Source organism: Somniosus microcephalus, chromosome 2, assembly GCF_052327205.1.
Source record: "Somniosus microcephalus isolate GS21.2 chromosome 2, FLI_Smic_1.0, whole genome shotgun sequence".
NCBI lineage: Eukaryota > Metazoa > Chordata > Chondrichthyes > Squaliformes > Somniosidae > Somniosus > Somniosus microcephalus.
This window is the reverse complement of record NC_140988.1, coordinates 319,763,124-319,835,212: the sequence shown is the minus strand read 5'-3', so window position 1 is coordinate 319,835,212 and position 72,089 is coordinate 319,763,124. Positions and strand designations below refer to the sequence as shown.

The following is a 72,089-nucleotide window of genomic DNA, read 5'->3' as shown; positions in this document are numbered from 1 at the left end:
GACCCTAGTCTCTGAGTCAACTACTTCATTCTCCATCTTAATGAAGAATTCGATCATATTATGATCACTCCGACCCAAGGGGCCTCGTACAACAAGATTGCTAATTAATCCTTTCTCGTTACATAATACCCAGTCTAAGATGGCCTGATCTCTGGTTGGTTCCTTGACATATTGGTCCAGGAAACCATCCCGTAAACATTCCAGGAATTCCTCCTCCACAGTATTGTTACTAATTTGGTTAGCCCAATCTATATGTAGATTAAAGTCACCCATGATGACTGCTGTGCCCTTATTGCATGCTTCTTTAATTTCCCTTTTAATGCCGTCCCCAACTTGTTTGGTGATCTATATACCACTCCCGCTAATGTTTTCTGCCCCTTAGTATTTCTCAATTCTACCCATACAGATTCCACATCATCAGAGCTAATATCCTTCCTTACAATTGTGTTAATCCCTTCTTTAACCAGTAATGCTACCCCACCTCCCTTTCCTTTTTGCCTATCTTTCCTGAATATCGCATACCCCTGGATGTTGAGTTCCCAGCCTTGGCCACCCTTGAGCCACGTTTCCGTAATCCCAACCAAATCATATTCATTTACCTCTATTTGCGCAGCCAATTCATCCACCTTATTATGAATGCTCCTCGCATTAAGACACAAAGCCTTCAGGTTTGTTTTTTTAACGCTCTTAGACCTATTAGAATTATTATTTACTGTGGCCACGTTTGATTTAAACCGTTGATTTCTCTGACTGCCACTTTTGTTTTTCTCCTTCCTATCTTTTGCTTTTATCCTTGTTTCCCTTTCCTCTGCCTCCCTGCTCAGGTTCCCAAACCCCTGCCATTTTAGTTTAAACCCTCCCCCAGAGCACTAACAAACACTCCCCCTAGGACATTGGTTCCAGCCCTGCCCAGGTGCATACAAAATTATTACAGGGCTTGATAGAGTGGATGCTGGGAGAATGTTTTCCTTGGCTGGGAAGTCTAGAACCAGGGGCCACAGCCTCAGGATAAAGGGTAGGCCATTCAGGACTGAGATGAGATTAAATTTCTTCACACAGAGGGTGGTGAATCTTTGGAATTCTCTACCCCAGAGGGCTGTGGAGACTCAGTCATTGGGTATATTCAAAACAGAAGTCGATAAATTTCTGACTAGTAAGGGCATTAAGGGAAATGGCGATAGGGCCAGTGAATGGAGTTGAGGCAGAAGATCAGCCATGATCTCAATGATTGGTGGAGCAGGCTCGAAGCCTATCTTTCCTGAATATCGAATACCCCTGGATGTTGACTTCCCAGCCTTGGCCACCCTTGAGCCATGTTTCCGTAATCCCAACCAAATCATATTCATTTACCTCCTGCTCCTATTTCTTATGTTCGTATGTAGTTTCACACTGCATATCAGGAATTGGGGTATGCACCTGATTTGCAATACCCACAATGTTTTGTACATTCATGAAAATATTGGGGATCCAAATTCCTGATATGCATTGCCAGTGCCCAAAGCTCTGTACCAGGATTGTTAAACACAAAAATCCACCTTTTAATGTTCTAATTAAGAAATTCTACAGTGTAGGATTCGCAAAATCCAGGAAAATACAGTCTACATTGTAAAACCCCTGAAATGGCCACATTTTATGAACACAAGATGGAGTTGGCAGATCACATGACTCATTTCAGAAGGACATACCACTGCAGTATCTTAAAGAAACCTGAGTCACCACCGATTAGAAGATTCCAGAACTGACTGCAATTGATATGATAAAATGTTTACAGTAGTAACGAATTCAAAACAAAAGTATTTACACCTCAAGGTGTGTTGATTGCTAGCAAAACGCAAACCCATCTCTGAAATCGCAGAGCACAGACAAAACCTATTATCTGTACCAAACTCAGAGGGACACAGGACAGATCCCATTAGTTTCATTTACAAGACATTAAAATAAAGTACCCGCTTTTGTCAAAGCAGCCTGCCCATTACTTTAACAAAAGAAAACCCCTGATTTGGCGCCAAGATAAGGGCAAGAAAACAGTATAACTGTTGGGGGAAACGAGACACAAAAAAAAAACACAGTTTCACACAGACACGAGGTCAAGGACAGTTTTAAAACCCTGGTGAGGTTCGAGGGGCACGGAGGGCCTACAAGTTCGAGCAGGAGAGCAGGTTTAGGAGCCGGTCCCATAAGGAGGATTGGAGATCCCGGACGATACAGGAGCACCAAGGTCAAGGACAGTTTTAAAACCCTGGTGAGGTTTGAGGGGCACGGAGGGCCTACAAGTTCGAGCAGGAGAGCAGGTTCAGGAGCCGGTCCCATAAGGAAGATTGGAGATCCCGGACGATACAGGAGCACCAAGGTCAAGGACAGTTTTAAAAACCCTGGTGAGCATAGAGGCCCAACTCCACCTAGCTGATCTAGTTGAGGTATACTGTAGAGACGGGAGGGTTTTTAATATTAAGGGCTTTGTAATTCGGGAGTGTTATTCATTCTTCGTTGTGCCGTTCGCTTTCTCCACCCCCGTTTTATTATATCGCTGATCTAGAATTGATGTATTATGATAGTCAAAGTAACTCTTGTGTGTTAAATTTTAGTTCCCATTGAGAGGCGTGTTCATGATTTTTGTCTGCATTGTTTCTTCATTCTCTATGTTTTATTCTCCTTAAAAATAAAGATACCTTTGATTTAAAACTTACCTTGTCTCACCTGATCCATTTGTCTTCCGAGTCACAAGTTGGGCCAACACATCAAGGTGGTCTGGCAATAAGCGGTGAGGGGGGAGCGCTTCGGAACCGCTCACGAGCAGTGTGAAATCAAAAACCGATCTCGCACACCACAAGCTCGTTAAAACGATCCCTTACAACAGGCTGGTTTTTTCCCCAATTTTCTTTTCTTTTTTTTCCCCACTCCTCTCTTGAAGGCACTGACTCTTAACTGAGCCAAAGTGCTAGAAATCCTGTGGCGAATCACCCAAGTGGCCATGCTTTGCCCCTGCCTCAGCTGATCTGCTGCTGAAACCCTCATGTTTGTTACATTTGTTACCTCTAGACTTGACTATTCCAATGCACTCCAGGCCAGCCTCTGTTCTACCCTGTGTAAACTTGACGTCATCCAAAACTTGGCTGCCTGTGTCCTAACTCGCGCCAAGTCCCATTCACCCATCACCCCTGTGCTCGCTGACCTACATTGGCTCCCGGTTAAGTAATGCCTTGATTTTAAAATTCTCATCCTTGTTTACAAATCCCTCCATGGCCTCGCCCCTCCCTATCTCTGTAATCTCCTCCAGCCCTAAAACATTCTGAGATATCTGCATTCCTCCAATTCTAGCCTCTTGAGCATCCCTGATTTTAAACGCTCCACCTTTGGTGGCTGTGCCTAGGCCCTAAGCTCTGGAATTCTCTCCCTAAACCTCTCTGCCTCTCTACCTCTCTTTCCTCCTTTAAGTTGTGTTGAATCCGTGATTCTTAAAGCATGATGTTTTCCAATAACTACACGGAGGCTGTAACTTAACAATCAACTGGAGGAGGGTAGTCTAAAGACTGACAGTACAGAGGCATGCTCAAGGCTTATATACAGGTGTGGTCACTGCTGGTACTACAGTATGCAGGAGCTGTAAAAGTAGTTCTCTCTTAAAGGTACATACACTACAATTCCTCCCCTTTTAGATTAGCAGTACCCATAATGTTCAAATAACAATTAACACTTTAACATGCACATTAAACTGAAATAGTCCATTTATAGATTCAGTCTTTGGGGCGGCTTCCTGATCCTTTCTGGATAGCGCCTTTCCTGGGGTTCTTGTTCTTGGTGCGGAGGCAATTCTGGCCCCTTTTCGTCGGTTATTTCATCAGTTTCCACTGCTACTGTTTCTGAGGTAGATGCTACCGGTATGTCGGGTTCATCCCCAGGGACGCGAGACATGGGGTTGACTCGTTCCTGTGACGCTAAGATCTGGTCGACGTGGCGTCTCACAATGTTCTCCCCGACATCCACTGTGTACATTAATGGCCCCTGCCGTGTGCATATCGTTCCGGGTTGCCATTTCTCTGTTCGGTAGTCACGGGCCAAGACTGGTTGTCCTACATTGAAGCTCCTTGTCGGCTTCTCATTGATGTGCTGGAATTGTTTATCCTCAACATTTCTTCGCACATTTGGTCTGAGCAAATCCAGACGAGATCTCAATCTTCGGTTAAAGAACATCATGGCCGGGGTCTGGTTAGTAACTGCATGTGTCGCATTTCTGTAGGCTAACAGGAAATTGTCCACCTTATGCTGTAGTGGAATTTCATCATCGCACATGGCCTTTCTCGCCTTTTTAAAGGTTTGTACGCAACTCTCAGCCAATCCATTTGTGGGCTGGATGATACGGGGCGGATGTGTAATGCCTTACCCCATTCCTTCTCATAAATTTCCGAAACTCTTCAGACACAAACTGTGGTCCATTATCAGAGCAAATCTGCTCTGGCAAGCCGTTCCTAGCAAATATGGTCCGTACGACTGCAATCATTTTCTCTGTAGTGGTTGAGGACATTTTTATCACCTCAGGCCATTTCGAGTGAGCATCCACTGCTATTAAGAACATTGAGTCCATGAATGGACCAGCAAAATCAATATGCACCCATTGCCATGGAGAGGAGGGCCACTCCCATGGGTGTAGAGGGGCATGTGGTGGTGCATTTTGGACCTTCTGGCATCCTGAGCAGCTCTTGTTTAGGTCCTCGATTTGTTGATCGATCCCCGGCCACCACACATAAGTCCTAGCAAGGCTTTTCATTTTCACCCCTCCCAGATGACCTTCGTGAAGCTCATTGAGCACTCTCTCCCTTAACTTGGGTGGAATTACCACTCGGGATCTACACATCACTGTCCCCTGGCATACTGACAGCTGTTCTCTTCTGGATGAGAACGCTGGCAACAGTGAGTCACCATGTGTTGGCCATCCCCTCACCGTCAAATCATATACCCGAGACAGTGTCGGATCATTGCGGGTCTCCTTCTATATAAGGATGTGATTGCTTTGGAGAGGGTGCAGAGAAGATTCACCAGGATGGTACCTGGGATGGAGCGCCTCAGCTATGAAGAGAGGCTGGACAGGCTGGAGTTGTTTTCCTTGGAGCAGAGAAGGCTGAGGGGGGACCTGATTGAGGTGTACAAAATAATGAGGGGCATAGATAGGGTAGATAAAGAGGAACTTTTCCCCTTAGTGGGGGGGTCAATAACAAGGGGGCATAGATTCAGGGTAAGGGGCAGGAGATTTAGAGGGGATTTGAGGAGGAACTTTTTCACCCAGAGGGTGGTTGGAATGTGGAACTCAATGCCTGAAAGGGTGGTGGAGGCAGGAACCCTCACAACATTCAAGAAGCATTTGGATGAGCACTTGAAATGCCATTGCATACAAGGCTATGGACCAAATGCTGGAAAATGGGATTAGACTGGACAGGGATGGATGGGCGGCGCAGACACGATGGGCCGAAGGGCCTCTTTCTGTGCTGTAAAACTCTATGACTCTATGACTCTATATATCCGCGTTAGTTACTGGCAATTGTTCAATTATTGACGAATAAAATATCTCGATAGGGTCCACTGCTGGTGCTTCCTCCACAGTAGGCAGTGGCAGGCGCGATAGCCCATCAGCGTTTCCATGCTGTTTCATATTGATTCGCGCCTAGAAAAAGGGACCATCTTTGTAACCGTTGTGCAGTCATCACCGGAACGCCCTTCTTTGGACTGAAGATTGAGACAAGTGGTTGGTGGTCAGTCAGCAAGGTGAACTTCTGCCCATGCAGATAGTGGTTGAATTTTTTTACTCCCCATACTAGGCTGAGGGCCTCCCTGTCAATCTGGGCGTAGTTGCGCTCGGCTGAGGTTAGTGACCGAGACGCAAAGGCTACTGGCCTCTCCAACCCGTCTGGGAATTTGTGCGACAGCACCGCTCTAATACCATAGGGTGATGCATCACATGCCAACCGAATTGGTAGTGCTGGGTTGAAATGGGCCAACACCTCTTTTGATGTGAGCAATTCTTTGCACTTCTGGAAAGCTCATTTACATTCGTCATTCCACTTCCATGGTACCCCCGTTTGCAGTAGGGTGTTCAGTGGGTGTAATACTGTAGACAAATTTGGTAAGAACTTATGGTAGTAGTTTACCAGCCCGAGGAACGACCTCAGTTGTGACACATTTTCCGGTGCTGGAGCCTTGACTACTGCCTCAATCTTTTCAGGGGACTTATGTAACCCCTCTTCATCAATAACGTGGCCACAATACGAGATCTGCTTCTTGAAAAACTCGCACTTGTGGCGATTAGCTCGTAGCCCATATTCCTTTAATCTAGTGAGCACCTTCTCCAGGTTGGCGAGGTGATCACTGTCATTTTCGTCCGTGACCAGGATGTCATCCAAATAACACTGGGTCCCTGGAATCCCTTGCAGGACTTGATCAATTGCCCTTTGCCAAATAGCCGGAGCGGATGCTACCCCGAACACCAGCCGGTTATATTGGTAGAGACCTTTATGAGCGTTGATCGTGAGGTATTGTTTCGAGGCTTCTTCTACCTCCATTTGCAAGTACGCCTGGGCCAGATCAATTTTGGTGAAGCGTTTACCTCCAGATAGCGAGGCGAAAATATCCTCAATCCGTGGAAGCGGATATTGTACCGTGTGAAGGACTGGGTTCACTGTCACCTTAAAATCCCCACAGATGCGGACCTTCTTTGGTTCCCCAGGCGTATTACTCAACGACTTCTTCATTACAGGAATGATGGGTGTAGCCCACTCGCTCCAGTCTACTTTGGACAGTAGTCCTGAACGTTCCAACCCTTTCAGCTCTGCTTCGACAGCTGGTCGGATCGCATAAGGCACCGGTTTGGCCTTAAAAAACTTTGGGCTTGCATTTTCCTCTATTTTAATCATTGCTGTTATGCCTTTTAGTGTTCCGAATCCCTCCTGGAACACTTCTTGTGCGTCAGTTAGCATTTTTGACAGTCGTCCAGGTGTGACGTTGTCATCCTTTTTGGCCTCAACCTTCAGTGCCTTTATGGAATGCCAATCTAATTGTATCTTCCGGATCCATTCACGTCCTAGTAGTGGTGGTCCTCCATCTGGCAATACATATAGGTCCATTTTAGGTATTTCCTGGCCTTTGTATATCACTTTCACCCTTATTTTTCCTTTGGGGTAGACTTTTTGCCTCGTGTACGTCTTCAAGACAATCTCTGTAGCTTTCAAGGGTATATGTGAAAATAGCCGCTTGTAGTCCCTTTGGTTTATGACTGTTAGGGCTGATCCTGTGTCCAATTCCATTTTCACTTGGACTCCGTCTATCTTGAGTGTGACCCAGATAGTCTGGTGATCCTCCATTTTGGTTACCTTATGTAGTTTCAGACAACCCAGCTCCTTGCTTCCGGAGTCTGTATCACTTTTCTGTTCGTCTGAACTACTGTCCATCACCTTATGTACCTTTTTGTACTTCTCCTGTGGAGATTTCTTGCTGTTGGTTTTCTTCCCTGACCTGCAGACTCTTGCTATGTGTCCTGCTTTTCCACACTGTCTGCACACTTGGTCCTTGAACCAACAATCCTTCTGGTTGTGTGTTGTTCTGCTGCAGCGATAACACTTCCCTGCTCCATATGACCTTTCATTGGTACAATATTCTTGCGGTCTCCGTTGTATCTCTGCAGTGCCCCGTGCAGCTGCTTCGTGTGACACTGCCATGCTGAAAGCCTTGTCCAGCGTAAGATCCTTTTCTGATAGAAGCCGTTTCTGGGTTCCTTCACTTTGAAGCCCACACGCAAACTTGTCCCTTAACGTATCTGCTAGTCCCACTCCAAACTGGCAGTGTTTCGATAGCTTGCGCAGTTCCGTTAAGTACTCAGCATTACTTTCATCTTTATGCTGGTTCCTTTTGTGGAACTTAAATCTTTCTGCTATCAGCAACGGTGTGGGGTTTAAGTGGTCCTGTAGGATTTCTACTATGCTTTCGAAATTCTTATCCACGGGCTTCTCTGGGGTTATTAGGTTTCGCAGTAAGCCATCAGTTTTTGCACCCATGGAATTTAACAAAACCTGTGCTTTCCTAGCATCTGGCACTTCATTTGCCCTGCAGTACACCTCAATGCGTTCCACATATGTCGCCCAATCTTCGACTTCATTGTCGAACGCAGTGATACTGCCACTCTTCGGCATCCCTGGGTGTGATTTAACTGTTTAAAATGGCGTCTGCCGCGCTCTTCCTTCTTCTCCGCTGGCACAAAATGGCATCTCCCGCGCTTTCCTTTCTTCCCGCGCTCGCCCTTCTTCTCCGCTGTGGCTTCTAAAAATGGCATCTCGTGCGCTCTCCCTTCTTCTCCACGGCTCAATGGCGTCTCCCGCGCTCTCCCTTCTTCTCCCCGTGGACGCTGTTCAGCCCTTGAGCCCTGGCTGTGCTCTGCGCGTTCTCCTGTGCGCCTTTCCCGTTTCCGCCGCTCGGTCCTGAACCCGGCTGCTGCTTTACCCTCTCTCTCTGTTTTGTTTTTCCTTGACGCCGCTCGGTTTTCAACTCCCGGCTGCGCCCTGTGTGCTTCACCCTCTCTCTTACCCCATCGACGCTGCTCAGCTTTTTCTCTGCCGTCGGTCGGCTCCAGCTGCCGCTGTCCGGGAAGGGTCTGCGCTGTACCTGTTGCCAGTCTGTTGCTGGATCGTCGTGGCTGGAGAACCAAGCCCGGCTCTCAACAGCCTCCCCTGCGATGTTCACTCTCTGCCGGATGACTGGGCTGTTGCTCGTGGTCGACGCCCGTGCTTCTGGTCTCGACTTTCTTCCACCGCCCTCCCGGAGCGAATCCTTGAAGGGAAATGCAGAGTTGCAGGTAGATTCGAATCGACCTCGTCGCCACTGTTGAATCCGTGATTCTTAAAGTATGATGTTTTCCAATAACTACACGGAGGCTGTAACTTAACAATCAACAGGTATTTACTGGAGGAGGGTAGTCTAAAGGCTGACAGTACAGAGGCATGCTCAAGGCTTATATACAGGTGTGGTCACTGCCGGTACTACAGTATACAGGAGCTGTAAAAGTAGTTCTCTCTTAAAGGTACATACACTACAAGTTGCTCCTTAAAACCTTCCTCTTTGACCAAGATCTGCCGTATTATCTCCTTATGTGGCTCGGTGTCAAATTTCGTTTGATAACGTTTCTGTGAAGTGCCTTGGGAAGTTTTACTACATTATATGTCAGCTGTGGCTCAGTGGGTAGCACACTCACCTCTGGGTCAGCAGATTGTGGGTTCAAGTCCCACTGCATGAGACTTCAGTGCAAAAATCTAGGCTGATGCTCCAGTGCAATACTGAGAAAGTGCTGCACTATCAGAGGTGTTGTCTTTAGGATGAAACTTTGCATTGAAGCCCCGTCTGCTCTCTCAAGTGGATGGTACTGTTTTGAAGAAGAGCAGGGGAGTTATCCCCAGTGTCCTAGCCAATGTTTATTCCTCAATTAACAGACTATCTGGTAATTATCACATTGTTGCTTGCTGTATGCAAATTGACTGCTACATTACAACATTGGCTGTAAACTTTGGGACATCTGGTGGTTGTTAAAGGTGCAATATAAATGTAAGATTTTTTTAAAGGTGCTATATAAATACAAGTTGTTGTTAATAGACTGGACAATGAGTTGGCAAGCTATTCAAACATAAAGAATATCATATCCTTGTCCACACGAGACTAGTTTTCAGCTGTGGTCACTGGACAATGATCAGGAGGGGCGCCCCTTCTTGATGTTTCCCTTCCCAAGTCCAGGGTATTTAGGCCAATTATAGTGACTACTTGTGTGATTTTTATAACACATTTTAGAAACATAGAAACATAGAATATAGGAGCAGGAGTAGGCCATTCGGCCCCTCGAGCCTGCTCCGCCATTTAATGAGATCATGGCTGATCATCTAAATTCAGTACCCTGTCCCTGCTTTCTCCCCATATCCCTTGATCCTTTTAGCCTTAAGAAATACATCTAACTCCTTCTTGAATATATTTAATGAATTGGCCTCAACTGCCATTTGTGGTAGAGAATTCCACTGGTTCACCACTCTCTGGGTGAAGAAATTCCTCCTCATCTCTGCCCTAAATGGCTTACCCCTTATCTTTAGACTGTGACCCCTGGTTCTGGACTCCCCCGCCATCGGGAACATCCTTCCTGCATCTAGTCTGTCTAGTCCTGTTAGAATTTTATAAGTTTCAATGAGATCCCTTCTCATTCTTCTAAACTCCAGCGAATATAAGCCCAATCAACCCAATCTCTCCTTATACGTCATTCCTGCCATCCCATATATCAGTCTGGTGAATCTTCGCTGCACTCCCTCCATGGCAAGAACATCCTTCCTCAGATAAGGCGACCAAAACTGCACACAATACTCAAGGTGTGGTCTCACCAAGGCCTTGTACAACTGCAGCAACACATCCTTGATCCTGTACTCGAATCCTCTCACTATGAAGGCCAACATACCATTTGCCTTCTTAACCGCCTGCTGCACCTGCATGCTTACCTTCAGCGACTGGTGCACAAGGACACCCAGGTCTCGTTGCACTTCCCCTTCTCCCAATCTATTGCCATTCAGATAATAATCTGCCTTCCTGTTTTTGCCACCAATGTGGATAACCTCGCATTTATCCACATTATACTGCATCTGCCATGCATCTGCCCAATCACCCAACCTGTCCAAATCATACTGGAGTTTCTCGGCATCCTCCTCACAGCACACACGCCCACCCAGCTTTGTGTCGTCTGCAAACTTGGAGATATTACATCTAGTTCCCTCGTCTAGATCATTAATATATATTATGAATTTTACCGATTATTATGAAGAAGCAGGAGCCGTCCAAGAAAAAAATAACTTGTTATAATCTGGAATTGTTCTTAACAGGAATTCTCATTGTCTCCATTAGTATCAGTCTATAGTGTATTGCGTAAACTGATTTTAAACCATTTAATTTTAAAAGCAGTAAAGAGGCCAATTCAATAGTTATTAGACAGATGAAAGATTCAAGATCACTTAGAATGATCACTGGGGACACCATAGATGAAAATAAAGCTGTAGTAGAGGTAGAACAAATTGTTCTTAGCAGCAATTTAATGGCATAGAAATAAAAGAAGCAAGCTCACTCTTTAGTGCTGAATTTCAGTGCCAGATCGGGCCCTTGTATTTAAAGCCAAGATGCCCTCTGGTGAAGATATGAAGAATTGCAATTCCTGTGAAAATAGTATTTCAGGAGAGAATCTTTCATCATGCAGTTGCTACTGGAGTCCCACCAAATGTGCGTGTATATTTTTTGTATAGAGTTTCCCCCTTCCCCAAAAGACACTATTTAAGGTATAAGGTTCCATGGATGGCATCAATCCTCTGGTAGCTCACCCACGTGGTCATGTGTAAGCCTAGCCAGTGACAGTCAGCAGGCTATTTAATATCCAAGCTCAATCCTTTTTTCACCCAGTGTCCACACATGTACCTTCAAAAGGGCTGGCTGGACAGTGATTGAGAGTGGGACACACGTTCTGTTTCCCTGTGGACAGTAATGTCAGTCTTAGCACCCCAATTTGAAAACTATGAACTAATTTCTTTTACTGGTGGAAAGTATCTGAATTTCTTCAAGCAGCAATTAAAAAAAAAATGCATTTGATTTTCTCACTTGGGTGAAGATGGTGGACAAAGGAACCCCTTTACAACGTGATTTCTTAGGTTGTCACTAGGCTAAAGTGGTATAGTGAAGAAGTGAGAAAAAGATGAAGGTTCTGGAGTTGGGCTTGATGTTCAATTCCCTTTGAAGAAATGTGAGTAGTTATGCAGAAACTATGTTGGTGGGGTAGAGTCCATGATCTGTTGCAGAAGTAGGCTTGATCAGCCAAGAGGCAAACCCATTGGATAGACAGGAAATTGGTTGGCAGATAGGAGGCAGATAGCTGGGATAAAAAGAACCTCTTCAGTTTAACAGGCAGCAACAAATCATGGCTTTCAGAAATAGATGCTGCCGGCTGGCGCCTTAACTTTTTGCTCCATGGGGTGATTTTATGACTTTGTGTTTCTGGGGTCAGCCTTGCCCTCTAGCAGTGTATAAGAGAATGCATATGATTTTCTGACCTTTAATCTTATGGTTGCGAAGCCTGTGATATTTACTACCAGTGGCGAGGGTCCCTGTTTGAACTGCAAACTCAAACAATTACGCCTTATATGTAAATGACCTGGGTTTGGGAATGGAGTCAAGTATATCCAAGTTTGCAAATGATACTAAGCAGGAGGTATAGGCCCCAAAAATCCATGGGGGTGCGTTCCTAGCAGTCACACTTGGAGGTGACTAACATGAACTTCTATCGCTGACCCCACAATGTTGTGGGATCAGGGAGAGAAGCAATGTGGGGGTGCATCTGCAGAAACGCACCTATCAAAGACCCTAGAAATGCTGGCTTAAGATCTCCAGTCTGAGGGGAGGGATACTGGGATGCCCTATTCCCAGATGAGGAATTTTGGGTGTCCCGAGTAGCCCTCTATGTCAGGGGGCTGCTTTAAAAAGGTTTTAAAAAGATTTGCTCCATCATCTTCAGGAGTGCAGGCCTCAGATTCGGTCGCGACCCTTGGTCCCCATGGAATCCACTTGTACCTGAAAGCAGAATAGAGGCCTGCCTTTGGTCCCATCCCCTCACCACCATTAGTCTTCTTTGGGTTGGTTGGATTTTAATGAACAAGATAATCGGGTGGGGTGTTAAATGGACTGCCGATTCGCTGTCGCCTGTTTTGTGCTATCGCTGAAGATCAATTGCAACCCCCATGAGTTCAAATTCCACCAGGGTAAATTGATTTCAATAAATCTGGTGACTTGTGGGCTGCCACCAGAATAAAATGACCAAGAAAGCTGCCGGATTGTCGTAAAAACCCAACTGGTTCATGTCCTTCAGGGCAACTTTGTGTCGTCTGCAAACTTGGAGATGTTACATCTGGTTCCCTCGTCTAGATCATTAATATATATATTGTGAATAGCTGGGGTCCTAGGACCGATCCTTGCGGTACCCCACTAGTCACTGCCTGCCACTCGAAAAAAGACCCGTTTATTCCAACTCTTTGCTTCCTGTCTGCCAACCAGTTCTCTATCCAAGTCAGTACCTTACCCCCAATCCCATGTGCTTTAACTTTGCACGCCAATCTCTTATGCGGGACCTTATCGAAAGCCTTCAGAAAGTTCAAATACACCACATCCACTGGTTCTCCCTTATCTATTCTACCAGTTACATCCTCAAAAAATTCCAGTAGATTAGTCAAGCACGATTTACCTTTTGTAAATCCATGTTGACTTTGTCCGATCCTGTCACTGTTTTCCAAGTGCTCTGCTATTACATCTTTTATAATGGACTCTAGCATTTTCCCCACTACCGATGTCCGGCTTACCGGTCTATAATTCCCCGTTTTCTCTCTACCACCTTTTTTAAATAGTGGGGTTACATTAGCTACCCTCCAATCCATGGGGGCTGTTCCAGAGTCTCTCGAATTTTGGAAGATGACCAGCAATGCATCTACTATTTCTAGGGCCACTTCCTTAAGTACCCTAGGATGTAGATTATCAGGCCCTGGGGATTTATCGGCCTTCAATGTCGTCAATTTCCCTAACACCATTTCCCTACAAATACTGATTTCATTGAATTACTCCCTCTCATTAGACCCTATGTTCCCCGGCATCTCTGGGAGGTTATTTGTGTCCTCCTTTTGTGAAGACAGAACCAAAGTATGTATTTAATTGGTCTGCCATTTCTTTGTTTCCCATTATAAATTCCCCTGATTCTGACTGTAAGGGACCTACGCTTGACTTCACCAATCTTTCTCTCTTCATATCTATAGAAGCTTTTACAGTCAGTTTTTATGTTCCCTGCAAGCTTACTCATATATTCTATTTTCCCCCTCTTAATTAATCCCTTTGTCCTCCTTTGCTGAATCCTAAACTGCTCCCAATCCTCAGGTTTACTGCTTTTTCTGGCCAATTTATATGTCCTCTCCTTGGATCTTATGCTATCCCTAATTTCCCTTGTTGGCCACGATTGAGTCACCTTTTTTGTTTTATTTTTATGCCTAACAGGGATGAACAAATTCTGTAGTTCATCCACGCGATCTTTAAATGTTTGCCATTGCCTATTCACCGTCAACTCTTTAAGTAACGTTCCCCAACCCATCCTAGCCAACTCGCGCCTCATACCATCGTAGTTTCCTTTATTTAAATTCAGGGCCCTAGTCTCTGAGTCAACTACTTCACTCTCCATCTTAATAAAGAATTCTATCATATTATGATCGCTCCTCCCCAAGGGGCCTCGCACAACAACATTGCTAATTAATCCGTTCTCATTACATAATACCCAGTCTAAGATGGCCTGATCTCTAGTTGGTTCCTCGACATATTGGTCCAGGAAACCATCCTGTATACACTTTAGGAATTCCTCTTCCACAGTATTGTTACTAATTTGGTTAGCCCAATCTATATGTAGATTAAAGTCACCCATGATAACTGCTGTGCCCTTATTGCACGCGTCTTTAATTTCCCATTTAATGCCATCCCCAACCTCGGCATTACTGTTTGGGGGTCTGTATACAACAGAGAGCCGTGGAGGCTGGGTCATTGAATATATTTAAGGTGGAGATAGACAGATTTTTGAACGATAAGGTTGTCGAGGGTTATGGGGAGCGGGCAGGGAAGTGGAATTAAGGCCAAGATCAGATCAGCCATGATCTTATTGAATGGCGGAGCAGGCTCAAGGGGCCAAATGGCCTACTCCTGCTCCTATTTCTTATGTTCTTATGAAGGGGAGCCGGTCCGGCCTACATATTCCAGTTCCACACTATGTGGCTGACTTTTAATCCCTTCAGATCGACAAGAGATGGGCAATAAATACTGCCTTGCCAGTGGTGACGCGATCTCGTCAACGATTTAAAAGAAAGTTATGGCGGGAGTCCACCAGAACAACTGAGTAAATTCAAGGCCATTGTGTATTTGTGAAGAGAACAAAAAAGAATTACAAAAATACATAGGTAGATTAAGTAAATAGATGGAATGTTGCAATTTAATGTAACAAAGTGTAAGGGAGAACACTTTGGACATAAAAATGGCAGGTGGCAATTCAATCCAAATGGAGAAGCACTAGGAGGTGCAGACGGACAGAGGGATTTAAGGGTTTTGGGACATATGTGATTAAAAGCTAACTCACAGGTGCAAACAATGATCAAAAAGCCTAATGAGATGCTGGGCTTTGTCACAAAAGAATATAAACATAAGGAAGCAGTGCTGCAACTACACAGAATACTGGTCAAACTTCATTTTTGAATTATTGTGTTCAACTCTGGATACCACTTTAGGAAGGATACACTGGCCCTGGAGAACATCTAACAATGATTCACTAGAATGATACCTGTGATGAACAGACTTAGCTATTGTGAAAGGTTGATAGGCTTGGGTTGTATTCTATGAAGACGAGGACATTAAGGGGTAATACTGTGTAAAATAGGACAGGACAAATAGGGAACAACTCTTCCCACTCAATAGTGGAATCCAGAACAAGGTAACACACCACACTGTGGCTTTTTTAACTACTTTTCCATGGAAAGGATTATGAAATGAGTTACATTTAACTTGTCCCATTACCATCTCCTTTTGCCTTGCACCATCATCACTTTTGTCTCTTAATCTCTCCTGCCTTCCATTCTATCACAGACCTTCCCTTTTGTTCTTTGCTGCCCGCCCCCTCTCCCTGCCCCTACACTTGCTTAAAAGCCTTTTACATCTCCACCTTTTTCCAGTCCTGACAAAGGGTCATCGAGCTGGAACTTTAACTCTGTTTCTCGCTTTACAGATGCTGCCTGACCTGCTGAGTGTTTCTAGCATTTTCTGTTTTTATTTCAGATTTCCAGCATCTGCAGTATTTTGCTTTTGTATTACATTTAAGTGGCTAGTTTAAATTAAAGTGGACACGCACCAGTTTAAAATTCTTTATGTTGCTATATGCTGCAGTTGCCGAGACAAAGAGGAGTTTCTATGTTATTGAGCCAGACACTGATGATGTGTTCCACAACAAACAGGGAAAATACTTAGGGGGTGAAACTCCATAATGCAGAAAAATGGGCGCGGCACCGCGATGTGCGATATGCCTGTGCCCATTGAAAGGACCTCAGGGAGCACGTCAAATTTGTGCGGCCTGCTAATTATAATTATAATAAGCTTTACTTAAAGCTAGCCTGTGCCTCTTAATGGCAGTCTTCAGCTCTTAAAGGTGAGCTGCCTTCTGGTGATGAAATTTTTTTTTAAAGTGCTTCAGCACAAACCCAAAAAGCTCAATAGGCCAGGGAAAGGGCACCCAGGGTCTCGGCCTTTGTGCAGGGGGTGAACACTGGAAGAGATGTCCTCTACCCACAGGAGGTCCTGCAGAAAGAAGGGTGTGGGACTAGATCACCGAGGCAGTCACTGCCACCAGTGTTGCCCCCAAGACCTGGATCCAGTGCCCAGAGAAGTTTCATGACCTCAGACGAGTGCTCAAGGTCAGTGAATGCATCTTCAAAAACCATCTCCTACCAACGGCACCACCAGCCTCACACGCTGCTCAATGCACGGTGCTGCCCCCCACCCCCATCACTCTCCTACCAACAATCTCCACCAAACACGAGGCACACCTCACAATCCTAGCTTCACCTCACCCCTTGGAAGAGATGGTGATGGCCATTCTTGGCAGGGGCATGGCTGAGCCCTTGGCCAGCGGCGGGGCTGAAAGAATACACGATGCCAGTATCCTCATACGTTATTCTCCTTCTCAAATCACTCTTCCCCCTCATCCCACAATATCTTCTGATTTACAAGCTGCACATGGCCCTCTTACTTAACCCCCTCCAATCACCACAACCCTACCCTTGTGCCTTCCTCATTTCAGACAGCCAAGAAATCCAGCCTGCCCAGCCAGTGGTTGACCAAGAAGGGGAGAGTGAAGAAAAGTTGTTTCTCTTCTTCAAACTGGCGTCTGACATCATGGAACCCCAACACAATATTTAAGTCTCCAAATCCAACTACTAACAATAATCTAGACCCACCTGCAGAGTTTCTGTTTGCCCAATATGGCATTCATGTTATCTGCCTTGAGATATGTGCCACTTACCTAAGTCCAAAAAGTTTAGATGTCAGCTGGCAGAGCCCAGGTGTGTGCAGAGGTACTGCTGGAGTTTAACCAGCTAATCGTATGCACCTTACCAGAATCAAGCACTGGTAAGGTTCTCACCACCTGTCCAGCTAGGGCAGCCCTACCCATTAGGAATTTGGCCTACAGCGATACCTGTAGCTGAGTGGGAAGAATCCGAGCATTCTGTAATAGGTTGACCACTGCAGGTTCCATTAGTGAGCCAGGCTGACTGATCAATCACCAACGGTGCCCTAGAGCACTGTGGACCTGCCTGGATCTGATATGGCATTAGTTTGGTAGTGGAGCAGAAATCCTGTTATGCAATTCCACATCAGCCTCTGGAAAGTTAATAGGCTCGCCTTTTTCCTTCTTTAGCTCTATCCATTTCAGGACTTCCAAGGACCTCCACAGCCATTTAGCTGCATGGAGCCCTTTAAATAGAGAGATTGCACTCCTGCTTCACCCCATTCCTGAATTTTCCAGGCTCCCCTGCCATATTTTCTGCCCTCAACTCACCAGCATTATTTAAATTAGCTGAGTCCACAATTTCTGACTAGGTCAGCTGATGCCGATTTTGGCAGGTACATGTTCCGCTCTGTTGTATTATGCCAGCAGAATCTGAGGAAGGATGTTCTTGCCATGGAAGGAGTTCAGCAAAGATTCACCAGGCTGATACCTGGGATGGCAGGAATGACGTATGAGGAGAGATTGGATCGATTGGGCTTGTACTCGCTGGAGTTTAGAAGAATGAGAGGGGATCTCATTGAAACTTATAAAATTCTGACAGGACTGGACAGACTAGATGCAGGAAGAATGTTCCCGATGGTCAGGGAGTCCAGAATCCACATTCTAAGGATAAGGGGTAGGCCATTTAGGACAGAAATGAGGAGGAATTTCTTCACCCAGAGAGTGGTGAACCTGTGGAATTCTCTACCACAGAAGGCAGTAGAGGCCAATTCATTAAATATATTCAAGAAGGAGTTGGATATATTTCTCAAGGCTAAAGGGATCCAAGGGGTATGGGGAGAAAGCAGGGACCGGGTACTGAATTTGGATGATCAGCCATGATCGTATTGAATGGCGGAGCAGGCTCGAGGGGCCGAATGGCCTACTCCTGCTCCTATCTTCTATGTTTCTATGTTTCTATGTTTAGAGCGGGGCCCCAGAAATTTCCAGGGCTCAAGTCTTCCTCTCAGGACTCTTCCACCCCCTTTAAATTTCCTCTACCTCTTCAGGTGTTGCAGCAGCTGTGTCACTGCAGCACAGTCAGAATTTCCCACATTGGCAGCGGCCGACTCCCCCTTGATGGCGGGGATCCCACTTGTCTGTTCAATGAGCCCCAACCTAGGAAAATGGATTGGGGTTATATTGGGGTCAAAGCAATGGGCAAATGTTCCTTGCCACCCCTACCCTGCCAACAAAGGGGAAATCCGGCCATGGTCTGCCTTCTTTTGTGGTCTTCTTGTTATAGCTCAACTAACTTTATACGTATATGTTACTATTGATTGATTCCTGCCCTTGGCTCAAGAACTTGTCATATTAAATACTGTTTTGGTACATTTTACAAGTTTAGTTCTATCAGATTCCACCTTTCTCAAACGTCCAACTCTTAACCTTTCTCTGCCCTGAGATTGTTTGTCGAACATGGTGCAATAAGCTGAAAGATGTTATTCTACAGGTGCTGCACAAGAGAAGGATTTGGGTGCATTGGTAAACAGACCATTGAAGTCATTGGCACAGTGCTCAGCAGTAAATCAGGCAAATAGGATCTTCGATAATGGCCCAGAAATTCGGGTCTCCACGGGTGAGTTCGCACAGGGTACTCACCCGTAAGCCCAATGGAAGTGCCGGTTTCGTGCATGCGCTGCGCATGCGTGGGAAACCGGTACTTCTGTTCTGAAAGAAGGGGTTAAGAGGTGGGACGCGTGCGCAGGAGAGGCAGCGCGTGCGCATTGAACTTATTTTTTTTTGCAGGTTTTCCCGGTAAGGTAAGTCTCCAGAAGTTAGACATGTAAAAAGCAGTCGCAAGGTAAGTGGTGAATTAGTTAAAATTAAAACATTTTTTCCACAGGTTTATTATTTTTAAATACTTTAAAGAAAGGTAAGTTTATTTTTAGCCCCGTTAGAAAATAAAATTACTTCTTTCAAAAATTTAAATTATTGTTTAAAATAGTTATTTCATGTAATTTATAGTTTATTTTAAAAATGTGATTTAAAAAAAAAAATATTTGAAGATTTAGTGATGTTTTGGGGCTTATAGTATATTTATAGGTTTGACAGGTTCCTGTCAAACTTATGAATGAAGCATTCCCTGCTACCATTGGCTCTCCATGGCCCACGTGATCCCAGGGGACGCATTGAACTAACTGCACCCCTGGGATACGCAAGCACTGCGCGCCGGCAGTTGGAGGAGGCCCAGGATCGCAATTCCACGCGGGCCCACAGCTCAACGGCCGGCGCGCAAGGTAAGTGCAGGTCGGGGGCTTGCACCCGCGGGAAGCCCCGGACCCGAATTTCTGGGCCATTGAATAAAAACAGAAAATGCTGGAAATACTCGGCAGGTCAGGCAGCATCTGTGGAGCAAGAAACAGGTTTAACGTTTCAGATCGATGACCCTTCATCATCGACCTGAAACGTTAACTCTGTTTCTCTCTCCACAGATGCTGCCTGACCTACTGAGTATTTCCAGCATTTTCTGTTTTTATTTCAGATTTCCAGCATCCGCAGTATTTTGCTTTTGAAATAGGATCTTTGGTTTTGTCTGGAATGGAATGCAAATCACAAGGTGTGGTACTGAGCCCATATAGGACATTTGGTTCATCCCATATGGGAGTACTGTGTGCTGTTCTGGTCACCACATTACAAGAAGGAAATAGTGCAGCAAAGGACAACCTGGTTAACATTTCTTTCAGCCAATACCACCATCAACCGGTTAAGTGGTCCATCGGCAGACCAGCGGGAGAACCTCCGTGGAAATTCCACCCCTGCTGTTTCTCCTGGTTCGTTTGCCGAAATTACGACGGGGGCGAGGTGACGTTTCGGAGAAAGTTTCCAAACACGAGGAGGTAAACTTTGCAACTATTTGAAGGAACTTTATTGGGGAGGGGGGCAAAATAGGGCCCATGGATCGACGCCACACGAATGAAATAAAATAAGATTTAACTGGATACTCAGCGAGCCTAATGGACAGCAGCGGAATGTTTGCAAAATCAAAACGTTTCTTCCGATTATGAAGCGATCTCTTTCCGAGTGAGTCACCACACCACTGAGGAGCGTGGCCTCACGTTCCTGGAACACGTCCTATCTTCTCTTATTTGCAGATACTGCGTGTATAAATGATGCACCGGTGCATCACAACAACACAGAACTGTAATTCAGCAACACGTATATACAGCACAGGCACGATGGACCGAATGGTCTCCTTCTGTGCTGTATCATTCTATGATTCTATGACCATTGAATGTTCGTCTTTAGAGGGTTGGTTCAAATTCATAGCCTGCTAGGGGTGAATGGGACGAATGATAAGCGCCATAAACCCGAGCCTGAATTTACTACCTCTTATTTAGTGCAAACGATTGCTGGAGTCAACGAGCTACAATAACTGATTTGATAACTTCGCGCGAAGCTAGGCTACTATTTTCAGCTCTCATTGTTAGTAAGGGGAAGGAACAGAAAAGTTTAAGGCTGCAGAGACCCATTGAAATCTCCATAGACTGAGCGGTTGATGGTCAAAGTGAATGTTACTGTTATCGAAGGAAGTTGCCCCCTTCGGTTGAGCTGTCTTGGGTTCAGAGACTGGTCAGAACCTGTCAATCACTCCCTCGGCCACTGCACGGGGAACGGGAAGAAAGGGCGGGGAGGAAAGAAGTCAAGAGACAGAACGTAAGAGATTATTTAAAGTGGCATATAGAACTCGTTACTTGATAGACTAATCCTCAATTTCAGAGTAATTGCTTGATGATTACTTATATTAATAAACTCGAAGAATTAGCAAAGGGCACCGTCCAATGCTGGAAGTTTGGCAATGCTGCGGTGGGCCAGTCAGGATCTGAAGGGGAAATTGGGTTGACCATTTAGGCGGGGCCAGTTCTGATAAACGGGTCCATCCTAAAACATTAACCCTCTTCTCTTTGGGCTGCTGTGTGTTTTCACCATTTCCTGTTTTTGCTACAGGGAATAGTTTACTCTGAGAGTTAATGCAAGATAAGATGATTTAAGAGTGAATTTAGAACAACTGAATTACCCAGACAAGTAAATCGGGAAACCTGTGAATTGTAATCTCGCCCTAAAAACAGGAGGGAAAAAACATTATCAAACACTAGAAAATAGTAAAGTACAAAAGAACCCGTACATCTGGGAATGCGCGAGTTACCGGGAAAAATCGTTGTGTCGGGAAAAATAACATTCAAAGGGTTAAAGTACAATTTTGAAAGGATTGCTTTGCAGACCTTTGACGGGAGGCAATAGTCGTTCAGATGCTACAATACCACAGCTTTCACTCGAAGAATGACTTCCGAAAATTCTTACTCTATTAATAAGCATAAAGAATGGTTTCTGTGTAAAATTGACAATATTTATCCTCCCGAATTCACCAATAACAGGCGTTTACTTATAAAGCAAACTCTCACATTATCTGCGCTGACTGGGCCATAATTTAAACATCAGTATAATGCGACTGAAAGAATGATGAAAACTGGGGGAATAGCGATTGAAAAACAACAACATAGAAACAAACAAGGGGATGATGAGTAAATAATGAGGAAAGGAAGTGGAGTTCGTGAAAAACACACACAAGAGAAAGGCGAACAGAGTTTAAAAAAAGAGCAAGGCACTGGGAGATGGGGAGGTGTGAGAAAACTAAGGTATACATAAAAACAGAAATAAAGGAGGGACATTAATAGACCAGGTGATTTTAAAGTTGGAAAGCAAGGAGTGAACGAGTCAGGCTGGATGGCCCCTCGCTGAAGTCCCACAGGGTGTGATTTATCGTGGAATGGCTGGGCTTTCGGCTTTGTTCAGTTTTCGCTGCAGGTGTTGGTAAATTGCAAATCTCTCGCCATAAGTTATCGGGGTAAATAAACCGCGAATGACCTAGGATTTGCTCTCAGCACCGTCTTTAGAATGTGGGTGGAGAGATGGGCTGTATCACCAGCAGCCAGAAAGAGTGTTTAATAGACACACGCTGGGTTTTTTGTACAACAACTCGCCACTTAATAAGGACCTGTTAACAGCATTACAGGCAAGGCTGTCAGTGAAAGGGCTGACAGGCGGAGACGGTTGTTTACTGTGGATTTAATAAAGGACAGTGAAACAAAAATACACAAAGCACTTGTGTTTTTCCACTGCGTTCTGTCACCACGGTGGAAAATGTCGATCAATTTGCTAAAATTAAAAAAAAACCAATTGTATCCCCCGTGGAGGCATGATGCCAACGTATCCGGTGTTTGGCAGACACAACTCACAATAAATCACTCCAAAGTAGAGATGGGTGATAACGTAACCCTTGATTTATACTACACAAAAAAACTCACGTAAGCGATCGTCAGCTAGTTTAATTTTGTCAGCTAGCCGCGACTTCGTCATAGTTGCTTATATATTCCGCTCACAGCTGAAGGGAGACAGAGATCATCTATTGTAAGTGAAGAGTGGGGGGGAAAGGAAGCTCCTTCTGAATCACTCCGGACAGTGCAGTTCCAGACTAGGAGAGAGAGAGGGAGAGAGGGAGATTCGTGTGCTACTAGAGTGAGATGGGGGCTGAATTTATTTTATGGAAACACCGTTTGCTCTTTTCTCTGATAGTTTTAAGTATTACAAGTTCTAAAGTCCACTATGGACTCGCAGCTCCTGTTCAAAACCAAGACAATTTGTCCAAGATGTTCCCCAGGGGCAGTCACTGGGCGGTGGGTGAGTATCCGCTTTTACTGCTGTAACTCTGCTGGTCAGATCCGTGTGGAAATGTACTCGATTCTCGAAATTAACAAGAGGCAGACTGGACATTGAATTCCCTTATTTGTTGTCTTTTCTTAAACCAGTCGTTGATGTTTTACGTCCTTTTCTCCCTTGAATGCGGGGCGAGGTAATTGATTACAGGATACCGTGTATTTGCCCCCCCCCCCCCCCCTCTCAGATGTCGCTGGGTCGGACTCGTCACTTGCATTTTACTGAAAGTACAAAGCTCTGTTGTTGAAAATGTATTTTTTAATTTCAGTACAGGCGAGCGGCGCTTTATTCCGCGGGTGCTCATTTGTTTGTGTGCTGTCTCTAATCTGATACAACTTTGTCCCCTTTTCCATCCTCGTAAGCAGTTTTACCGCCTCGTCGATTGTTGGCGGTGCTTTTTAAGATATAAATTTGGTGCTCGATCGACCTACTCGCACAGAACAACATTACATCTGCAGGAATGTTTAACTGAACTATTTTTTTGCACTAATTTTTCAAACAAGCGCAAGGATTAGGGTGAATATTGAAACTCAGTGATGTCTGGAAGAGTGGTGTGGGAGGAAGGGGTGTCAGTTCATGGGGCACTGGCACCGCTACTGGGGAAAGAGGGAGCTGTTAGGTTGGGACGGGCTCCACTTAAACCGGGCTGGGACCAGTGTCATGGCAAACCGAATAACTAGGACAGTAGACAGGGCTTTAAACGAATGAGTGGGAGGGGGAGGGGGGTGGAGAATTCAGGAAAGAGTAAATTTAAAAGCAGCGGGAGAAACCTCTAGAGCAGAGTAGAGTTTTGGGTAAAAAATAAGCAGAGTGGGTCAGGAAGGGACAGAGAGAGTAACAAAGGTAATAAGGCATCAGTGACTAAGGTGACATCAGGGAAAAATAGAAACAACTGAAAGCTAAAGGTACTATATCTGAATGCGGGAAGCATTCGCAACAAAATAGATTAATTAATAGCGCAGATATAAATTAATAGGTTTGATCTAATAGCCATTATGGAGACACATGGCCAAGGTTGGGAACTAAATATTCCAGGATACTTAACTTTTAGAAGAGATGGGCAAAATGGAAAAGGAGGAGGGGTAGCTCTGATAATAAAGGATGGGATAAAGACAGTAGAGAGAAAGGATCTTAGCTCCGAAAATCAAGAAGTGGAATCAGCCTGGGTGGAGCTAAGAAACAGCAAGGGGCAGAAAACATTGGTGGGAATTTTTTATAGGCCCCTAAACAGTAGTTGTAATGTAGGACAGAGTATAAATCAGAAAATTAGAAGCTCATGTAACAAGGGTAATACAGTAATTATGGGGGACTTTAATGTACATATAGACTGAGCAAACCAAATTTGTAGTAGTAGTGTGGAGGACAAATTCGTGGAATGTATGCAAGATAGTTTTCTACATCAGTATGTTGAGGAACCAACTAGGAAACAGGTTATTTTAGATCTGTTTTTTTAAATTTGCTTATGGGATCTGGGCGTCACTGTGCAATGAGAAAGGGTTAATTAATAACCTTATAGTAAAGGAGCCTTTAGGGATGAATTTTATATTGAGTTTGAAAGTGATTTAGTTAAATCCAAAACTAGGGTCTTGAATCTAAATAAAGCAAACTACATAGGTATGAAGGGCGAGTTGGCTAAGGTAGAATGGGAAACTACATTAAAAGATATGATGGTAGAGAAGCAATGGCTAGCATTTAAAGAATTAATACATAATTTACAACAAATAAGGCACAAAAACCCCACAGGAAAGGTGGTCCAACCATGGCAAACAGGAGAAGTTAAAGATAGTATTAGATCAAAGGAAGAGACTTATAATGGTGCCAAAAAGAAGAGTAAGCCTGAGGATTCGGTGGAATTTAGAATTCAGCAAAGGAGGACCAAGAAATTGATAAAGAACGGGAAAATAGAATATGAGAGTAAACTAGTGAGAGGCATAAAAACAGACTGTAAAAGCTTCTATTGGGATTTAAAAAGGAAAAGATTAGCGAAAGTAAATGTGGGTCCCTTACAGGCTGAGACAGTAGCAATTATAATGGGGAATAAGGAAATGGCAGAGAAAGTAAACAAATACTTTGTGTATGTCTTCATGGAAGAAGACGCAAAAAATTGCCCAGAAATAATGGAGAACCAAGGGTGTATCGAGAATGAGGAACTGAAATAAATTAGTATTAGTAAAAAAACATTACTGGAGAAATTAATGGGACTGAAAGCCAAACAATCCCCTGGACCTGATGGCCTACATCCTAGGGTTATGAAAGAGGTGGCTATAGAGATAGTGGATGCATTGGTCCTCATTTTCCAAAATTCCATAGATTCTAGAATGGTTCCTGCGGATTGAAAGGTATCAAATGTAACCCCACTATTTAAGAAAGGAGGGAGAGAGAAAACGGGGAACTACAGACCAGTTAGCCTGGCATCAGTAGTAGGGAAAATGCTAGAATCTATTATTAAGGACGTGGTAACAGGGCACTTAGAAAATAATAATAGGATTGGCAGAGTCAACACGGATTTATGAAAGGGAAATCGTGTTTGATGAATCTGTTAGAGTTTTTTGAGAGGTTGTAACTAGCAGAATAGATAAGGGGGAACCTGTGGATGTGGTGTATTTGGATTTTCAGAAGGCATTCAATAAGGTGCCACACAAGAGGTTATTAAACAAAATTAGGGCTCATGGGATTGGGGGTAATATACTAGCATGGATTAAGGATAGGTTAACGGACAGAAAACAGTGAGTAAGAACATAAGAACATAAGAAATAGGAGCAGGAGTAGGCCAATCGGCCCCTCGAGCCTGCTCCGCCATTCAATAAGATCATGGCTGATCTGATCCTAACCGCCAATCCACTATCACAGAACCATCTCCTGAATCTAACAGAATTAGACACACGAAATAGGAGCAGGATCAGGCTACATGGCCCCTGGGCCCGCTCCGCTACCCACAGGGCCATGACCGATCCGAACCTAGACTCATGTCCAAATTCCTGCCCGCTCCCCGTAACCCTTAATTCCCTTTACTTCTAGGAAACTGTCTATTTCTGTTTTAAATTTATGTAATGATGTAACTTCTACAGCTTTTTGGGGCAGCATATTCCATGGACCTACCACCCTCTGAGTGAAGTAGTTCCTCCTCATCTCAGTTTTGAAAGAGCAGCCCCTTATTCTAAGACTATGCCCCCTAGTTCTAGTTTCACCCATCATCGGGAACATCTTCCCCGCATCCACCCGATCCAACCCCTTCACAATCTTATATGTTTCAATAAGATCGCCTCTCATTCTTCTGAACTCCAATGAGTAGAGTCCCAATCTACTCAACCTCTCCTCATATGTCCATCCCCTCATCCCCGGGATTAACCGAGTGAACCTTCTTTGTACTGACTCGAGAGCAAGTATGTCCTTTCTTAAGTATGGACACCAAAACTGTACGCAGTATTCCAGGTGCGGTCTCACCAATACCTTGTACAACTGAAGCAATACCTCCCTATTTTTATATTCTATCCCCCTAGCAATGAAAGCCAACATTCCATTGGCCTTCTTAATCACTTGCTGCACCTGCATACTAACCTTTTGAGTTTCGTGCACCAGGGCCCCCAGATCCCTTTGTACTTCAGTACTTTCCAGTTTCTTGCCATTAAGATAATAACTTGCTCTACGATTTTTCCTGCCAAAGTGCATAACCTCACACTTTCCAGTATTGTATTCCATCTGCCAAATCTCTGCCCACTTACTTAGCCTGTCTATGTCCCTTTGCAGGTTTTTTATGTCCTCCTCGCTCACTACTTTCCGTCCCATCTTAGTATCATCTGCAAACTTTGATATGTTACACTCGGTCCCCTCCTCCAAATCATTAATATAGATTGTAAAGAGTTGGGGACCCAGCACTGATCCCTGCGGAACACCACTAGTTACTGATTGCCAGTCTGAGAATGAACCATTTATCCCAACTCTCTGCCTTCTGTTAGATAGCCAATCCTCTATCCATGCCAGAGTATTACCCCCAATCCCGTGATTTCTTATCTTAAGCAATAATCTTTTGTGTAGGAATAAACTGGTAATTTTCAGGTTGGCAGGCTGTAACTAGTGGGGTACCGCAAGGATCAGTGCTTTGGCCTCAGCTATTCACAATCTACATCAATGATTTGGATGAGGGGACCAAATGTAATATATCCAAGTTTGCTGATGATACAAAGCTGGGTGGGAATGTAAGTTGTGAGGAGGATGCAAAGAGGCTTCAAGGGGATATAGACAGGCTAAGTGAGTGGGTAAGAACATGGCAAATGGAATATAATGTGGAGAAATGTGAAGTTATCCACTTTGGTAAGAAAAATAGAAAAGCAGAGTATTTTTTAAATGGTGAGAGATTGGGAAATATTGGTGTTCAGAGGGACCTGGGTGTCCTTGTACACGAATCATTGAAAGTTAACAGGCAGGTACAGCAAGCAATTAGGAGAGCAAATGGTATTTTGGCCTTTATTACAAGAGGATTTGAGTACAAGAGTAAAGACATCTTACTGCAATTATATAGGGCCCTGGTGAGATCACACCTGGAGTATCGTGTACATTTTGGTCTCCTTACCTAAGGAAGGGTATACTTGCCATAGAGGGAGTGCAACAAAGGTTCACCAGATTCCTGGGATGGGGGGGATTGTCCTATGAGGAGAGATTGAGTAGACTAGGCCTATATTCTCTGGAGTTTAGAAGAATGAGAGGTGATTTCATTGAATCATACAACATTCTTACAGGGCTTGACAGGGTAGATGCTGGGAGGATGTTTCCCCTGGCTGGGGAGTCTAGAACCAGTCTCAGAATATGGGGTGGGCCATTCAGGACTGAGATGAGGAGACATTTTTTCACTCAGAGGGTGGTGAATCTTTGGAATTCTCTACTCCAGAGGGCTGTGGAGGCTCAGTGGTTGAGTATATGCAAGAGATCGATAGATTTTTGTATATTAATGGAATCAAGGGATATGGGGCTAGTGCAGGAAAGTGGAGTTGAGGTAGAAGATCAGCCATGATCATATTGAATGGCGGAGCAGGCTCGAGGGGCCAAATGGCCTACTCCTGCTCTTACTTCTTATGTTCTTATGTTCTTTAATAGAAGGTTTAACCGTGCCACAATAACTGTAACCTGCAATACGCACCCCAAGGACCTCAAGATTCAGCAGGTGAACAATCGTCTGACCTATCCGGTCTAAGCTGTTACACAGCGGGCAATGCTATATTTGACCTCCCCTTCTCCCACAGCTTGGTCTAATTTGCTATGGAACTGAAGGATTTGGCCTTCCCTTCAGGGTAAAGAACACAGCAAGAAAAAAACATACATTCCAGAGTAAAATGAACGCCAGTGCTTCCTTTGGGTGAATAGCTTCTCATTATTGTACTATATAAATGTCTTTCCTTCTCTTGAATTCGGTACTTCAGTTGCTGTTAGGATTTTCAACGTCCCCATAAGCCGTTATTTCAACCCACCCCCCAAAAAAAAAAATTGTATTTATATAGCGCCTTTAACGTAGTAAAATGTCCCAAGGCGCTTTGTCGTAAAGTATAATGGTAATTTCAGTGTCTGTGTAAGGCGAGAACACAGGACAGATGCAGACCCGTTCAGTGACCAGAAAACACAAGCTAACTTATTTTATAATCAATTGAAAAGTAGTACCCCAGTAACATAGAATTTGCTAGTGAGACAACTGGATCCAACCATCGCCCGCATATCAACACACTCAGCAATAATATTTAACTAATTATCCGTGTAAATTCATATAGAAAGCGTTACTTTTTCAATTCTCTGTATTCATGCCAAATTTCCGAACCCTAAAAGGCTGTCAGCAGAATAGTTCGGACTTTTTTAAACGTGCAATTTATTGGTCACATGAATTACACATGATATTTTGCACATTATCACATCTGATTTTTACGTGACCCTAAAGAACGCCACAGTTGCATCCCACTGTTACAGTTTTTTTTTGGTGATCGTCTTGCGCCACCTTTTGTTGATGTTTGTAATAACAGTTCGAGCTGTTAATCACAATGAGAGGTTTACGGGCTCCGTCCATTGAGGTCGGGTGTAGTTGCATTAGGCGCACCCTCGACCCCAAAAGAGGACCTCTACTGATCCTATTTTCCCCCATTTCTCATACAAGCCAGAATGTAGGCTCTCTCAGTGAAATTGTGAATTGTGCCTAATTAGGAGCATTTATGTGTTGCTGCCAAGTCCTATGATGACTGGATTAAGGCCGCTCAAATTTACTGTGCTTAAAGTTTGTTTTTCCTACGGTTTTTGTTGCAATTCTTAATATTGTATTATTTATACCCACAACCAATATCACCAAAACAGATTAACTGGTCACTTATATACAGTATGGTTGCCATGCTTACCTACATAATAGCAGTGATTACATTTCAAAAGTAATTCATTGGCTGTGAAGTGCTTTGGGACTACCTGAAGATGTGAAAGGTGCTTTACAAATGCAAGTTCTTTCTTACAAACCAATTGGGTGGAGGGGTCCAGCTTTCCACAGACACTCTGATTGCAGGTGTGAGAGAGCGCTGTCAACCAATGAACACCGCTCCATTGGTACCTCTTCCATATGTTATCTTGATAGAAACTTTACAGTGGTACTCAGTACTTGCATTTGGACTGCATTTGTTTGACTCCAACCATGTGGTAGGACTGCTGGAAAAATGCCATTCTGTTCTAGAGCAAAGTAGATACAGCACTGTGTGAGTGTTGTCAGTACTGAATTTTTGAAATTGCTTTGGAGCTCCAAGATAGGCAGCAAGGACCACAAAAAATGATAGTTCACACCTCACTGTAAAGGACTACCTACCAACAAATCTGCCGCACATCAATGAAGAGGATCTCCTTTTGCTGGGAAACCTCAAATTGAGGGTTTGCAGCTGGCTGCTTGTAACTAGAAAAAATTGTAATTTTTCCTCACAGGTAGAAGAAAGAGTGAAAAATGAATCAGGAATGCTGTGAAATATAAATAAAAAGGAAATGCTGGAAATTCTGATGAAGGGTTACAGCTTAAACATAAACCTTTCCTTTAATGTCGATTGGCCCGCTGTGCATTCAAAGGCGCAAGAACTGATTTACTTAATTTGTTATATATTGGAGATGTGTTTTACATTGTTCATCTTCAATAAGTTGCCTTCTGGGTGTTTGGGATTCTTTCAGTAGCTTTTTTTTAGTGGATCTTTGCTAGGAATTGTGTAATTAAGATCCCAAAATTGTAAAACTGTCATATTCTGTTCTGCATTTGTATATGATGGAGTGACACATGATTAGGATTTTAAAAAATTCAGTTACTTTTGTAGTTAATAATGTTTAATTCTATTGAAAAAATTGAAACCATGGCTTTTTAGAATCCTCTTGACAGCATTGACAACTGTTATTGAATCCCAATTTTGACAATAAGTGCATTAAATTATCTCTAACAGCACTGTTATACTTATGGTAGCAGCTTGAGTTTAGTATTTTTTAAATTCATTCTCGTGATGTGGGCATCACTTATTCCCCATCCCTAATTGCCCTTGAGAAGCTGGTGGTGTGCCACCTTCTTGAATCACTGCAGTTCGTGTGGTGAAGGTACTCCCACAGAGCTGTTAGGTATGGAGTTCCAGGATTTTGATCCATTGATGATGAAGGAATGGCAATATATTTCCAAGTCAGGATGGTGTGTGACTTGGAGGGGAACTTGGAGGTGGTGGTGTTTCAATGCACTTGCAGTCCTTGTCCTTCTAGGTGGTAGAGGTGGCGGGTTTGGGAGGTGCTGTCGAAGAAACCTTGGCAAATTGCTGCAGTGCATCTTGGTACACACTGCAGCCACAGTACGCCGGTGGTGGAGGGTGTGAATTTTTAAGGTGGATAGGGTGCCAATCAAGCGGGCTGCTTTGTCCTGGATGGTGTTGAGCCTCTTCAGTGTTGTTGGAGCTGCACTCGTCCAGGCAAGTGGAGAGTATTCCATCACACTCCTGACTTGTGCCTTGTAGATGGTGGAAAGGCTTTGGGGAGTCGGGAGGTGAGTCACTCACTGCAGAATACCCAGCCTCTGACCTGCTCTTGTAACCACAGTATTTATGTGGCTGGTTCAGGTAAGTTTCTGGTCAATGGTGACCCCCCAGGATGTTGATGGTGGGGGATTTGGTATCCTCTTGGTGGGGCAGGAAAATGGCTGCAAGAGGCCTCAATAGCTCTGTGATCAACTGCGAAGGCTAAGACGGTGCTTTAAATTTTAAATACCCACCATAAGAAAACTGGATGCCCGAAGTGCATTTTCACCACTAAGTGTTGCTTGGATGAAAATAATGGGAAATTCATTTATTATTTGCATCTAATTTTAATATGGCACCCATATTAGTGCACACATGTTCTATGTCCCCTGTCGCTTCTGGTGAAAGATCCTGGAAGAGGATGCAGAGAACCAGTGAAATCAGAGTAACTTTATTAAACTCCTGCCTATAATGCCTATATGGTACTGTAATTTTAGTGTAAATCTCCTTGTTTTTTTAAAGGTCATTTGATGGGGAAAAAAAGCATTGATGATGCCCTTTATGGCTACGCCAACAGCGACAACATGGTATATCCAGTTCTGTCTGTACACGCTAAGCAGCCAGAAGAAAACCTGCAATGGGCTGAGATGGCCAAGAATTTCTTAAGTTTGTGGGAAGGAACTACATCCAGAAAGGTTCAGCAAACAAGAGAAGACTTTCCAGTATTTAACAAGAAGCCATGGCAGACAACTGACGACAACTTCAAAGAGGCAAGTGTTCAAAACCCAATTAAAAAAAACAGACAGCTCTCCTGATTCATTGGCAAAGAGGATCGACCCGGAAATTGCGGTCAGCAGCAAAGTGACAGCGCTCGCCGCTGACCTTGAAGAAAGCTGCCCACAAAGATCTAGTGGTCTCTGTGGCATAAATTTCAGCTTTCCCAACCTTAGTTTAAATCTGGTGCCACATCAAGTGAATCTCCAGCATCCAACAACAGTGATGTCACCAAGCAGGCTAAGCAGCCAATCACATTGAAGAATTCTCACAGGCAGCAAACCAGGAAGTAAAATGCACAGATTATAATTTATTTTTATAAATTTTACAGAGAGTGGAAGAAAGATAGGGACATGGACATAGGATTAAGGTAGAAGCTAAAATATTATAAACAACCTTTTAAAAAAAAATTATATTAAAAACCATGTAATTCTTACCATATTAATGGAAACAATTGACATTCCACAAATATAAAATTAGTTTTTCAGGGCCAGAACGGTTGTTCAGCAGTCAATACGCTGTTAAAAACCCAGTTACACCACTTTTGACAAGGCTTATCTTTTTCGGGGTGGGGGGGGTGCAGTTTAACAGCGATATACCAGCGTAATAGCGGAAGTTTTCGGCAGGAACTGTGATTTGAATTGATTGCCGGCTCTGGGGAGTTCCACAGCACAACCTGCGGAGGAGCAGGGAATGACTGACAGCAACTTCTGGATTTTCGCGTTTATCTGCGCATGCGTTGATTTCAGAAGTTGTTGTCCCTTTCAGAGGAGTGATGATGGTGAACGCTGACAGTTTCGTCATCATTACCACCACAAAATCTGGGCCCTTGTGTAATTGATTCATAAAGACCAGAATAGAAACATAAAAACATAGAAGATAGGAGCAGGAGTAGGCCATTCTGCCCCTCAAGCCTACTCCACCATTCAATGAGATCATGGCTGATCATCCAAACTCAGTACCCCGTCCCTGCCTTCTCCCCATATCCCTTGATCCCTTTAGCCTTAAGAAATATATCTAACACCTTCTTGAATATATTTAATGAATTGGCCTCAACTGCCTTCTGTGGTAGAGAATTCCACAGGTTCACCACTCTCTGGGTGAAGAACTTCCTCCTCATCTCTGTCCTAAATGGCTTACCCCTTATCCTTAGACTGTGACCCCTGGTTCTGGACTCCCCCGCCATTGGGAACATCCTTCCTGCATCTAGTCTGTCTAGGCCTGTTAGAATTTTATAAGTTTCAATGAGATCCCCTCTCATTCTTCTAAACTCCAGCGAGTATAAGCCCAATTGACCCAATCTCTCCTCATACGTCATTCCTGCCATCCCAGGTATCAGTCTGGTGAATCTTTGCTGCACTCCCTCCATGGCAAGAACATCCTTCCTCAGATAAGGCGACCAAAACTGCACACAATACTCAAGGTGTGGTCTCACCAAGGTCCTGTACAACTGCAGCAAGACATCCTTGTTCCTGTACTCGAACCCTCTCGCTACGAAGGCCAACATACCATTTGCCTTCTTAACCACCTGCTGCACCTGCATACTTACCCTCAGCGACTGGTGCATAAGGACACCCAGGTCTCGTTGCACGTCCCCTTCTCCCAATCTATTGCCGTTCAGATAATAATCTGCCTTCCTGTTTTTGCCACCAAAGTGGATAACCTCACATTTATCCACATTATACTGCATCTGCCCAATCACCCAACCTGTCCAAATCATACTGGAATTTCTCGGCATCCTCCTCACAGCACGCACGCCCACCCAGCTTTGTGTCATCTGCAAACTTGGAGATATTACATCTAGTTCCCTCGTCTAGATCATTAATATATATTGTGAATAGCTGGGGTCCTTGGACCGATCCCTGCGGTACCCCACTAGTCACTGCCTGCCACTCGGAAAAAGACTCGTTTATTCCAACTCTTTGCTTCCTGTCTGCCAACCAGTTCTCTATCCAAGTCAGTACCTTGCCCCCAATCCCATGTGCCTTAACTTTACACGCTAATCTCTTATGCGGGACCTTATTGAAAGCCTTCTGAAAGTCCAAATACACCACATCCACTGGTTCTCCCTTATCTATTCTACCAGTTACATCCTCAAAAAATTCCAGTAGATTAGTCAAGCACGATTTAACTTTTGTAAATCCATGTTGACTTTGTCCGATCCTGTCACTGTTTTCCAAGTGCTCTACTATTACATCTTTTATAATGGACTCTAGCATTTTCCCCACTACCGATGTCAGGCTTACCGGTCTATAATTCCCCGTTTTCTCTCTACCACATTTTTTGAATATTGGGGCAACATTAGCTACCCTCCAATCCATGGGTACTGTTCCAGAGTCTATCGAATGTTGGAAGATGACCAGCAATGCATCTACTATTTCTAGGGCCACTTCCTTAAGTACCCTAGGATGTAGATTATCAGGCCCTGGGGATTTATCGGCCTTCAATCCCGTCAATTTCCCTAACACCATTTCCCTACAAATACTGATTTCATTCAGTTCCTCCCTCTCATTAGACCCTATGTTCCCTGACATCTCTGGGAGGTTATTTGTGTTCTCCTTTGTGAAGACAGAACCAAAATATGTATTTAATTGGTCTGCCTTTCTTTGTTCCCCATTATAAATTCCCCTGATTCTGACTGCAAGGGACCTACGCTTGACTTTGCCAATTTTTTTCTCTTCACATATCTATAGAAGCTTTTACTGTCAGTTTTTATGTTCCCTGAAAGCTTACTCTCATACTCTATTTTCCCCCTCTTAATTAATCCCTTTGTCCTCCCTTGCTGAATCCTAAACTGCTCCCAATCCTCAGGTTTACTGCTTTTTCTGGCCTATTTATAGGTCTTCTCCTTGGATCTAATGTTATCCCTAATTTCCCTTGTTAGCCACGGTTGAGTCACCTTTTTTGTTTTATTTTTATGCCAAACCGGGATGAACAAATTCTGTAGTTCATCCACGCGATCTTTAAATGTTTGCCATTGCCTATCCACCATCAACACTTTGAGTGACATTCCCCAATCAATCCTACCCAACTCGCACCTCATACCATCGTAGTTTCCTTTATTTAAATTCAGGACCCTAGTCTCTGAGTCAACTACTTCACTCGCCATCTTAATGAAGAATTCTATCATATTATGATCGCTCCGCCCCAAGGGGCCTCGCACAACAAGATTGCTAATTATTCCTTTCTCATTACATAATACCCAGTCTAAGATGGCCTGATCTCGAGTTGTTCCTCGACACATTGGTCCAGGAAACCATCCCGTCTACACTCCAGGAATTCCTCCTCCACAGTATTGTTACTAATTTGGTTAGCCCAATCTATATGTAGATTAAAGTCACCCATGATAACTGCTGTGCTCTTATTGCACGCGACTCTAATTTCCCGTTTAATGCCATCCCCAACCTCTGCATTACTGTTTGGGGGTCTGTATACAACTCTCACTAATGTTTTCTGCCCCATGGTATTTCTCAGCTCTACCCATACAGATTCCTCATCATCAGAGCTGATATCCTTCCTTACAATTGTGTTAATCTCCTCTTTAACCAGCAATGCTACCCCACCTCCTTTTCCTTTTTGCCTGTCTTTCCTGAATATTGATTACCCCTGGATGTTGAGTTCCCAGCCTTGGTCACCCTGGAGCCATGTTTCCGTAATCCCAATCATATCATATCTGTTCACATCTATTTTCGCAGCTAATTCATCCACCTTATTATGAATGCTCCTCGCATTAAGACACAAAGCCTTCAGGCTTGTTTTTTTAACACTCTTAGGCCTTTTAGAATTATTATTTACTGTGGCCATGTTTGATTTAAACCCTTGATTTCTCTGACTGCCACTTTTGCTTTTCTCCTTCCTGTCTTTTGCTTTTATCCTTGTTTCCCTTTCCTCTGTCTCCCTGCACAGTTTCCCAACCCCCTGCCATTTTAGTTTAAACCCTCCCCCACAGCACGAGCAAACACTCCCCCTAGGACATCAGTCCCGGTCCTGCCCAGCTGCAAACCATCCAGTTTGTACTGGTCCCACCTCACCCAGAACCGGTTCCAATGTCCCAGGATTTTGAATCCCTCCCCCTTGCACCATTCCTTTAGCCACGTATTCATCTGAAATATCCTTCTATTTCTACTCTGACTAGCCCGTGGCACTGGTAGCAATCCTGAGATTACTACCTTTGAGGTCCTATTTTTTAATTTACCTCCTAACTCCCTATATTCAGCTTTTAGGACCTCATCCCGGTTTTTACCTATATCGTTGGTACCTATATGCACCATGACAACTGGCTATTCACCCTCCCCTTCCAAAATGCTCTGCAGCCGCTCCGAGACATTCTTGACCCTTGCACCAGGGAGGCAACATACCATCCTGGAGTCTCGTTTGCGGGGGGGGGCCGCAGAAGCGCCTATCTATTCCCCTTACAATAGAATCCCCTATTACTATAGCTCTCCCACTCTTTTTCCTCCTGTCCTGTGCAGCAGAACCACCCACGGTGCCAGGAAGTTGGCTGCTGCTGTCTTCCCCCGATAAGCCATCTCCCTCAACAATATCCAAAGCGGTATATCTGTTTGAGAGGGGGATGGCCACATGGGACCCCTGCACTACCTGCCTGCACCTACTACTCTGCCTGGTGGTCACCCATTCCCTTCCTGCCTGTGCAGCCTTTACCTGCGGTGTGACCAACTCATTAAACGTGCTATCCATGACATCCTCTGCATCGTGAATGCTCCAGTATGTATCCATTCGCAGCTCCAGTGCCACAATGCGGTCTGCCAGTAGCTGCAGCTGGATACACTTCCTGCACACATGGTCATCAGGGACACAGGAAGTGTCCCTGATTTCCCACATAGTGCAGGAGGAGCATACCATGGCGCCGAGCTGTACTGCCATGACTTACCCTTTAATTAATTCAAATTAAATTAAATCAAATCAATCCCACCAATTACACAATTAAATGATATACTCAAGGGCCCTTGTTTACCAGCAGTCCCTGCCACACAACAAAGACTATATATGCAATTATAAACCACAAAGTTTAAGTTTGGTAAAAAGTGAGAAAGAGAGAAATACTCACCAACCAATCACTTACCTGCTTTCTGGTGATGTCACACTTCGATTATTTTTTACTTCTCTCCTCTTGCTGACTCTGTGCCTCTCGCAGGTCCGCCGCTCAGCTCCGGTCCCAGGCCTCCTCTCCACGCTCTTTTTATCCTCCTCTCGCTGACTCTGTGCCTCTCGCAGGTCCGCCGCTCAGCTCCGGTCCAGAGTTCAATCCCTGATAGTGATCGCAACTGTAGATAGTAGGACACAAGAGTTGTACTCAGCCTTCCTGAACTAGGGTAGGGAAAATCATCCAGGGTTTCTGTTCCTGATTACTATTCAATGACTCATGCTAGAAAGTCCATGTCAGGTGAAGAGAGGACCCACTTGGCTATGATGTCCCTTATGTGGGAATAGCAGACCAACAACTAATATGTCAGACATGAAGAATAGCTATTTTGGTTAAGTAGTGGAGAGTGGCCAGTGCGCATAGGAATATATAATCCCATCAGGAAGTAGAAAGAAGAAAAAAGTGCATTTTATTTAGATATTGTCAGATGTAATTTCCTATGAATGCGCTCTATAGCAATGGCTCTTTCAGATTTATAGCTATATACAGTGTATAACAACAACAGCATTTATATAGTTCCTTTAATATAGTAAAAAGTCTCAAGATGCTTCACAGGAGCATTATCAAATAAAATTTGACACCAAGCCATGTAAGCAGATATTAGGACAGGGAAAGAGGTAGGTTTTAAAAGAGTATCTTAAAGAAGGAGAGAGGTAGAGAGGCAAAGAGGTTTAGGGTGGGAATTCCAGAGCTTAGGGCCTAGGCAGCTGAAGGCATGGCCGCCTATGGTGGAGCAATTAAAATCGGGGATGTGCAAGAGGCCAGAATTAAACTAGTGCAGAGATTTTGGAGGATTGTAGGGCTGGAGGAGGTTACAGAGCTAGGGAGGGGTGAGGCCATTTCAGATGACAAAAAGAGACTAGGTTGAGCCTCAATAATACTAAATACTGTTTCCCTGCTAGTTCAAGAAAATCCTTGGATCTTTCTTGTAAATCACAGAGGATGCAATAAATGCCAGGAGCTTGTGGTGCAATAGTACACTCTTAAAAAGGAAAGAGTCCTGACAAAAAGGAAGAGTAACAACAATCATTTTTTGCGTTCTCCCACTGTGGAAGATTCAGTGGAAGTTAGGCGGAGCCCCATAGAAAGAGTGTAAACAGACGTTTTTCTGGGGTTTCCGCTGATCTTCTGTCAAAGTTGCAGTGGGGAACCCCTGCAGAAATTCACACCCCTAAGTATTTCAATACTTAAGCAAAAACGGGTCTTTGGGACTGAAATTCCTGGGTTGAGGGAAGGTGGAAAAGGATATTTCCAACCAGAGGGAAGGCCAAGAATTTGGGGTAGAGCCCACCCGATGAAATGTAGTCCCATATAAAATGTCATTTTAAATCCAATGGTGTGTGTGTAGAGGACAAGTCAAACAACCAAAGCCCCCCACCCAACACATTAATGGGCTACCCTGGGGATTCCGTCCAGTGTGCCCTTATAAGGATTCAACAGAATTCTGAGGACATAAGAACATAAGAAATAGGAGCAGGAATAGGCCACTTGGCCCCTTGAGCCTGCTCTGCCACTCAATAAGATCATGGCTGATCTTGGGCTCAAAGCCACTTCCCTGCCCACTTCCCATAACCCTTCACTCCCTTATCTTGCAAAAATCTGTCTATCTCCACCTTAAATGTATTTAATGACCCAGCCTCCACGGCTCTCTGGGGCAGAGAATTCCACAGATTTACGACCCTCTGAGAGAAGAAATTCCTCCTCATATCAGTTCTAAAAGGGCGACCCTTTATTCTGAAACTATGCCCCTGAGTTCTAGGTTTCCCCATGAGGGGAAACAGCTTCTCTGCATCTACCTTGTTGAGCTCCCTCAGTATCTTATATGTTTCAGTAAGATTCCCTCTCATTCTTCTAAATTCCAATGAGTATAGGCCCAACCTGCTCAACCTTTCTTCATAAGTCAACCCCCTCATCTCAGGAATCAACCCTGTGAATCGTCTCTGAACTGCCTCCAATGCAAGTATTTCCCTCCTTAAATAAGGAGACCAAAGCTGTACACAGTACTCAAGGTGTGGTCTCACCAATACCTTGTACAGTTGTAGCAGGACTTCCCTGCTTCTATACTCCAACCCCCTTGCAATAAAGGCCAACATTCCATCTGCCTTTTTGATTACTTGCTGTACCTGCATGCTAACTTTTTGTGTTTCATGCACAAGGATCCCCAGGTCCCTCTGAACTGTAGCATTTTGTAATCTCCATTTAAATAATAATTTGCTTTTTTATTTTTCCTGCCAAAGTGGATAACCTTGCACTTTTGCACATTATGCTCCATCTGCCAAATGTTTGCCCACTCACTTAGCCTGTCCATATCCCTTTACAGGTTCTTTGAGCCCTCTGCACAACTTGCTTTCTCATCCATATTTGTATCATCTGCAATTTTGGCTACATTACACTCGGTCCCTTCATCCAAGTCATTAATGTAGATTGAAAATAGTTGAGGCCCCAGCACCGATCCTTGTGGCACCCCACTAGTTACTGTTTGCCAACCGGAAAATGACCCATTTATCCCGACTCTCTGCTTTCTGTTAGTTAGCCAATTCTCTATCCATGCTAATATATTACCCCCAAATCTGTGAGCTCTTATCTTATGCAGTAACCTTTTATGTGGCAACTTATGAATGCCTTCTAGAAATCCAAATACACCACATCCACTGGCTCACCCTTATTACTGGCTCATGCTCATTACATCCTCAAAGAACTCCAGCAAATTTGTTAAACATGATTTCCCTTTCATAAAACCATGCTGACTCTGCTTGACAGCATTGTGATTTTCCAAATGCCCTGCTATTGCTTCCTTAATGAAGGACTCCAGCATTTTCCCAATGACAGATGTTAGGCTAACTGGTCTATAGTTTCCTGCTTTCTGTCTCCCTCCTTTCTTAAATAGGGGTGTTACATTTGCAGTTTTCCAATCCACTGGGACCTCTCCAGAGTACAAGGAATTTTGGTATATTCCAACCAATGCATCCACTATCTCTGCAGCCACTTCTTTTAAGACCCTGGGATGTAGACCATCTGGTCCAGGGGACTTGTCATCTTTTAGTCCCATTATTTTACCAAGTACTTTTTCCTTAGTGATAGTGATTGTCTTTAGTTCCCCCCTCCCTGTGGCCCCTTGATTATCCATTATTGGGATGTTGTTAGTGTCTTCTACCATGTTCAGAGTCTCTGCCATTTCTCTGTTCCCCATTATTAATTCCCCATTCTCATCCTCTAGCTGCTGATAGCGGCAATGTTTCCTTATAAGGCCCCTAAAAGTACTGCAGGCAAAGGTAATTGATCCCTTCTGAGACTGATTGCCTTGTTAGAAGTAGCCATATGCTCCCTTAGGAACATTTAAAATTTGTTTTAGCTCCATTTTCTTTGGTCCTTCCCTGACTGCTCCGATTTTCTTGCCTGCTTTTGGGATGGGTACACAGGCACAGACTGCCTTCCCTGAATATGATAATGACCCTGTCCCCTTAATCTGGGATGGAGCTACAGCTTTAAGTGAGGGCGAACAGGAGCTCCACTTCACTGCATTTCTGCTAGAATTTTTGTCCTCTTTAATCCAACCCAGGCTGATGCAGGAAAGTCTTTTCTGAGAGCAAGTGTGAGACAGAGAGAGAGAGAGAAGCCACAGGAAGAGAGCAAGAACTTTTACATTACAACTTACTGTTAAGGGACAACATAAGCTCGAGGAACAGTACCTCATCTTTCTGTTAAGCACTTTACAGCCTTCCAGACATTGAGTTCAACAATTTCAGATCATAACCTCTGCCCCAATTTTTTCAGATGGCAGCTGTTGCTGCTGATTCTGCTATCCCCATTTACACCTCTAGACCCATCTTTTGTTTCTTTATTTGTTCCATTACCATCCCCTTCTGCTTTTCACCATCATCCCTTTTGTCTTTTAATCACTCCTGCCTTCCACCCTATCACAAACCTTCCCTTTTGTTCTTTCCTCCCCTCCCCCTTTCCATACCTCTGTACTTGCTTAAAACCTGTTACATCTCTAACTTTTTCCAGTTCCGATGAAAGGCCATCGACCTGAAACGAACGGCCCAGAAATTCGGGTCCCCACGAGTGATTACGCACAGGGTACTCACCCGTAGGCCCAATGGAAGTGCCGGTTTCGTGCATGCACTGCGCATGCGCGGGAAACCGGAACTTCCGTTCCCTTAAAGGAAAGGGTTCAGAGTTCGAACGCGTACGCCGAAGAGGCAGCGCGTGCACATGGAACTTACATTTTTTTCGTAGGTTTCTCCAGGAGGGTAAGTCTCCAGGACTTACACATGTAAAAAGCAGGTGCAAGGCCTGCTTTTAGCAAGGTAAGTGGTGAATTAATTAAAATCAAAACATTTTTTCCACAGGTTTATTATTTTTAAATACATTAAAGAAAGGTAAGTTTATTTTTAGCTCCGTTAGAAAATGTAATTAATTTTTTCAAAAATTTAAATTATTGTTTAAAATAGTTATTTTATGTAATTTATAGTTAATTTAAAAATGTGATTTAAAAAAAAAATTATTTGAAGTTTTAGTGATGTTTTGGGGCTTATAGTATTTATAGTTTTGACAGCTCTTCCTGTCAATTTTATGAATGGACATTTCCCTGCTACCATTGGCTCTCCATGGTCCACGTGATCCCAGGGGATGCATCGAACTAACTGCGCCCCTGGGATACGCAAGCACTGCGCGCCGGCAGTTGGAGGAGGCCAAGGATCGGGATCCCACGCGGGCCCACAGCTCAACGGCCGGCACGCTAGGTAAGTGCAGGTCGGAGGCTTGCACCCGCGGGAAGCCTCCGACCCAAATTTCTGGGCCATTAACTCTGTTTCTCTCTCCAGATGCTGCCTGACCAGCTGAGTATTTCCAGCATTTTCTGTTTTTATTTCAGATTTCCAGCATCTGTGATATTTTGCTTTTGTATTAATGTTAAGGGATATATTTCCCTCCATTCATAGAGTTTCTTCCTTTATGCTTGTCTAGTTTTTTTGTTAAAATAAGGGAACACAGAAAATATAGCCCAAAATGTTTTGCGATCTAATTAAATAATTAAGGCAACAGCCTACAAGCATAAAGTTAAAAATCTCAAATGGCAAATAATAAAATGGTATTTCAGTTATGCTTGTTATAAAATTGAAGTGGTAGAACTTGGGGAGTGGGGGGTGGTGGGAACTGGGTTGAGTGGTAGATTAAAACAGTTCTTCTTCAGTTTTAGGACCAGGGTACAGATTCAGCTCCGACTGATTGGATAAACATGTGGTTTGTAGAGTTATATAAGTGAAATGAATTTGTCAGTCTCAGTCTGGCTCATATTGAGCAAAAATTTATAGTACAAAACTGGCTATACTTCAGCACATTTGGCATTTTCATTGGGACAAAGCACATGGATAATGATAGCTATGTGGCTACTTTATGGTGTGAGATGTTAGATAGTAGGTAAGGGGCTGAAATTCGATAATGCTGGAAAACGGGCACGGGCATCATGATGTGAGGCATGCTTGCGCCCGTTCAAAAAGTGCAGGCAGCACGTCAATTTTGTGCTGCCTGCTAATTACCATGATTGTAGCGCACAGCCTAGCATGGAACCCGCTGCTGACAGGCTGTGCACTCAGCAGGGGGCCGATGTTCACATTGCTGGAGTGAGACTAGCTTTACTTAAAGCTAGCCTGCTCCTCTTCAAGGCAGTCTGCAGCTCTTAAAGCTGAGCTGCCTTCTGCAGATAAAAAAATTAAAATTCCTTCAGCACTAGGCAGTCTGCACCTCTTAAAGGTGAGCTGCCTTCTGCTGATCAAAAATGATAAAATTGCTTCAGCCCTAACACAAATGACTCAACAGGCCAGGTAAAGGGCACCCAGGGTCTCTGATGCAGCACTTGAGCTTTGTGCAGGAGATCAACACTGGAAGAGAAGTTCTCTACCCACAGAGGGCCAGGAGGCCCTCCAGAAAGAAGGATTTGGGACCAGATTGAGGAGGCAGTCACTGTCAGCAGTGCCACTCCAGGACCTGGCTCCAGTGCCCAAAGAAGTTTCATGGCCTCAGACGAGTGATCAAGGTCAGTGAATGCATCTTCAAAAGCCATCTCCTATCAACTGCATCACTAGCCTCACATACTGTTCAATGCATGACCCGCCCACCCCCCAATCACTCACCTACCAACAATCTCTACCAAACACGAGGCGCACCTCACATTCCTAGCTTCACCTCATCCCCTTGGAGGAGACAGTGCTGGTCATTCTTGGCAGCGGCATGGCTGAGCCCTTGGCCAGTGGTGGAGCTGAAAGAATACAAGATGCTGTTATCCTCATATATTATCCTCCTTCTCACATCCCACTTTCCCCTCATCCCACAATCTCTTCTGATTTACAAGTTGCACATGATGTAAGCATGCACCTTGACGTAAGAAAACTACTAGGCACTTGGTCTAAGCGTTAAACAAAGCTTTAATCAACAGTTTTACAACATGGAGGTCTAGTTGTGTCCTTCACTAGTTCCTGTTAAGAATGTCCTGCGCAAGCTGGGCCTGTGTCCGAGTATTTATACTCTCCCTGGACAGCGTCACCCGTAGGCCGCTCAGTATTATTTCATAAGTCTTTCTTTCATGAATGACTGATTCATGTCACACCTCTTGCTTTCCCCCCCCCCCCTCACCACAACCCTACCCTTGTGCCTTCCTCATTTCAGATACCCAAGAAATCCAACCTACCCAGCCAGTGGTTGACCAAAAAGAGGGAGAAGAGAGTGAAGAAGAAGAAACACTGTCACTTGATTTCACACTCCCAGCCACCAGCTCCTCGAGGTCATCCTGTATGGCCATCTGCAGTGTCCCCCACTGAAAGTCAGAAGCCTTCCACTAGCCATGCTGCAGCCACTGGGGTAGCACTGTGTAACAGCACTAGGATAGGCAAAGGCACATGCAAGACACTCACTAGAGGAATGCACAAGGGTGATGAGTTGATTTTTTGATGTAATATTGGATGCACGTATCGGTAAAGTTGGATTGGAAAGTTTGCTTTGTGGTGGCTTTTATTTCAGCATTGTGGCCAAGAGGATGCTGTGATGGTCCATAACAGAGGGAAGGTAAGGTGTGGGACAAATGTTGAAAGGGGAATTGGGGTTGTGGTCACTGGGACTGTAGGCGGATAATTCAATCCTGGATATCCCGGCCAGGAAGGGGCTGTCTGGGGTGCCTCCTCCTCCCGCTTCCTCCTCTTCTTCTTTTTCCTCTTCTGCATCCTTCTCTTCTGCTTCCTCCTTCCTCTAAGCAGCTTGTCCCCTTTGCTGCCTCTGCTCCATCTCCATGTGATGCTGCAGCCCAAGGGGGACTGCAACTAGACCCCCAAGATTGGGAGCAAGTGGTGTTCTTGCTTTAACAGCCAAAGCCTTGCAAACACCCAGTAGCACTCCCTGCACACTTTAACAACTTTTTAAATGTATTGCACCAAGCCATACTCCAATAAAATGTAAAGAAACCAGTCCAAAAGCAAAAATCTAAACTTACCTGAAAGTTGTGTGTGTCTCTTTAAGAAGTGCTGGCAGCAGCTCTGTTGTATTGCTGCATGCACGTTCTGCCATGCGTGGTTTGGAGAGGTCGTTATTAAGAGCGGCGACGTCCAAAATTACAGATCGTGCATCAATTCAGGCGTTGCATGCCGATTGACATCATGATATGGATCATTTAAATATGGGAAGCGAGTGCAGGCAACGGCAGCACTGCCAACCTGCCTAAAATGGCAGCCACCGCATTCTGCACTGAAAGTGAGCAGAAGTGAGGTGGCTGCCATATTTTTTTCCAAACCAGCCTTAATGGCTGGCGCTAAAGGCTCCAATTTTGCGACTGGTAGTTTTCCCAGAGTTAGAGGAATAGCATTTTTCAATGTTAGAACTGTCCAGAGCTGGAACACAAAATATAAGTTTTTTAAGGCAGTGTTCAGTCCTGTCTGTCACTGTGCTCTAGAGGTCAGTTCACTTTTTGGTGTTACTTGATTTTTGTATGTTAGGTAAAACGCTACAGAGATACACAGGGTTACCAAGTATCCTATAGCTAAGACTTGTTGTGATTTTATTCCTCCATTAATTTTCAAGCTACTGACTCATGCTGGGTTTGGTTGAGAATTTTAAAATCTTGGCGTCGGTGGACCGGAAGCCAATGTAGGTCAGCGAGCACAGGGATGATGAGTGATCAGGACTTGATACGGGTTAGGATGGTAGCAGGGTTTTAGATGAGCTCAATGTTATAGAGGGGGAAGCTAGGCGGCTGGCCAGGAGAACATTGACATAGTCGAGTCTGGAGGTAAAAACATGTATGAGGGTTTATGCAGCAGATAAGCTGAGGCAGGATCGATGGTGGGTGATGGTACAGAGGTGGAAGTAGGCGGTCTTTGTGATGGAGCGGATACAGGATTGGAAGCTCAGCTAAGGGCGAAATAGGATGCCGAGGTTGCGACGAGACTGGTTTGGCCTGAGACAGTGGCCATGGAGAGGGATGGAATCGGTGGTGAGGGAACAAAATGGAGTTTGTATTGTCTAGCAATTGAAGGAATGTGTAGCCCACGTGAATTTAATTATGCACCATATTGAGGCCAATTGTCTCATCTCCCACCAAGAAATGTGGAACCTAGTAGACCTAGAATGGTCATTTAAGGAGAAATGTATTTTGGAATTGATAGAAACATAGAAACAGAAAAATAGGAGCAGGAGTAGGCCATTCGGCCCTTCTAGCCTGCTCCGCCATTCAATATGATCATGGTTGATCCTCTATCTCAATACCATATTCCCGCTCTCTCCCCATACCCCTTGATGCCTTTTGTGTCTAGAAATCTATCTATCTCCTTCTTAAATATATTCAGTGACTTGGCCTCCACCACCTTCTGTGGTAGAGAATTCCACAGGTTCACCACTCTCTGAGTGAAGAAATTTCTCCTCATCTCAGTCCTAAATGTCCTACCCCATATCCTGAGACTGTGACTCCTCGTTCTAGACCCCCCAGCCAGGGGAAACATCCTCCCTGCATCCAGTCTGTCTAGCCCTGTCAGAATTTTATACGTTTCAATGAGATCCCCTCTCATTCTTCTAAACTCTAGTGAATACAGGCCTAGTCGACCCAATCTCTCCTCATACGACAGTCCTGCCATCCAAGAAATCAGTCTGGTGAACCTTCGCTGCACTCCCTCTATGGCCAGTATATCCTTTCTTAGGTAAGGAGACCAAAACTGCACACAGTACTCCAGGTGTGATCTCACCAAGGCCCTGTATAACTGTAGTAAGACATCCTTGCTCCTGTACTCAAATCCTCTTGCAATGAAGACTAACATACCATTTGCCTTCCTAACTGCTTGCTGCACCTGCATGTTTGCTTTCAGTGACTGGTGTACAAGGACACCCAAGTCCCTTTGTACATCAACATTTCCCAACCAACACTGGGGAGCAAACCATATGCAGATACAAAAACAAACTACTGCATTGCTGGAAATCTGAAATAAAAACATAAAAATCCTGGAAATACTCAACAGGTCAGGCAGCATCTGTGGAGAGAGAAACAAAGTTAACATTTCAGGTCGATGACCTTTCATCAGAACTGGAAAATGTTAGAGATGTAACAGGTTTTAAGCAAGTACAGAAGCAGGTAAAGAGAAGAAGGGAGGAAAGAACAAAAGGGAAGGTCTGTGATAGGGTGGAAGGCAGGTGTGCAGATACCCCTAGAGCCATGTACCTGTACCAGGACTTGGATTCCAATTTTTGTGTAAGAATGGGAGGCAGTTCCAAATCTGCGGTGTTGTTTGAGTAAGAATCTGGTTTTAGACATGAATGGCTTTATCTGGTAATTATTTATATGTAACAATCATAAATTGACATTACATTCCACAAGCATCCATGGTCTTTGTGGAAACCATCTCTTACAGATGTTGCAGTTTCTGACAATTCCTGAGATGTTAGATATCTGTTACTCACTCTTAAGAGAGTAGACATTGAATAAGGCTGTATCTATCCCTGAGTATGATTTCTTTCAGTTGGACTGTAACACAGATGATGTTTATTCCAAGCATGGGATGGTAAACTTTCACAAACAAGATTTCAAATTGAACACCTTTTTTGGGCAGATGTATCTCTCAAGGACAAAAAAGGACCCTTGACAACAGTTTACTGTCCACCACCCTTTGATGATCCAACTACCTGCTACATAACATTGCAAAAGTTCAAGGGAGTGGATTTTCAGAGGTTCCACAGAGGTTTTCCTGCAACTTTGGCAGAAGAGCTGGGGTTTCTGTGGCTCTTTTGGTAAAGTTACAGTAGAGGAGCAGGAGAACCTCCACGAAAATTCACTCCCCAAATGTTATACCTGGATGCATCATTCTTATAATCAGCAACTTCACCTTGAAGACTGGCATTCCATATGCCAGTGAAAGGGGGAAAAATTCAGTTGTTTGCGCCTCCCGTTAGCGCCTTAAGAGGGCGCTAATGGAGCACAAAGCAACTAACGCCCGGGCGCGGCGATGTTTGCGCCGCTCGTGAAATTAACTAGACATTTTGCGGTGGCACTAAACACTACCGCCACGATCTCCTGCGCCGGCAGATCGTGACGTCAGTCGAGTGCGCAACGCCCCGGTAGCACCCTGGACCAGATATTGAGTGGCGCCCCCTGCCTTACCGCCTGCCGCTAGCAACGACAGGTTGAGGGGAGCGTTTTGCAGTCAGAAAGGAACTGGGGGAGTGCTATTTAAAGGCGACCGCTTCCTGCTGTTTTTTGTTGGTAACATTTTTACACCACACATTCTGAGAGAGAGAGAGAGAGAGGTTGATTGGCTGTGATAAATTGACCCTTAGTGTGTTAGGGGGATTAAATACATGGGGTTACGGGGATAGGGTGGGATATGTGTCGGTGCAGGCTCGATGGGCCGAAATGGCCTCTATCTGCACTGTGGGGATTCTGTGATTCTGTGTGATTCTGGAGAGATTCAACGCTGTGTGAAATAGTTTTGGGTACTGAGCAGCACTTTGCAGGTTCATTTTGATTTGCTCTTCCTTGCTTCGCCAGCGCTCTGAGGTAGCGCCTCGCTCCTCGTCCTTTGCACCTTAAGAGAGGTGTGTAGCATCTGATTTAGCACTCCAATCACCTCCAGGGGTGATAAAAGCCAAGTTTTCCGTTGGAGGCGATAATTAGCGCCAGGCGCTAAACTTTGCGCACGGCCAATAATGGCGCCCCAAACAGGGCGATACTGAATTTTTCCCCCAAAGTGATTTAGTCCTTGATCAGCCCAAACATATCTATAGTGCTGCAGTGTGCAATATTCAACCTAGGTTGTTATTAATTGGTAATGATTCACACCCTGGTTTAGTCAAAGATCTGTTGCAGCATTGCCTAAAAGAGGGATTGCATTGATACATGGAGAAAGTCAGGCAAAAAGACAGGGAAGCACATCACCAGGTTAAGTTCCAGTATGAAAAGATTCTGCCATCATCTCTCTCAAGATACAGATCTGACATCAGCTGAGATATTCTTATCTATAAATTAGACTCCAAAGATTGCTGGAAAATAGTTAAATCTGACAGCCTAACTTCAGAACAATGGACTAATAGCCCGTGCATTTGTGGTCAATTGAAGCTACTTACATTATATTTACTGAAAAGTCAGAAATCTAACCTCCAATATCAAATGCTCCATCGAAGTGCATAAAATAATCCAAAAATAGTGATTTAAAAAGAAATCATTCTCAGGATGTAGGTGTCACTGGCAAGGCTGGTATTTATTGCTCATCTCTAATTACCCTGATGTTTGGTACAAATGATTGCTAGGCCACTTTAGAGGGCAGTTAAGAGTCAACCACGTTGACGTGGGACTGGAGTCACATATAGGCCAGACCGGCTAAGGACGGCAGGTTTCCTTCCCTCAATGCCTAGCTCAAAGTCAGATCAGTACCTTTTAACATTTCAGTGGTGCCTCCTGATCTTGTTGGTAAGATAGGTTCTTGGAGTATATCATGTGGGATGTTAAACCATCTGCAGACTTCCTTAATGAGTCATGACAAATAAATGTCTGCCATGTCACAGCATCTAAACAGTATGTTCCACGGTTGATATGATCAAAAATGCTCTTTTTGCTTATAACTCCAGTGCCTACAGAATAGTTAACTCTATCAAAACATGATTAAAGAGAAATAGCTAGTGGACAATAAAAGATGTGCAATCTTTAGCACAAAGAGAACGAGTCAGTAACTCTTTTGGGAAGATTGACCATGATGCTAGCCATCCACCTCTACTTGATAAGAATACCTAGCTGTCTTTAGATACAAACATTCAGTTCTTTGGCTTGTTAACCTCATGTAAGCTACACTGGGAAAACAAGCAGGCTAGGTAACTGAATAGCTGGTTGAATGTGAATCCTCAAGAAAGCTTGGTCCGTTTGTCATGTTTGGTTATTTCAGCAACCTGAAAATCTATATCCAACTAGTTGGCCAAATTCAACGGAAACCTACCACTCACTTCTGGACTGAATACAGTCCAAAGCCAAGAGACAAGTAGATTGCATAAGGTTGATCTATTCCAGCACCTCTGACGTTGAGGAGATGTGGTTGAGCTGTCAGTCCTCTACAACACCAATACTACAGCAGCAAAGCTAAAGTTGCTAGTGAATAAGGCACAAATACAAAGACGGCAGCCACTGCACTGCAACATTCTATCTCGCTCTTAAAAAGATTAGCATTGAATAACAGCATCTAAGTTTTATACACTTCTTCTTATTCCTATGGAACTCTCTTCTAGACAGTTGCATGGAGCTCCATCCCTGGAGGGGTGTATGTCCAAATGCAGAGCTAAAGAGTTGTTAAACCTGGTTTGTAGAATCATGCAGCTATGAGAAATATCTGACTTGGCCATTAGCAATCAGTATCATTTTTCAATAGGGTCAAATTTGGGAGGTCTTCCCTTTAAAAAGCTGTCTTCAGTTGTACTGCATTGTTATGCCACCTAATCTATTATATATTAAAAACATACACAACGTATGAAAAGGGGCAGGAAAAAAACCCAGCTGGTCCATTGAGCCTGCTGCATTCCAGCATGGTGCTATTTACACAGACCATCGTCAATACCCCCCTCCACCCCTCGCCATGCAATATCCTGGGAGAGGTGAAAAATCAGAGAGAAAAAAACTTGGTGCCACTGTAATAGGGGTTTCTAATGTAATTAAGCGTTCCGTTTGGGAACTAATATTACAAGCCAATGTAACTCTATATTTTATTTATTGTGAGAGCATAAATGATGAGAAAAATGCTTTGAGCCTGTCTGCAGTTGCAGGTTCTGGCCATTCGTTGGTACTGTGGAATGAACTGTGATCTGTTCCTTTGAGGTAAGTAAAAGGTAAGTTATTTTTCAGTATTTCTTTACATTTTTCAATAATTTTTCTCTCTTTCCTATCTGGACAGCTTCTCCTGCCTCAGTCTTGCCTCTTTGAAATACATTATTCCTCCCTTGTTAGGTTCACATTCCACCACCTTGCCCCCACTCTGCTAATGGCACCTGACCCATTCCAGCTCTTTTCTAGTGACATCGCTATCTGTGGAACTTTTCCAGATTTGGCCATGCTCATCCGCAGCCCCCTCACGAACTGTTCCTAGCTGTGGCTGTGCTGTGGTGGTGTGAAGGTAATTTGTCTGATGTCAATGGTAGGCAGCTAACAGAAGGTTATCCTGTTAAATAAAGCAAAAACGTTTTTAACTGAATTGTTATGTTTATACATATTTTGTGAATCCATTGTACAGCTTGGTTGCACGGTGGTTGTGGGGGAGGTATGTCAGTACATTAGGATTCTTGGCATCGATACATGTTTGGGGATTGAAACAATTCATTTTGGTTCTCTGAAAGCTTCTAATTTCAAGTTGTCTTGCATTTTGAGGGCTATTTCATTTTTTGCAATATTTTAAATTCTCCTCTTCCATGAATTATTCTATTCTTGTCATTGTAATTTGACTATTGTATAGTCAGGGATTCCTGTTACAAGATTACTTCTCTGCTGTATTGGGTGAGCTGTGTAAATTTTCATTTTGGCCAAGAGGTGGAGTGCTTCACCATTGGGAAAATCTGAGCCTCTCTCTATCTTGTCCTCTTGCCAGAGATCTGCAATGAGGCATTGTTACTGGAGACTACAGAAGAGTCAATCATTTGCTCTTTTCGTGAGATTAGTAACTGAATAATAAGGGATAGCAGAATAAAATAACACGATGTTCACCTTGTTGCTTTTGAACAATCCTCAGTTGATTAATTGATTAAAATTACCAGTCTTTTGCTGTGTCTTTTCTGACAGGTGGTGGCTTATCTTCTGCAATTTATGAACCTGAAGGATGAAACTCCAAGTTGAATACAGGATGAAAACCATGCCAGAAATAAATCTAAAGAGACTATTATGTTTTTTTCTCCAAGTGTTTAGCTGTACCAAATACCAGACAAAATTGCTTTTGTTTTAAAATAAACTGAATGTTCTTGTACCTCTGAACATTAACTAAATGATTTTCACACAGCAGATTATGTTTTGATGTTTTTAATGTAAATAAGCATTGTTAGGGAAGGTCTTCCAATATAAAGATCATAATTTTACTATTTCGGTGTTTTATAATCATTCATCTTTTGATTTGCAGCTACATTGTGAATTCAAAAAATAAAATCTTAACCCATATCATATTAGTTTCTAGAGTCACTGTAATTAAAGTCCATTTAGCAATGGATAATGAGCAACATTATCTGTTATAATCAGTTGAATTCACGTGTGCACACTCTGAATCTACACCATACCTAATCTTCCAGCAACAATTCTTCCAGCCGCATTGCAGATGATGACGGGACATTTCATTTTATGCAAAAGGAGGAATAATGGACTACTTATTTCTCTAGAATTGATTGTCATCTCTCTGCCATGGGCAAAGCATATAGATAAAATCTGGCTGAATCCAGAGCTGTTAATATTACCTAAAACTTAGCTGTGAGAATTTCACTCACAAGCAGCACACTTGAGGCATTGACGCCTGCCAACCAGCATAAACATGGTTAAACATGTCACAGGGGACAGGAAGGCTGCTCAGCTCAGCTCAGTGGTACCACACTTACCCGATATTCAGAAAGTTATGGAGCCAAGCTCCACTCCAGGACTTGAGCACATGATCTGGGCTGAAACTTCAGTGTAGTACGGAGGAAGTGCTGCATTGTTGGAGATGCTGTTAAACGGAGGTCTTAACTCCCTGTTTTGGTAGATGATAAATATCTAATGGCATTTTTTGAAGAAGATCAGAGAATTCTCCTGGTGTCCTGGTCAACATTTCTCTCTCAGCAAACACCACCACTAACAGGTTAAATAGTCATTCATCTCATTTCTGTTTGTGGGACATTGCTGTGGATAAAATCGCCGCTGTGTTTGCCTATATAATAACAGTGACTAAACTTCATTGTGAAGCACTTTGGTATGTTTCTCAGAGATATGAATTTCTGAGGGTGGCGGGGGTGGGGTGGGGTGTGGTGGTTCTCGATCATCCGCAGATAATAGGGTAAACTCCCATGGAAATTCAACCCCATAAAAAGCTTTAAAAAAAAAATTCCACTGGGTCATTTACGCCAGTGTTGTGTCCCTCAGCCAGACTTGAGCCCACCAATCCTGTCTGGTGCTGGTCCTGCCTTAACCTGTGGGGTCTGTTCATTTAAATATCCATTGGTAGTTCAGTAGTGTAACTCCTCTGTAAAACATGAGTAGTGTGCTGCGGGTAATTGGAAGTTCCTTTAAGAAGACAAACATGGTTAGCGATTGCAGCAACAAGCTGGGGGAGCAGGAGGAAAGAAGGACAATGTTTGGAATAGTGAGTTGACTGTCAGGTGGATGTAGTGATTGGCTCATGTGTGATTTTGTACCATTGTTAAAGCATGTCCTCAAGTGGAGGACTTAATAGAGGCTCCCAAAGAAGGGAGTAGGTCATTGCAAGGAGGCAGAAAAGTAGAATTGCAATTTCAATGAGACCAACTTACAAACAACTCCTTCTTCCACTTTAACATGGGGATATATCTCTTACATCAGCTTTCCACTATCACCTGGGAGACACCCCTCAATTGCTAGCCTCCATATAATTCACTCAATTTTATTTCAGAAGAAACTTGTGCACAACACCTGTGAAAGGCAGGGGACCTGAGGGGGCATTCCAAATATCAGAGCTCACCTCATATGAGGAGCAGGTCATGGAGCTGCTGGGGAGAGCGGTGGGACCGTGCACGTTAGTGCATGCATACCTACACAGTTGATGTGGCATTCCCGTGAAGTAGCACACAGCCACAGTCTTGCACACCCTTAATCCAAAAGTGGTTATGCTCATCCATTCTTAGCTTATTCTCTCTTTACCTGGAGATCCATCATAGTAATCGGGGGCAGAAGATGATGGAGAAGAGGACGAAATTGCTTCCTTGTGGACTATGATGATGAGAAAGATGATGTGGAGAAAGAGCATGTTGAAGACATTGCTGAATAGGAATCCTAGGTGCAAGATCCTGTGCTATGTTCCTTCGCCACAACCCACTCCATGCCAGCCCCTGCATCATTTGCTTTCTCACTGACACACACCAGCTCAGATAGAATCATAGTCATAGAGTTATACAGCACAGAAAGAGGTCCTTCGGCCCATCGTGTCTGCACCAACCATCAAGCCCTGTCTATTCTAAACCCATTTTCCAGCACTTGGTCCATAACCTTGTATGCTCCAGTATGATTTGGACAGGTTGGGTGATTGGGCAGAAGCATGGCAGATGCAGTATAATGTGGATAAATGCGAGGTTATCCACTTTGGTGGCAAAAACAGGAAGGCAGATTATTATCTGAACGGCAATAGATTGGGAGAAGGGGAAGTGCAACAAGACCTGGGTGTCCTTGTGCACCAGTCGCTGAAGGTAAGCATGCAGGTGCAGCAGGCGGTTAAGAAGGCAAATGGTATGTTGGCCTTCGTAGCGAGAGGGTTTGAGTACAGGAACAAGGATGTCTTGCTGCAGTTGTACAGGGCCTTGGTGAGACCACATCTTATTGTGTGCAGTTTTGGTCACCTTATCTTAGGAAGGATGTTCTTGCCATGGAGGGAGTGCAGCGAAGATTCATCAGACTGATACCTGGGATGGCAGGAATGACGTATGAGGAGAGATTGGGTCGATTGGGCTTATACTCGCTGGAGTTTAGAAGAATGAGAGGGGATCTCATTGAAACTTATAAAATTGTAACAGGACGAGACAGACTAGATGCAGAAAGGATGTTCCCGATGGCGGGGGAGTCCAGAACCAGGGGTCACAGTCTAAGGATAGGGGTAAGCCATTTAGGACAGAGATGAGGAGGAATTTCTTCACCCAGAGAGTGGTGAACCTGTGGAATTCACTACCACAGAAGGCAGTGGAGGCCAATTCATTCAATATATTCAAGAAGGAGTTAGATATATTTCTTAAGGCTAAAGGGATCAAGGGATATGGGGAGAAAGCAGGGACAGGGTACTGAATTTGGATGATCAGCCATGATCTCATTGAATGCCGGAGCAGGTTCGAGGGGCTGAATGGCCTACTCCTACTCCTATCTTCTATGTTTCTATGGCGTTTCAAGTGCTCATCTAAATGCTTCTTGAATGTTGCGAGTGTTCCTGCCTCTACCACCCTTTCAGGCAGTGAGTTCCAGATTCCAACCACCCTCTGGGTGAAAAAGTTTTTCCTCAAATCCCCTCTAAACCTCCTGCCCCTTATCTTGAAACTATGCCCCCTGGTTATTGACTCCTCTACTAAGGGGAAAAGTTCCTTTTTATCTACCCTATCTATGCCCCTCATAATTTTGTACACCTCAATCAGGTCCCCCCTCAGCCTTCTCTGCTCTAAGGAAAACAATCCCAGCATGTCCAGTCTCTCTTCATAGCTCAAGCGCTCCAGCCCAGGTAAAATCCTGGTGAATCTCCTCTGCACCCTCTCCAATGCAATCACATCCTTCCTATAGTGTGGCGACCAGAACTGCACACAGTATTCCAGCTGTGGCTTAACTAGTGTTTTGTACAGCTCCATCATAACCTCCCTGCTCTTATATTCTATGCCTCAGCTAATGAAGGCAAGTATTCCATATGCCTTTTTAACCACCTTATTTACCTGTCCTGCTACCTTCAGGGATCTATGTACATGCACACTAAGGTCCCTCTGATCCTCTGTCCTTCCTAGGGTCCTACCATTCATTGTGTATTCCCTTGCCTTGTTAGTCCTCCCAAAATGCATCACCTCACACTTTTCAGGGTTAAATTCCATTTGCCACTGTTCTGTCCATCTAACCAACCCATCTATATCGTCCTGTAGCCTGAGGCTTCCCTCCTCGCTATTTACCGCTCCACCAATTTTCGTGTCATCTGCGAACTTACTGATCATACCTCCTACATTCATATCTGAATCATTAATGTACACTACAAACAGCAAAGGACCCAGCACCGATCCCTGCGGTACACCACTGGACACAGGCTTCCAGTCACAAAAACAACCTTTGACCATTGCCCTCTGCCTCCTGCCACTAACCCAATTTTGGATCCAATATGCCAAATTGCCCTGGATCCCATGGTCTCTTGCATTCTTGACTAGTCTCCCATGTGGGGCTTTGTCAAAAGCCTTACTGAAGTCCATGTAGACTACATCAACTGCACTACCCTCATCCACACACCTAGTCACCACATCGAAAAATTCAATCAAATTGGTTAGACATGATCTCCCCCTTACAAAGCCATGCTGACTATTCTTGATTAATCCTTGCCTCTCCAAGTGGAGACTAATTCTGTCCCTCAGAATTTTTTCCAATAATTTCCCTACCACTGATATTAGGCTCACTGGCCTGTAATTCCCTGCTTTATCCCTACTACCCTTCTTGAATAATGGTACTACGATAGCTGTTCTCCAATCTTCTGGCACCTCCCCTGTGGCCAGAGAGATTCTGAAAATTTGTGTCAGAGCCCCTGCAATCTCCTCCCTTGCCTCACAAAGCAGCCTGGGATACATTCACCTAGATACTTTCACCTAGGGGAAATTAGATAATATCAGTGAAAATGTGGCACTGGGTTGATTCACAGGGCATGAAGGTGCGGCAGGAGTAGGGAGTGGGTAAGGATGTGCTGCCTTACCAGCAAAGGGCAAGGAGAAGGCTGCCAAAGAGGTTTAGAGTCGTGGGACCAGAGCTTACAGGTACACGCCTGAAAAGCAGGATGCTGGAGGAACACATTGCACCAACATGCCACCTCTAGGGGCAGTTTCCAAAGATGCGCGGTAACTGACTCTGGACTCTGGAATCATCACAGGCCTCATTTGTGGGAATGTCAGAGCTGTTTCTTCATTGGTGACATCAATATTACTCTGTCAGAGAGCATGACTAAGAAACAAAAGTTGATTCAGGTTTGGTAGCTAAAACTTTATCATACAGATTTGCTGGTTTGATTTTATTGTTCTTGTGTTCTTATAAACATTCTTGTAGCAATAGGTATTCAGAAATTCGGGTCGGGGGCGTCCCGCGGGTGTAAGCTCCTGACCTGCACTTAACTTGCGCGCTGGCCGTTGAGCTGTGTGCCCCTGTGGAATTCCGGTCCTGGGCCTGCTCCAACTGCCGGCGCGCAGTGCTTGCGTATCCCAGGGGCGCAGTTAGTTCGATGCGTCCCCTGGGATCACGTGGGCCATGGAGAGCCAATGGTAGCAAGGAATGCCCATTCATAAGTTTGACAGGAAGCCCTGTCAAAACTTATAAATACTACGGGCCCCAAAACATCACTAAATCTTCAAATACATTTTTTTAAATCACATTTTAAAAATAAACTATAAATTACATGAAATAACTATTTTAAACAATAATTTAAATTTTTGAAAAAAATAATTTTATTTTCTAACGGGGCAAAAAAAATGCAAGTTCGATGTGCACGCGCAGCCTCTCCTGCACACGCGTTCAAACTCTGAACCCCTTCTTTCAGGCGAACGGAAGTGCCGGTTTCCCGCGCATGCACAGTGCATGCAGGAAACCGGCACTTCCATTGGGTCTACGGGTGAGTACCCCGTGCGCACTCACCCATGGAGACCCGACGTTCATTATGTTTTGACCTGTCATATCCCACCTGTCATAGCTCCTCCTTTATTTGAATGGGTGGAACAGTCTAGATTGCCAGTGCTGTTTCATGACCAGCTTACCCCACCCCAAGATGAATACTGCTCCAGTGAGTTTTATTAAAACAGCTGAAGCCCATCTAATGAGAATAGGTGAGTTCAATTGAAAACAGAGGGTGTGAATGAATCTTGCAAACTGTCCAGTTGGTTGGGAGTCTTCAGTCCAATGCACTACAAAGTAAAGCTAACTGGTTATGCCTCAGTTATTGTCAATTGTTTTTTTTTCAAATTTGCTCCCTTCCTCTCCTGAAGGAAGCGACTTGTCCAAAGGTACTGGCAACCCTCCAGTCGCTCATTCAAGTGGTCTTCTTCATGTGTGAGTTTAGATAATGAGTGTTGGCAGACCAGTCAACTGTAGAAAGCATTACAGATCCCCAACTACCTCAGTACATGCTTATTTTCCAGCAGGCTCCTCTGGATAACTGACATTCACTTTCCATAGATTTGGGGTACTGAGACCAACTTTAGCACCCCCACTGCCCCCAGCTTGAGATAACCTAACAAAGCACAGATGTCTTGGTCTGCACGATTCAGCACCACCAAACAGTGCATTCGCCCATGGAGCCACCAGAGCTCTAAAGTAACTTCTATCTCTTCAAGATACAAATACTCAAGCACTTAACTATCAAGGATTTCTTTAGAATTTTAGGGCCTTTGTTCCTTGTCACTATGATCGATAGACATGCCACTCCTCACTCCATTTCGAAACAAATAGAAGTATTGAGGACAAATATGTTTCTTTCACTTTATAAATGTGAGTGCAATATAAATGAGTGTGGATTTAAATACAAAATGACTGAGGGCAGAACAGTACAGAAAGGTTTCACTTGGGCTCCCTGAATGCCTAAATAGCTGCTGTAGTGATTTACCCATTTAAAGCCTGGGCCACTTACAGCAAAACATAGAAAATACAGAGTGAATTCAAAGCAGAACTCACTGAATTATGTTTTTCCTGAATGGAGGGCCTCAATTGCAACAAAGAATATTTTACGAAACTGAACGTCAATAAATGACAAAATCAAATAATCTATTTATCTTCCGCTGCTTCAAGGATTCTGGTGATTTAATTCCTTTCTGCTGGACACTTAATATGAAACAAGTAACTGCCAGTTATTGAATTATAGTGTAGCTCCTAATGGTTATTAACTCTGACTGCTTTTTGCACAAATAACGAGCGAATAATAACCTAATTAAGCTTAGCAACCAGTTAATAAATGAAACCAGTAACTTCATTAAGAATGAACACTTAAGGTTTTTCTTACTTGCAAATGTTTTTTCTCCCTTTTCCTGCTTTTGCTGGGACATGATTTCATGGGTGCTGGCAACTCTCATACCACACCCGAGTGACCATTCTTCAGGTATGCGCCTAGACAGTGAATGTTGGTTGGCTATTATATCGTGGAATGCATCACACCAATGTCAGATCCTCCCCTCACCTGACAACCATACACATGCACTTTCCAGCAGAGGGCAATGAGGACCAGAAACCATGGCTGGCTTTACCCTCAGCTCAGAAACCAAATTTTAATTTGATTTGTTAAGTTTTAGTTGAACTTTTGTTTACAGTCCAATTTGTTTTTTTTGGTACAAACAAAAAGAGTACCCTCAGCTCAGGGGTGTTGAGGCCTTTTGAATGATTCTGAATTTTAGCCTCTACTACCCTCCCCGGAAGGCCATTTCATGTATTAATCACTCTTTGTGTGACAAAGAACTTCCTGGCATTGGCTATAAAGCATTTTGGGATACCATGAATGGTGCTATATAAATGCAAATCCTTATTTCTTTATTGATCCTGAACTTGCCTTTTATCAGTTTGCACCTAAGTCATCTTGGCCTACAGTCATGGCTTAACTTGAAATAGTGCTCTGGATCATTCCATGTTGGTATTTTATATCATCTTAAAGGTTCCCTCACATTACTTACTTTCAAGGCTGAAGAGATTGAGTGGTTTTAACCTTCTAGGCATGCCTTTCTTTGCACTGCTTCCAGCACCTGGATGTTTCCATTTATGCCTTGGTGACCAAAACTGAACACAATGCTCAAGGTGTGGCCTAACACTCCAGTGCAGTGCTGAGGGAGTGCTGCACTGTTGGAGTTGCCGTGTTTCAGATGAGATGTTAATGTAATGTATGTACCTTTAAGGGAGGAACTACTTTGTACAGCTCATGTATACTGTAGTACCGGCAGTGACCACACCTGTATATAACGCTGAGTAGTAATCTGTACAGTTCAGTTGCAGTCTGAGCCACGTTGAGTAAACATCGTTTGTACCGTTCTCCGCAGTCTGTGTCTGATTATACACGGACGTAACATTGGCGACGAGGCAGGCTCGAACCTACCTGCAACTCTGCATCTCCTCCCGGGGATTCGTTCCTGGAGATCAGTGGATTGGAGGTCAAGGCCAGAGACTCGGGCGTCGACCACGGGCAAACGCCCAGTCGTCCAGCAGAGACTCGAGAATTGCGGGGGAGGCTGTCGAGAGCCAGGCTTGGCTTTCCAGTTGAGGTGGTCCAGCAAAACGGGCTGGCAACAGGTAGTGCGCAGACCCGTCCCGGACAGCGACGGGCTAAAGCCCAACCGAGCGGCACAGCAAAGGGCCGAGCAGCGTCGACGGGGGATAGAGAGAGAGGGCAGAGCGCACAGGGCGCAGCCGGTGTTCAGGGGCCGAGCAGCGTCGGAGAGAGGGAGAGAGAGCGCGCGAAACCTACAGGGCGCCGCCATTGCCACGAGAACCGCCAGGAGCGGCGTCGGCAGCAGCGGGGGAGGAAGGAAAGCGTGGGAGATGCCATTTTAAGCCATTGGGAGACGCCATTTTAAACCACACCCAAAATGCTGAAGAGTGGCAGTATCACTGCATTTGACAATGAAGTCGAAGATTGGACTACATATGTCGAACGAATAGAGGTGTACTGCGAGGCAAATGAGGTGTCAGATGATAAGAAAGCGTCGGTATTGTTAAATTTAATGGGTGCAAAGACGTATGGTTTATTACGAAATCTAGTAACCCCAACGAAGCCAATGGAAAAGAGTTTTGAAGACATAGTAACGATACCAAAGGAACATTTAAACCCCACACCGCTGCTGATAGCAGAAAGATTCAAGTTTCACAAACGGAACCAGCATAAGGATGAAAGCAATGCTGATTATTTAACAGAACTGCGCAAACTATCGAAACACTGCCCGTTTGGAGCGGGACTGGCAGATACCTTAAGGGACAAGTTTGTGTGTGGGCTTCAAAGTGAAGGAACCCAGAAATGGCTTTTATCTGAAAAGGACCTTACGCTGGAAAAGGCTTTCAGCATTGCGGTATCATATGAAGCAGCAGCACGGGGCGCTGCAGAGATACAACAGAGACCGCAAGAATATGGCACAAACGAAATGTCATATGGAACAGAGAAGTGCTATCGCTGCGGCAGAACAACACACGACCAGAATGATTGCTGGTTCAAAGACAAAGTGTGCAGACAGTGTGGAAAAGTAGGACACATAGCACGAGTCTGCAGGTCGGGAAAGAAAACCAGCAATAAGAAACCTACCAAAGGAAAGTACCAGAAGGTACATAAGATGACGGAGAATAGTTCAGATGAACAAAAGAGTGATAACGACTCCAAAAGCAGGGAACTGAGTTGTCTAAAACTACATAATGTGATCACAATGGAGGATCACCGAACCATTTGGGTCACTCTCAAGATAGCAGGAGTCCAGGTAAAGATGGAATTGGACACAGGATCAGCCCTAACAGTCATAAACCGACGGGACTACGAGCGGCTATTCTCACACATACCCTTGAGAGACACAAAAATTATTTTGAAGACGTACACGGGGCAAAAAGTTTACCCCAAAGGAAAAATAAGGGTGACCGTTATATATAACGGTAAGGAAACACCAAAACTAGACCTGTATGTATTGCAAGATGGAGGACCACCATTACTGGGACGTGAATGGATCCGGAAAATACAACTGGATTGGCATTCCATACAGGCACTGACTGTGGCTGACAAAAAGGATGATGACGTCACACCTGGGCGACTGTCAAAGATCCTAACTGACGCGAAAGAAGTGTTCCAGCAAGGACTCGGAACACTAAAAGGCATGACAGCGACGATTAAAATTGAAGAAAACGCAAGCCCAAATTTTTTTAAGGCCAGACTTATGCGATCCGCCCAGCCGTCGAAGCAGAGCTGGAGAGTCTGGAACGTTCAGATGTACTGTCCAAGATAGACTGGAGCGAGTGGACTACACCCATCGTCACTGTGATGAAAAAGTCGTTGAGCAGCACGCCTGGGGAACCAAAGAAGGTTCGCATCTGTGGGGACTTTAAGGTAACAGTGAACCCGATCCTTCACACCGTACAATATCCACTTCTGCAGATTGAAGATATTTTCGCCTCACTATCTGGGGGGAAACGCTTCACTAAGATTGATCTGGCCCAGGCGTATCCGCAAATGGAGGTAGAAGAAGCATCAAAAAAATACCTCACAATCAACACCCATAAAGGTCTCTACCAATACAACCGGCTGGTATTCGGGGTAGCATCAGCTCCGGCTATTTGGCAGAGGGCAATGGAACAAGTCCTGCAAGGGATCCCAGGGACCCAGTGTTATTTGGACGACATCCTGGTCACGGGCGAAAATGACAGTGATCACCTTGCCAACCTGGAGCAGGTGCTCACTAGATTGCAGGAATATGGGCTCCGAGCTAACTGCCCCAAATGCGAGTTTTTTAGAAAACAAATCTCGTATTGTGGCCACGTTATCGATAAAGAGGGGTTACATAAGTCCCCAGAGAAGATTGAGGCAGTAGTCAAGGCTCCAGCACCGGAAAATGTGTCACAACTGAGGTCGTTCCTCGGGCTGGTAAACTACTACCATAAGTTCTTGCCAAATTTGTCTACAATACTACACCCACTGAACACCCTACTGCAAACTGGGGTGCCATGGAAGTGGAGTGACGAATGTAGACGAGCTTTCCAGAAGAGCAAAACACTAATCACATCGAAAGAGGTATTGGCCCATTACAACCCGGCATTACCAATTCGGTTGGCATGTGATGCGTCACCCTATGGCATTGGAGCGGTGCTGTCGCACAAATTCTCGGACGACTCAGAGACGCCAATAGCCTTTGCGTCACGATCACTAACCTCAGCCAAGCGTAACTACGCCCAGATTGACAGGGAGGCCCTCAGCCTAGTGTGGGGAGTGAAAAAGTTCAATCACTATCTGCACGGGCAGAAATTCACCTTGCTGACTGATCACCAGCCTCTTGTCTCCATTTTTAATCCAAAGAAGGGCGTTCCGGTGATGACTGTGCAACGACTACAAAGATAGTCACTTTTTCTAGGGGCGCACCACTATGAGATTGAATATAAGGGCACGAAACAGCATGGAAATGCTGATGGGCTATCACGCCTGCCACTGCCTACTGCGGAGGAAGCACCAGCAGTGGATCCTGTCGAAATATTCCATTCGACTATAGTTGAATACCTACCGGTAACTAACGCTTTTATCGAAAAGGAAACCCGAAATGACCCGACACTGTCTCGGGTATATGATTTGACGGTGAAGGGATGGCCAGCACATGGTGACTCACTGTTGCCAGCATTCTCGACAAGGAGAGAACAGCTGTCAGTGTGCCGGGGGACCTTGATGTGTGGATCCCGAGTGGTAATTCCACCCAAGTTAAGGGATAGAGTGCTCAATGAGCTTCATGAGGGTCATCTGGGAGGGGTAAAAATGAAAAGCCTAGCCAGGGCTTATGTGTGGTGGCCGGGAATCGATAAACAAATCGAGGACCTGAGCAAGAGCTGCTCAGGATGCCAGAGAGTCCAAAATGCACCACCACAGGCCCCTCTACACCCATGGGAGTGGCCCTCATCTCCATGGCAACGGGTGCATATTGATTTTGCTGGTCCATTCATGGACTCAATGTTTTTAATAGCCGTGGATGCGCATTTGAAATGGCCTGAGGTCATCAAAATGCCCTCCACCACCGCGGAGAAAATATTGCAGTTCTACGGACCATTTTTGCCAGGAACGGCTTGCCAGAACAGATTTGCTCCGACAACGGACCACAGTTTGTGTCCGAAGAGTTCCGGAGGTTCTTGAAAAAGAATGGGGTAAGGCATTACACATCCGCCCCGTATCATCCAGCCACAAATGGATTGGCTGAGAGGTTCGTACAAACCTTTAAGAAGGCAATAAAGGCTATGTACAATGACAACATTCTGCTGCAGCACAAGGTGGACAATTTCCTGTTCACCTACCGGAATGCGACACATGCAGTCACCAACCAGGCCCCAGCCATGATGTTCTTTAACCGAAGGTTAAGATCTCGCCTGGATTTGCTCAGACCAAACGTACGAAGAGATGTTGAGAGTAAGCAATTCCAGCACATCCATGAGAAGCCAACAAGGAGCTTCAATGTAGGGCAACCAGTCTTGGCCTGCGACTACCGAACAGAAAAATGGCAGCCAGGAACGACATGCACACGGCAGGGCCCACTAATGTACACAGTGGACATTGGGGAGAGCATCGTGAGACACCATGCTGACCAGATCCTAGAGTCACAGGGACAAGTCAACCCATGCCTCGCCCATACGTACCTGGTGATGAACCCGACGTACAGGTCGCATCTACCCCAGAAACAGTAACATCGGAAGCTGATAAACCAACCGACGACAGGGGGCCAGAATCGCCTCCGCACCAAGAGCAAGACACTCGGGAAAGGCGCTATCCAGAAAGGATCAGGAAGCCTCCCCAAAGACTGAATTTATAAATAGACTATTTTCAGCTAATGTTGCATGTTAAAAGTGTTAATTGTAATTAGTTTGATATTTAATTGTTAAATGAGTGTTATGGTACTGTTAATCTAAAAGGGGAGGAATTGTAATGTATGTACCTTTAAGGGGGGAACTACTTTGTACAGCTCATGTATACTGTAGTACCGGCAGTGACCACACCTGTATATAATGCTGAGTAGTAATCTGTACAGTTCAGTTGCAGTCTGAGCCACGTTGAGTAAACATCGTTTGTACCGTTCTCCGCAGTCTGTGTCTGATTATACACGGACGTAACAGTTAGACCGAGGCCTCATCTGCTCTCTCAGGTGGACGTAAAAGATCCCATGGCACTGTTTTGAATAAGAGCAGGGGAGTTATCCCCAGTGCCCTGGCCAATATTTATCCCTTAATCAACATAACAAAAACAGATTATCTGGTAATTATCACATTGCTGTTTGTGGGAGCTTGCTGTGTGCAAATTGGCTGTCGCGTTTCCTACATTACAACAGCGACTCCACTTCAAAAGTACTTCATTGGCTGTAAAGCACTTTGAGACGTCCAGTGGTCATGAAAGGTGCTATATAAATGCAAGTCTTTCTTTCTTTACTGAGAGCACACTATAGCTTCAGCAGTGACAGCCTCAGAATTACATTCTACTGCTTTTTTTTAAGTCACATACGGATAGATCTTTCACAATAAAACAAAAGACATTAAGCACATATAATTTATGCTGAGTATTAAATTGTATTATCTAATTTTGAATGTATATCTAAATACTATGTAGAGATTACATGTTGAGTCACAACTGATTTGTGATGCTGGTAGACATATAAATATATTTTAATCAAAAAGGTAACCTGTGTGTGGAGGCGGAATATTTTGTATCTGTCTTCACAAAAGAGAGGGACGATGCAGGCATTGTAGTTAAGGAGGAGGAGTGTGAAGTATTAGATGAGATAAACATAGTGAGAGAGGAATAATTAAGGGGTTTAGCATTTATTAAAACAGATAAATCGCCAGACCTGGATGAAATGTATCCCAGGCAGATAAGAGAAGCAAGGGAGGAAAGAGTGGAGGCTCTGACCATCATTTTCTAATCCTCTCTGGCTACAGGTGTGGTGCTGGAGGACTGGAGGACTGCTAATGTTGTACCATTGTTTAAAAAGGGAGAAAGGGATAGACTGAGTAATTACAGGCCAGTCAGCCTAACTGTGGTGGACAAATTACTGGAAAAAATTCTGAGGGACAGTATTAATCGTCATTAGAAAGGCACAGTTTCATCAAGGACAGTCAGCACGGATTTGTTAAGGGAAGGTTGTGTCTGATTAACTTGATTGAATTTTTTGAGGAGGTAACATGGAGGGTCAATGAGGGTAGCATGTTTGATGTAGTCTACATTGATTTTAGCAAGGCTTTTGATAAGGTCCCATGTGGCAGACTGGTCAGAAAAGTAAAAGCCCATGGGATCCAATAGAAAGTGTCACGTTGGATCCAAAATTGGCTAAGTGGCAGAAAGCAAAGAGTCGACTGGTGTTTCTGTGACTGGAAGGCTGTTTCCAGTGGGGTTCCAAAGGCTCAGTACTAGGTCCCTTGCTTTTTGTGGTATATATCAGTGACTTAGATTTCAATGTAGGGGGCATGATTAAGAAGTTTGCAGGTGACATAAAAATTGGCCGTGTGGTTGATAGTGAGGAAGAAAGCTGTAGACTGCAGGAAGATAGTGATGGACTGGTCAAGTGGTAAGAAAAGTGGCAAATGGAATTCAATCCAGAGAAGTGTGAGGTAATGCATTTGGGGAGGGCTAACAAGGCAATGGAATACACAATAAATGGTAGGATACTGAGAAGTGTTGAGGAACAGAGAGACCTTGGAATGCATGTCCACAGATCCCAGAAGGTAGCAGGACAGGCAGATAAGGTGGTTAAGGAGGCATATGGGATACTTTCCTTTATTAGCAGAGGCATAGAATATAAGCGCTGGGAGGTTATATTTGAACTGTATAAAACACTAGTTAAGCCAGAGCTAGCGTACACTCGGAGGTCGAACTCCAAACCATCGTCAACACCTTCACTGAAGCTTACGAGAGCATGGGCCTTACACTAAACATCTGTAAGACAAGGGTCCTCTGCCAACCTGCCCCCGCCACACAATACTGCCCCAATGATTATCAAAATCCACGACAAGGCCTTGGACAAAGTGGACCACTTTCCATGCCTCAGGAACCTACTGTCAGCAAGGGCAGACATCAATGACAAAGTCCAACACTGCCTTCAGTGTGCCAGTGTAGCCTTCGGTCGCCTGAGGAAGAGAGTGTTTGAAGACCAGGACCTCAAACCCAGCACCAAGCTTATGGTCTATAGAGCAGTAGTGATACCCGCCCTCCTGTATGCCTCAGGGACATGGACCATGTACAGCAGGCACCTCAAAGCACTGGAGAGGTACCACCATCGCTGCCACCGCAAGATCCTGCAAATCTATTGGCAGGATAGGCGCACCGACATCAGTGTTCTCGCTCAGGCCAACATCCCCAGCATCGAAGCTTTGACTATGCTCGATCAGCCCCGATGGATGGGTCACATTGTCCGCATGCCCGATACGAGACTCCCAAAACAAGCGCTCTACTCAGAGCTCCGGCATGGCAAGAGAGCCCCAGGTGGGCAGAGGAAACGCTTTAAGGACACCCTCAAAGCTTCCTTGAAAAAGTGCAACATCCCCACCGACACCTGGGAATCCCTGGCCCAAGACTGCACAAAGTGGAGGAGAAGCTTTCAGGAAGGCGCTGAACACCTCGCATCTCTTCGCTGGGAGCAAGCGGAAGCCAAGCGCAAGGCGTGCACGTCCAGCCAAGCACCACACCCACCCGCCCCTTCAACCATTGTCTGCCCCACCTGTGACAGAGACTGTAGGTCCCGCATTGGACTCATCAGTCACCTGAGAACTCATTTTTAATGTGGAAGCAAGTCATCCTCGGTTCCGAGGGACTGCCTAAGAAGAAGAAGAAGTGTATTACCTACAGTTCTGGTCACCACATTACAGGAAAGATGTGATTGCACTAGAGAGGGTACAGAGGAGATTTACGAGAGTGTTGCCAGGACTGAAGAATTTTAGCTATGAGGAAAGCTTGGATAAGCTGGGTTGTTTTCTTTGGAACTGAGGCAGCTGAGGGGAGACTTAATTGAGGTGTATAAAATTATGAGGGGCCTAGATAGAGTGGATAGGAAGGTTCTATTTCCCTTAGCAGGGAGGTCAATAATCAGGGGGCACAGAATTAAAGTAATTGGTAGAAGGATTAGCAGGGAGTTGAGGAGAACCTTTTTCACCCAGAGGGTGGTGGGGGTCTGGAACTCACTGTCTGAAAGGGTGGTAGAGGCAGAAACCTTCATCATATTTATAATGTACTTGGATATGCCCTTGAAGTGCCGTAACCTACAGGGCTATGGACCAAGAGCTGGAAAGTGGGATTAGGCTGGATAGTTCTTTTTCGGCTGGCACAGACACGATGGGCCGAATGGCCTCCTGCCTGTGCCATAAATTTCTATGATTCTCTGATTCACTGTGGAAATCCAGCAAATTGGTTATTAAATGCTCAAAATCAAATAGACAGGAAGAGCTTGCATTCCTCAATAAGCTGGGTTAAATGTGATGAGCACTTAATGATGTGGAATGGCTATAAAACTATGAGCGAACAGGATTTGGGTATTAGAACTAACTGTCAATAAAGTTTAAAGAGACACTGGCCTGGGTTCTCCTCTGACTTACTGCTTGTTTTGGGACCGATTTGGGCACAACTGAGTAAACAGAGTAAAATGTGTTATTAAAGAATTCCGCATCAAAACTGTCACAAAAAAAACCTCCACCTACATTTCCCTCTTAAAAAAAAGTTCTATTTAAGGCCCACCAAAAACTCATTCCACTGCATTTAACTGGGGTCATGGGGGCGAGGCCAACGCCCCACTCCCCTACATTTCTGACTCAAACCTGCTCCAAATAATTACCGCCATGATATGTGACAGTAAGCACTGCTGAAAGGTATTCCTGAGGTGGATATCACATTGAGGAGGTCATTTTGTGGTTCCTGACGCAAGAAAACTACTAGGCACTTGGTCTAAGCGTTAAACAAAGCTTTAATCAACTGTTTTACAACATGGAAGTCTAGTTGTGTCCTTCACTAGTTCCTGTTAAGAATGTCCTGTGCAAGCTGGGCCCGTGCCCAAGTATTTATACTCTCCCTGGACATCGTCACCCGCAGGCTACTCAGTATTATTTCATAAGTCTTTCTATCATGAATGACTGATTCATGTCAATTCCTACTGAGGTTAGTGTTTCTTTGCCTGCATAGTGATCTGTTTAGTACTTTGGGGGTTGAATCAGGACTTTTGCTGCTATTTTTACTCAGCTCTGCTCAAAGTACTACTTTGCACTCTAAACATGGATTTTTCAATGGGAATACCTTAATTTTGATGTTATGAAAAAATGGAAGTTGGAGTCAATATGTCGAGGAACCAACTCGGGAACAGGTTATATTGGACTGGGTACTGTGCAATGAGAAGGGACTAATCAGTAATCTTGTTGTACGGGGACCCTTGGGTCAGAGCGATCATAACATGATCGATTTCTCACTCGAAATGGAGAGCGAAGAAATTGACTCAGAGACTAAGGTCCTGAATTTAAACAAGGGGAATTATGATGCCATGAGACGGGAACTGAGTAGGTCTGATTGGACAACGTTCCTGGGAGGACTGGAGGTAGATAAACAATGGCAAACATTTAAAGATAGAATGACAAAATTGCAAAAATTGTTTATACCAATCTGGCATAAAAGGAAATCTAAAAAGGTGACTCAACCGTGGATAACAGGGGAAATTAGAGACAGCATAAAATCCAAAGATAGGGCGTATAAAATAGCCAAAAAAAGCGCCAGAGCGGAAGATTGGGAACAGTTTAAGATAGAGCAAAGGAGGGCAAAGGGCATGATCAAGAGGGGCAAAATAGCTTACGAAAACAAGCTGGCGGAAAATATAAAAACTAACTCCAAAAGCTTTTATAAATATATCAAAAGGAAAAGACTGGTGAAAACCAAAGTTGGTCCATTGCAGTCAGATACGGGGGAATATATAATGGGAAATAAGGAAATGGCAGATCAACTAAATGCATACTTTGGGTCAGTCTTTACGAAGGAAGACACAAAAAACCTCCCTGGGATATCGGAAAAAATAGGGACATTGGCAAAGGAGGAACTGACGCAAATCAATATCTCTAAGGATATGGTGTTAAGGAAGCTAAAGGGATTGAAGGTGGACAAATCCCCAGGGCCTGATAACATGCATCCTAGGGTACTGAAGGAGGTGGCCCTAGAGATAGCGGATGCACTAAGGATGATTTTTCAGAATTCATTAGACTCGGGAACAGTGCCGATGGATTGGAGGGTAGCTAACGTTACCCCACTATTCAAAAAGGGGGGTAGGGAAAAAGCAGGTAATTACAGACCTGTAAGCCTTACATCAGTTGTGGGCAAAATGCTGGAGTCCATCATTAAGGATGAAATAGCGGAGCACTTAGCAAATGGGGACAGGATAGGACAGAGTCAACATGGATTTACAAAGGGTAAATCGTGCTTGACTAATCTATTGGAATTTTTTGAGGGAGTAACTGGTAGAATAGATGGGGGAGAGCCAGTAGATGTGGTGTACCTGGACTTCCAAAAGGCCTTCGATAAGGTCCCACATAAAAGATTAGCATGGAAAATTGAGGCTCATGGGATAAAGGGGAAAGTTTTGGCGTGGATAGGGAACTGGCTGTCAGATAGAAAACAGAGAGTTGGAATAAACGGCTCATTTTCTGAATGGCAGGCAGTAACGAGTGGGGTACCACAGGGATCTGTCCTGGGCCCCCAGCTGTTCACAATTTACATTAATGACCTGGATCAGGGAGTCGGATGCAGCATTTCCAAATTTGCAGACGACACTAAACTAGGAGGGGGGGTGGGCTCAGAGGAAGAGACCAGGAAGCTCCAGAGCGATTTGGACAGACTGGGCGATTGGGCGGATAAATGGCAGATGCACTATAATGTGGACAAGTGCGAAGTTATCCACCTTGGGTGCAGGAACGGGAGGGCAAATTATTATTTAAATGGCAATAGGTTGGGAGAGGGGGAAGTACAGAGAGACCTGGGTGTTCTTGTACACCAGTCACTGAAGGCGAGCATGCAGGTGCAACAGGCGGTCAAGAAGGCAAACGGTATGCTGGCCTTCATAGCAAAAGGGTTAGAATACAGGAACAGGGATACCTTGCTGCAGCTGTACAGGGCACTGGTGAGACCACACCTCGAGTACTGTGTACAGTTTTGGTCGCCTCATCTGAGGAAGGATGTTCTTGCCATGGAGGGGGTGCAGCGGCGATTCACCAGGCTGATACCAGGAATGGCGGGAATGACCTATGAGGAGAGACTATGTAGTTTAGGGATGTACACACTGGAGTTTAGAAGATTGAGAGGGGACCTCATAGAAGTGTATAAAATTCTGACAGGTCTAGACAGACTGGATGCAGAAGGAATGTTTCCCTTGGCGGGTGAGAACAGAACTAGAGGACATAATTTAAGGATAAGGGCTAAACCATTTAGGACAGAGATGAGGGGGAATTTCTTCACTCAGAGAGTGGTGAACCTGTGGAACTCATTGCCACAGAGGGCAGTGTACGCCAGCTCATTAAATATATTTAAGAGGGAATTAGATATATTTCTACGGGCAAAAGGGGTTAAGGGTTACGGAGAGAAGGCGGGGACGGGATACTGAATTAAAGGATCAGCCATGATCTCATCGAATGGCGGAGCAGGCACGAAGGGCCGAATGGCCTACTCCTGCTCCTATCTTCTATGTATCTATGTATCTATGTATCACCAAAGGTATATCTTCCCTACATGTAGATATTCATTCACCAGGATCAACTGACCAAGAAGTTCTTACTTAGGCACACCGTAGCATTAGAAGGGTGCACAAGAAGAAGAGGAAGTGGAACATGAGAGGAGCAGCCAGCTGCCAGAACAAGTAGAGCACAATTGATAATCCAGTACTTTCAATAATTAAAAGTTCACTTGTTAAAGGCTCTTCAAACCTATCTGTTCTTCCCCACTCCTTCACAAAGACCCTCACTTTCGAAGACTTCTGCCAATCTCCTTCATAAGACAAAAGTCAGCATTTCCCCAGCCAATATCCAACTCTCAAAAGTTGTAGGCATACACAGAAATGAACTCACAACTATCTTTACATTAAAAAACAACATTTGGCATTAAAATCAAATTGCCCTATCTACAATTACCTCTTAACACCATAACTACTCTTTGTGCCAGCCAACTTACTCTCATTCCTAATCTACTACTCCTACAACATGCTCTCCGAGTGAGATGAGAAAAAGAAAGCCTTGTATTTCTCAGGACGTTCCAAAGCATTTTACAGCCAATAATGTACTTTTGAAGTGTAGTCACTGCTGTAATGTAGGAAATGCAACAGCCAATTTGCGCACAGCAAGGTTCCACAAACAGCAATGTGATAGTGACTAGATCATCTATTTTCAGGTGTTGGTTGTGCAATAAATATTGGCCAGGACCCCAGCGAGAGCTCCCCTGCTCTTCTTTGAAATAATGCCATGGGATCTTTTAACCATCGATTTAATGTCTCATCTGAAAGATGATACCTCTGACAGTGTAGTGCTCCCTGAGCACTGGTACTGGAGTATCAGCCTAGATTGTGTGACTCAGATCCCTGGAGTGGGACTTGAATCCACAACCTTCTGATTCAGAGGCAAGACTGCTACCACTGAGCCATGCCTGACACAGTGGCTGAGATGGCTTCCCTGGAACCTTAGAGACCTCAGGTGACTCTCATCTCAGGTAGCTGCTATTCCCAGAGTGACCAGCTTCCAGCAGCTTGGTGGTTGCAGTAGCAAGGAGTGTAGGGCCCATGTCTGAAGCTCCCTGAAGTAAAGCTGTTGGAGAGGGTACTAAAAAAGTAGGTTCATTTCCACTCTCCAGAGAGCCAGCGACATCTGTGCACTTGCAGCCCAATGGTGCTAGCCAGAATTTCTGATGTGTTACTAGTCGGTGTCATCACAAACCGATAGTTCCAATCCGGTCTTGGAAGCCCTGTGAAACTGTCTTGTTCA

General features: G+C 44.4%; 1 protein-coding gene across 1 annotated transcript; it reads left to right on the top strand.

Annotated features, from left to right (window-relative positions):
* Window positions 1-22,771: 22,771 nt before the first annotated feature.
* On the top strand, window positions 22,772-51,677 carry grp (gastrin-releasing peptide). Its single transcript, XM_085974258.1, has 3 exons — window positions 22,772-23,053; window positions 31,597-31,844; window positions 51,291-51,677. Exons 1-3 carry the CDS (start codon window positions 22,897-22,899, stop codon window positions 51,342-51,344), a joined length of 459 nt encoding a protein of 152 aa, XP_085830384.1. The 5' UTR covers window positions 22,772-22,896; the 3' UTR covers window positions 51,345-51,677.
* Window positions 51,678-72,089: the final 20,412 nt, after the last annotated feature.

Bases quoted from the DNA above. Each gene is read 5' to 3' on its own strand.
- grp (XM_085974258.1), top strand. From the start codon at position 22,897: ATGGGGGCTGAATTTATTTTATGGAAACACCGTTTGCTCTTTTCTCTG. The intron at 23,054-31,596 runs GTGAGTATCCGC...GTTTTTTTAAAG, and splicing joins GGGCAGTCACTGGGCGGTGG to GTCATTTGATGGGGAAAAAA. The intron at 31,845-51,290 runs GCAAGTGTTCAA...CTTTTCTGACAG, and splicing joins CTGACGACAACTTCAAAGAG to GTGGTGGCTTATCTTCTGCA.